At 40.3% G+C, this 72,089-nt stretch overlaps 2 protein-coding genes across 2 annotated transcripts; both read left to right on the top strand.

The window, feature by feature from the left end:
* The first annotated feature begins 19,307 nt into the window (after positions 1-19,307).
* On the top strand, positions 19,308-26,487 carry LOC122038773 (transcriptional regulator ATRX homolog). The gene is made up of 3 exons (XM_042598704.1): positions 19,308-21,282; positions 21,868-22,653; positions 25,945-26,487. Exons 1-2 carry the CDS (start codon positions 19,633-19,635, stop codon positions 22,525-22,527), a joined length of 2,310 nt encoding a protein of 769 aa, XP_042454638.1. The 5' UTR covers positions 19,308-19,632; the 3' UTR covers positions 22,528-22,653; positions 25,945-26,487.
* Positions 26,488-43,620: 17,133 nt separating this feature from the next.
* Positions 43,621-44,579, top strand: LOC122008503 (myb-related protein P-like). The gene is made up of 2 exons (XM_042564252.1): positions 43,621-43,883; positions 43,976-44,579. The coding sequence occupies exons 1-2, from the start codon at positions 43,621-43,623 to the stop codon at positions 44,577-44,579; spliced, it is 867 nt and encodes a 288-aa protein (XP_042420186.1).
* The last annotated feature ends 27,510 nt before the right edge of the window (positions 44,580-72,089 follow it).

The raw sequence follows: 72,089 nt of genomic DNA, 5'->3' as shown, positions 1-72,089 counted from the left end.
GCTATCCTCCGTTCCTTCGCCTGCCAAGAGACGCCCGCAGTTGCTGTCCTTGAAGCCCTGCATCAGGAGCTGACACCAGGCCTACCTTCCGATCCAGCTGCTGCCCTCGGTCCTCAATTTCCAGCACCCCCGACCTCTGATGTTGTGATTGTCCCGCCTCTCTCAGTGCTACCTTCCCCCAGCGCTGCAGACCCAGCATTGTCCCATACCTCCGATCAACCGGCGACTGCTTCCTCGCCCTCTAGGCAGGCTCCTCCTCTCCGGCCTACTCTGCGGCTGCGTGTGACGCGCCATAGCAAACGGATGGCCCCGGCCCCCGCCACTTCTCCTCCACCTTCACAGCGTCAACGCGTGGTGGTTCTTTCTTCCCCCTCCAAGTCTTCGGGCACGAGCTCGCCTCAGGAGCCAAGTTCGGGCCAGGAACAAGCCTATGACTTAGAGGTGGTAAGCCCGCCATCAGACCGACTTACTGCGGCACCACTCCAGAGCGTGATACCTACCCCGCCTTCACCTTCTGGTGGCCAACCCCTGGATTCGCTGACTCCTCCAGCCTCCTCTCCTCTGATGCCAACTAGCTCGGCCGTGCCCATTTCTGAATCGCACTCCCCGGACTGGGCCTTTAGGGCCCTCTGGAAGCTTCCTTCGGCGACTGACCCGGCGAACGTGCCGACTGCCACCTCATCCCCTTTTTTTGGCAGGGTCGACTTCCACGGGGCCTTGGCCAACTCCTGGCAATCGGCTCATCGACAGTTCTGGGAAAGCGAATACCCTCTGGAAGAGCTTGATCAAGTTGCTTGCTCTCTGGTCGCGGTGAGTCCCTTTTCCCTCCTTTCCTTTTTCTGGGCGTGCGTGTGTGTTTCCATAACCTCCTTTCCCCTCCTATGGGCACTTGCAGACCTGTTCGGCGAGTCTGAGCGTAGTCCAACGAGCGGCCGAGCTAGAACGGGAGAATGCGGCATTCAAGGCCCGTCTTCGGGAACTGGAACCCCCTTTATCTTCCACAGCTCCTTCTGAGCTCCCCTGGAAGGCCTGGACTCTTATCTGCCCGCCGCCGGGGAATCAGCGGCCTCTGCCCGGGCCCTTTCTGACGCCGCCTTAAACAAACTGCGGGCATTGGAGGCGGCCTTAAAGGCGAGTGAGTCCTTTTTGTCTTCTGAAGTGGAACGCCGTCAGGCGGCGACCTCTGAACTGAAAGACCGAGAGGCAGAGCTGCTTGCCCAGTCCAGAGAATTGGCTCTGCTGAGGCAAGGTCGGGAGCTCCTACAGATGGGACTGGCTGAGGCCCAAACCGCGTCCAGTGCTGCTGTGGATCGGGAAACCACCCTGCGAGCTCAGTGGGAAGCCTGCCAAGCCCAGCTTCAATCTTTGCAGGCGGAGCTTTCGCGGGCCCAGGAGGCAGTGTCTCAGGGCCAGAGTGACCTGGCAACAGCTCGCGCGGAGGCTACCCAGGACAAGGACGCCCTGGCAGAGTACCTGGCGGGAGAGCTCGGGCGGCTGAAGGCCTACCGATTGGCCTATGTTCGTTCTTCCTTTTTCCTTCAGAAGTTGGGGCGCTGGATGGTCCTGCTGCTGAGTTACGGAGCTGCTGGCGGGGTGAGACAAGCTTTCGAACAAGGTTATTTGCGCGCAGCGCCCCCCGCCACTTTCTTGGATACTGCTCGCCTGGCCCGGGAGTTGCCGCAGGACACCTTCCCCTCCTTCGAGGCGGATGACGGGCTCTTCTTCCAAGCTGCTCCTCCTCCCGCTGCCGCTCCAATTCCCGTAGAGGTGTCTCCCCAGGATCTTCCTGCCGCCATCCCCGAAGCTTCTGAAGCCCTTGCCCTCCTCCTGATGAACCAGCCGACCCGGCTTCTTCTCAGTCGGTTCCTGACAACCTGTCTCCTCCTTCTCCGAATGTAATGTAACTAGAACCATGTTATGCCGCTTGCTTTTTTATGCGTTGCTACCGGCCCTTCCTTGGTGGTATTTGTGTAATCATACTAACCTCGGCTTGTTTATCTCCGATTTCCTCTGCAATTCAACAATTGTGCCGCGCCCCCTTCGCGTACTTGTAGCTTGTTTTCTGTGGCCAATTAATTGTTGGTTTCGACCGTGCTCCGCTGATCAGACTTCCCTTGTCTACTTCCCTTCGCTACGTGGCTTCTCCCCCCATCGCTGCCCTTCTACTGCGCCGGTCTGGGCTAAAGGCCACCTCCCGTGTCCGTGCCATTCGCTGATTTGACTTATCCGCCTTCTGGGGACCCTTCCGTACACTTTTGTCCTGTTTGAAACAATTTCCTAGGGAAGCGCTTCGTATATCGAGCCCTTGCCTTTCCCTTAATGCCCCTGGCTATCTTCTCGAAGCTCATCGCCGAGCGTTCCTCGTCTACTCCAAACCCTGCATCTACCGTCCGTTGTTGACTTACGAAAATGTCCCGCACCCATCATACCTATAAGTATCATCTGACTCTTTCTTTCACCATCACAGTAGAGCACTCAAACGCCGCCGCCGCCGACTAATTTCCTCCGAGACCTTGCTGTGATCCGTCCCTTCTCCCTTGGCTTTCCTTTGCGATTGGCTTCTCCATCCTCTAAGGTGTTATCTTCCTCCATGGCCTCTCCTTCCTGGGCCTCTCTGTTGGCTGAGCATTTCCCAGGCGTTTCAAACTTTGCCGAGTTATATTGGGATGACCTACGGTACACTTATGAAATCCCTGTAAGCTTCCTCCCTATCATCCCCACTGTTGCAAATATGTACTTCGATCCTCCGCCGGGTTCGTGTACTTTCTTCACTGAGCAATTTGTGTCTGGCCTTCATCTACCTCCACATCCTTTCCTATCTGGAGTGTGCCGCTACTTCCACATCCCCTTAGGTCAGTTAGCTCCCGACTCCATAAAGATTCTATGTGGCTTCGTGATAGTCTGTGAGGTTTGCGAAGTTTCCTGGTCTGCTCCCCTCTTTCACTACTTCTTCTCCCTTGCTCGGCGCGCCAATGGTCTTTTTGAATTTCAAGCTCGCAGTCAAACTGCCTTTTTCTCCCGTCTTCCCCCTCCTCGCGCCAACTGGAGGAAAAAATTCTTTTTTCTCCGGTTTCCTGAAGAGACAGGCTGGCCTATGTGTTGGCAACCTGGACTTCCTCCGCCCCCGGCGTTGGAAGAGTATCATATGGACCTTTCCTATGCTGCAGCGGCGACAAGAATGGAACTTTGGCGCCTGGATCTGACGAGACTGCTGTCTGGAGATATGCTTTCTTTTTTTCATCTGAATCCCTCCTTCTCTGGGGCACCGCGCTCATTGGTTAAATCCGCACTTGGCTCTTCTCTCCGTTTACACTTGTTTTATCTGCAAAGATAACCTTCCGTGTCGACGCCTACAGCGGAGGCCCTGTATCGTGCCTCCGAGGTTCTGCCCCTGCCCCTAGACGATCTGGAGATACTGCGGCGTGGCCGAGTAATCTTGGAGAGGAGGCTACTCCCCTACCTCGGCCCTGTTTTTCCCGGGGCAGCAGTCCGACCCATTTCCGCCCCCACTGCGCAAGAAACTCCTCCTCCACCTGTCGCTCCGAGCGGGAATCGGGATCACGCTCAGACTAGCCATCGAGCTAGGCGGGTCTTCCGAGGAGCCCCCCGGGCCTCTCGACGGGGTCGCGCAGATCTTCGTCGCGCGGGTCGAAACTTGTCTGGTCGAGGCGTTGCGGGTGACAATGCCACAACCTCCCCTCAGGGCTTACCGCGTTCTGACGACTCCGGCTCTGATGGTCAGCCCCAACTTCAAAGACGGCGCCGAAGACCAGGTCTGACTTCTCGCGGACTCGCTGCTGTTCCCTTATCACTGCGGCGTTCCCTGCCGTCATCATGGCTGGTTCTAACATCATTTCCTCTTGTTATTGCTGCGTTATTTCCGTGGCAGCCTCCCCCAACCCCTACAGGGGAAGACCCTCTGCATCTCGTTCCACCCCCATTCCTCAGGAGGAGGACAGCCCCGGTGAGCGACGTAGCCCGGCACCAGGCGAGCCCACTCCCGAGTCGCCTCCTGCTCCTCCCGGCTCGGACGCAGGCCCTTCTCAACCCACCGGCCCTTCTCCACCTGCCCGCCATTGTTATAGGACCACTATCCCCTCTGAAGCAGCTCAGGCTCGACGACATGATGTCCCTACTAGCGTCTTGGCGATGAAAGGCGGCCTTGGCAACTTGTGGGCAGAGAGCATGAATCAAATGGGTAGTTTGTCGCCCTTAGCTCAAATGGATAGGTTCTCAAAGTCTTGGGCTAAAGTAAGTACCTTGTTCCTTTTCCTGAACACGAGTTTGTTTTAATTGAGGGTCCTTATTCGTGGTCCAGACTCACGCAGAGTCCCTGGTGTTGAATCAATCCTTCCACACCCTCCATCATGAGAGCAAAGACCTCCGGGACAAAATCTCTGAACTAGAGCTACAACTGAATGATCCTGATCAAGCCAGTCACGCCCTACGTGCCGAGATTCGAGCTCTAACCAACCAGACTGAGCGGCAAAAAGGTTCTCTGATGCAGGTCAGAGCTGAACTCCGAGCTGCGTGTGAAGAAAAAGCTGCACAAGAGGCGGGATATCAGCAACAGCTCGCCCACCAGGTTGGGGAGATTCAGTCCAGAGATACCCTGCTTCGGGAGAAGGACAATAAGCTGGAGGCTCAGGCAGCTAAGTTAACAGCCCAGGAAGCAGAGCTGCAGGCCCTAAGGGAGGAACTGTCCCAGTCTCGGGCGACTCTAGCGGGAGTGTCTACCGCTTTGTCAACCTATCAGGAGGGAGAAGAAGTTCGTTGCCTGCGAAGTCGAACGTCGTATCTGACTTCCCCCGAATTTCTATCCCAGGCTGGGGCACGCTTTGCCATGACCGTGCCATACACGGCGGCGGGAGTTATCAGGCAACTGAACGCTCAGGGCTTCTTGAGCTCCATCCCCGCGACAGATTTCTTGAATCATAACCTAATTATTCAAGGCCTTCCGGATGAGATTTTTGCTCCTTTCAAATGATCTGTACTAGCCACTTAAACTGGGAACTCGTTACATGTACATATGTCTTTTCGAGTTTTCACTTGACTATCTTACTGCTTCTACGCCCCTCGTTTGATCCAGCCTACGTCCACAAAAACAGCCCCTTCAAACTTGATAGGGCCGCAGGTAATTAGCACTCCAAGGTCGATCCAACTTCCTTCCTTGAGCATCTTGTAAATAATAGGCTCCTGATGCCAATTTCTTGGTAATCTTGTATGGTCCATCCCATTGAGGAGCCAACTTCGTTACTTCCCCTAAGGGCTTTATCTGCTTTCAGACCAGATCACCTTCTCCGAAGAATCGAGGGATCACCTTCCTATTATAGTTCTGTCTCATCCTCTGTCTGTAGGCTTCCAACCTGGCAGCTGCTTGCTCACGAATTTCGTTGATGAAATCCAGTTCAGCCAGCCGCCGCTCGGTGTTTTCTCCATCGTACATCATCCTTCTTACAGAAGGTATTCCGACCTCCAGAGGAACCACCGCTTCATTACCGTAGACCAGATGGAAGGGGGTCAGACCTGTGCTCTCTCGGGGCGTCGTACGGTAGGCCCACAAAATGCCTGGGAGCTCATCTACCCAGCTGCCTCCCATGTGATCCAGCTTGACTTTAAGCCCGCGTACTATCTCCCGATTGACCACCTCGGTCTGACCATTACTTTGAGGATGAGCCACTGAGGTGAAGGCCTGAGTTATGCCGAACCCCTTGCACCAATTCTGTATCCTGTGTCCCTGGAATTGTCGGCCATTATCCGATACCAACTTGTGAGGTAAGCCAAATCTGCAAAAGATATTTTTCCATAGGAACTGGATCACCGCATCTTCAGTGATTCTGGCTAAAGCTTCTGCTTCTACCCACTTAGAGAAGTAGTCTACTGCTACCAACAAGAAGCGCCTCTGCCCGGTAGCCATCGGGAAAGGCCCCACGATATCCATACCCCATTGGTCGAAAGGGCAGGATACTGTAGAAGTTCTCAGCAGCTCTGTAGGTCTGTGCGTCAGGTTCTGGTACTTCTGGCATGATAGACAAGTATTCACCAACCTCTGTGCGTCCTTCTGCAAGGTAGGCCAGAAATAACCAGCCAGCAGTACCTTCCGAGCCAGCGTTCTTCCCCCAGCATGATTACCACAGCACCCCGAATGTATCTCTCGCAAGGCCTGGTCCGCTTCCTCCATATTCAGGCACTTGAGTAGAGGCCTGGAGAAAGACCTTTTGTACAGCTGATCCCCAATCATCGCATAAGAGTGGGCTTGCCTCCTGATCATACGCGCTTCTTCAGGGCTGGTGGGTAGGGCTCCTTGCTGAAGAAAGCTCATTATGGGCGCTCTCCAATCAATTACTTCTCCCGCGTTATTCTGTAAATCTATCTGGGCTACAAGGAATGTCTGCGCTATAGATCGGTCAATCGTCCATGTACTCAGGGAACTAGCCATTTTAGCCAACTCATCCGCTCTTTCATTTTTAGTTCTAGGAATCTTCGTGACTGTGATCTCCTTGAATTCTCCCTTCATCTTTTCATAAGCCTCCTTATAAACTTGCATCCTCTCGCTATTCACCCCAAATTGTCCGGTTGTCTGCTGAGTTACTAGCTGGGAATCGGAATGTATGATGACTCGACTCGCCCCCACATGCCGAGCTGCTTGCAGGCCTGTTAGTAGAGCTTCATATTCTGCCTGATTGTTGGTAGCTCTGAAACTTAACCGCACGACCAACTGCATGATATCTCCCTGTGGGGATATGAGCAGTGCTCCTACACCACTCCCACGATGGTTAGCCGACCCGTCCACGTAGATTTTCCAGACCTCTTCTGAGTCCGCTGGGTATACTTCTGTCAGGAAATCCGCCAGAGCCTGTGCTTTGATTGCGGTTCGAGGCTGATATTGTATGTCATACTCCCCTAGCTCAGTTGCCCACTTGATAAGCCGGCCCGCCACTTCTACCTTGGTGAGAGCTCGGCCCATTGTACTGTTCGTCAAGACGGTAATGGGGTGCGCCAAGAAATACGGTCGGAGACGCCGAGCCATGAGAACAAGTCCATAGACCAATTTCTCCAGGGCCGTATACCGAGACTCAGCCCCCTTCAATAGATGACTGAAAAAATACACTGGCCGTTGTACATTGTCCTGCTCTTTAACCAGCACAGCCCCCACGGCCTCGGGGGTAGCTGACAAGTAGACCCAAAGAGGTTCTCCCACAATAGGCTTAAACAGCGATGGCAAAGACTCCAGGTACTGCTTCAGCTCTTCAAACGCCTGTGTGCATTCTTCCGTCCACTGAAACTTGGCCGCTTTCCTGAGCACTTTGAAAAAGGGCGCCGCTCTATCTGCGGATTTGGAGATAAATCGGGACAGGACTATTATCCTGCCGACCAGCTTCTGCGTCTCCTTCAGATTTTGAGGGACCTGCATGTTCCGAAGGGCTTACACTTTCTCAGGGTTGACCTCTGTCCCTCGTTCGGTCACCAGATAACCCAGGAACTTCCCTCCTTTGGCCCCGAACAGACATTTCAAGGGATTCAGCTTCACCCCATATTGCCTCAGAGTCCCACAGGTTTCTTCTATATCCGTTATCAGACTGGACGCCAGAGGGGACTTGATCAGGATGTCATCCACATAAACCTCTACATTCCGCCCGATCTGAGCCCGAAAGACTTTGTCCATCATCCTTTGGTAGGTAGCCCCAGCGTTCCGGAGTCTGAATGGCATGCCGGTATAGCAGAAAGTACCGTCAGCCGTTATGAAGCTGACCTTCTCCTGGTCTTCCTGGGCTAAGGGTATTTGATGATATCCCTGATAAGCGTCCATCATGCATATCCTTTCACAACCAGCTGTTGAGTCCACTACCTGATCGATACGCGGGAGCGGATAACAGTCTTTTGGAGTGGCCTTGTTCAGGTCGCGGAAGTCTATGCACACCCTCCACTTGTTGTTTGGCTTCTTGACCAACACGACGTTAGAGAGCCAGGACGGGAACTGCACCTCTCGGACGTGCCCCGCCTTCAGGAGCTGCTCTACTTCAGCTCGGATAATTTTATTCTGCTCAGCAGGGAAGTTTCTCTTCTTCTGCTTGACTGGCTTAGCCTCGGGCATAATATGCAATTTGTGCTCGGCTACTTCTGGTCTGACCCCGGGCAACTCCTTTGGCGACCAAGCAAAGACGTCTCGGTTGCAACGCAGACACTGTATTAGCTCCGCCTTAAGCTCTGGAGGTAAGTCACTGGCGATGCGAGTGATGCTCTCCGATCTGTCGGGGTGTAGCTGAACCTCCTCCCAAGAAATCGGTTCTTCAGCGATAGGTAGCGGTTCCTCTTGGATAGCGTGTTCTCCCCCATCTTGCGTCCTCCGGCTTTTGCGCGCCTCTACTCGAACCATGTCTATGTAGCAGCTACGAGACGCTTTCTGCTCCCCCTTGACCTCCCCGACCTGCTCGCCGACCGGGAACTTGATCTTCTGGTGAAACGTGGAAACGGCAGCCCGGAACTCATGCAGGGCTGGCCTTCCCAGGATAACGTTGTAGGAGGAAGGCGAATCCACCACAATGAAAGTGCTCCTCCGCGTGCGCACCAATGGCTCAGTGCCCATGGAAATGGCCAGCTTGATCTGACCCATGGGTTTGACTTCATTACCTGTAAATCCGTACAAGGAAGTGGTTACAGGTTGGAGCTCAGCGGCGTCGATCTGCATCTCCTCAAACGCAGCCCTGAATAAAATGTTGACCGAGCTCCCGGTATCCACAAAGACCCGAGCCACTCGGCTATTAGCAATAACGGCCCTGATTATGAGGGCGTCATCGTGGGGCAGCTCTAAACCCTCCAAGTCTTGGGGCCCGAAGCTGAGGACAGGACTAGATGCCTGCTCGTAGCTGCATCCTACGACCCCCACATATAGTCGCCGGCTATGTGCTTTACGAGCCCGGCCTGAGTCCCCGTCAGTGGGCCCTCCTGAGATCATACCAATCTCTCGCACAGCCACGTTGCCTCGATTATCCAGTTCTCCGGCTTCTCTTCGGTCTTCGCCGGGGGTGGGCCAGCTAGGTCGGGCCGGGCCTGCCGAGCACGTCCAACTGCAGCCCGTTCTTCCTCCATTCTCTGTATCTGAGGCGCCAGCGCCGGGGGGAGGCAAGCCTTGCTCCGCAGCTCGCCTGGAATCCCGGGCGAATTGGAAGCAGTTGCTGAGATCGTGCGTCCTGGATCGATGATATGTGCAATATGGTGCTCCCCTTGGTCCAGGCCTGGGCGCTTGTATGGCGGCGACTCGCGGAGCTGGTCTGGCTCCCTGCACGGGCTGGGGGGCAGGCCTTGGCTGAATGCGTTGGAAGGGCTAGGGTGGCTGGGGTGCTCTTCTTTCAGGTCGGTTGCCTGATGCCATCGTCTTCTCGGCTTTCCGCCTGGCGGCCTGCGCTTCCTCCACTTTGATGTAGCACGAGGCTTTCTCTACCATGTCGTCAAAACTCCGAGCGGGGCTTTTGATGAGATCTCTGAAGAATTCCCCTTCTCTCAATCCGTGGGAGAAGGCGCTCATCAATATCTCAGAGGTGGCAGAGGGGACGTCGTTGGCTACCTGACTGAATCGATTGATGTAGCTTCGCAGGGGCTCAGTTGACTCCTGCTTGAGAGCAAAAAGACAATGGTCGGTTTTCTGGTACTTACGACTGCTGGCGAAACGGCGTAGGAAGGCCGTTTTGAAGTCCCTGAAGCAACTGATGGATTCTGGGGGCAATCCATCGAACCACTTTTGCGCCGATCCAGACAGAGTGTGCAGGAAGACTCGGCATTTGACGGCATCGCTATATTGATACAATATAGCCGCGTTCTTGAACTTTCTCAGATGCTCTTCTGGGTCCTTGCTCCCATCATATTCTCCAATGTTTGGGGCTCGGTAACCCCTCGGCAAGCTTTCTTTTAAGATCTGGTCAGAGAAAGGTACCTTATTGTCAGGATCTTCAGGCAGGTCTTCAGCTAGGATCACGGCCTTCCCCTTTCCTGAATCCCGAGGCGAGTGTAGAGAGCTTTCCGCTACTGAGGCTGGCGGCTCCTCCTTCTTTGGACTGCGCCCGCGAGGTCCAGCCCGATGATAATCGCGACGGGGCTCTCGGAATGAAGCACGTGGAAGTTTTTCCGGCTGCTTCCTCTTTGAGCTCCTGTCGGAAGCAGGAGCTAGTTCTTTGGATGCCTCAGGGGCTAGGCGGGGTCGTGAAACTGTGCCTTGTCTTTCGGAGGCGGCTTGCTTCCTAACCTCCTTGAAAAGCTCGTATTCCCCCGCAGTCATAGTCACGTTGATCCTCCGGCTAGAGCTTCGGCCGGAGTCCTCCATCTTCATGCTCCGGAACAGGCTCCTGTTTTCCCACAGACGGCGCCAAATTTGATCCCGTCCGGAGGCTGAGTCGGACAGAGGCCGGTCGCGGTGGACTGGGCGTTGACGGGAAGTCGCGGGCGATACAGGCTCCCCACGGGTGGCTGACGCCGCTACAGGACCCTGCGCACACTCAGACGATCTCCCCTCTCACGTTAGGGACCGAAACCCAGGGAAAAAAGTCCCCGGATCAGGCCCTCCGACGCTCAAGTCAGGTCCTTTTTCCCCAGAAAGAACAGAGAGAAGCAGAAGGAAAAACAGTTGTGGAAAGAAGTGACGAGAGAGTGTGTGCGCGTACCTGCGTACGAGGGCTTTCTCCCCTTTTATGCGTCCTCCTGCCAGAACCTGCCCTCTTGTCAGAAAACGTTAGACGCCCCGCTTTGTCCGCTAGTCCCGCACACCTGTCGCGCTGTTATTTGCTGTGAGAGCATCTTTCTGTTTAGGAACCTCCGTCTTCGCACTTGGGTTTTGTCCTGTAGTGAGAGACAGCTGGCAGACTACTACTGGCTATGAGGGCATCTTTTCGTTTCAGGAACCTCCGCCTTCGCCCGCATCGTTGATATGTAATGATTATCCCTGAAGGACCGTTGAGATTCTCCGCTCCCGTATTGCTTAGCTCCTCCGATTTATTGTGTTCCCACACCAGCCTGCGCCTGTGGTTCGCCTTTCCAGACCTCCAACTCGCAGACCTGCAGCCCTAACTGTCTAGACATAGCTACGCTGATCTTCAACCTGCATCCCGCGCTTTGTACTTCCTGACCCTCTACTGCAGGTTTGTAGCTCGGGCTGCTTCTGCTCAGCTCTGCCAACCCTGACCCATTGGCCTATACTTCCAGTTCTTGGCCTATGCTTAGCTCTGCCAATACCGACTTGCATCCTGCACTTTGTACTTCCTGGCCCTCTACTGCAGGTCTGTAGCTCAGGCTGCTCCTGCTCAGCTCTGCCGATCCTGACATGCCTCCGCCTGGTTCTGCCGATGCTGAGCCCTGACTGCCCTGTTAGCCTGCCTTTTTGACCGCCAATCAGCCCTGACTATTGACCACCACCTCCTCGTGACTTTTGACCGCCACACGGCCTTGACTTTTCTCTTGGGCCCCTCCGTTACCAACCGTATCATGCCCAAAAATATTTTAGAAGTTTATATTCGTTTAGTATTGTCCTGGAGGCTTCAAGTAGGGTTATACTCTTTTTTTCCACTATTCCATTTTATTGGGGTGTTTTAGGGCAGTAAAATTCATGATGATAATAAAGTAAAATTGATTAAAGTTGTGATTTTTAAACTCACCTTCGTTATCACTTCTAATTCGTTTAATTTTTTGTTCTTTTTCATTTTTAGTTTATTTGCAAAAGTTACTGAATATTTCAAAAGTTTCATCTTTATTTTTTAAAAATTTTACCCAGGTGAATCTTGAGTAATCATCTATTATTACTAGGTAATAGAGACTTCCATTTATGGATTTGATTCTATGGGAGTCAAATAGGTCAAGGTGCAATAATTCTAGTATTGAATTAGTTTGAGTTTGATTAGTTGATTTGTGTGTTTACTTGGTTTGCTTTCTTGTTGACAAACATTACAGATTATTGACTCTAAGTTGGGTAATTTTGATAAGCCTCTAACTAATCCATTTAATTTTGTTAGGTTTCTAAAGTTGGTGTGGGACATTCTTTTATGGTATAACTAGGTTTCTTCCTTTTGGGAAGTGACACGTAAGTGAAGAGATGGTTAGGTTAATTGCATAGATGTTGTCCCTTCTAAATCCTTTGGTGATGCCAAACCATTGGTCGAAGTCTATTTTTCAGGTACACCTCCATCAACTTCTTCCAGTATGAAAAATCATCCTCGTTGAAGAGTGGGGGATGAATGGTATTGTACCCTTCGTTTTGGGCCATTTAGAGCTGTAGATAGAAAACCAAAGAAAGGTACCAAGACTTGGTCTTGTATTAGCAGAGTTTTAGAAGAAAAGTAAGAAATTCCAAATAACTTGAGAGGTGTCGCACTAACTTTAAGTTAAAAGTGAACAAGAAATTGTTATTTGAAAGGGTAAGTTTTACCAATTCAAATTGAATACGAATAACTAAAATCTGAAAACAATTTCCCCTAGCTTGATTGGTGGTTACACCAACTCAGAGTAGAACCTGCTTTGATATCACTTGTTGGATTAAGTCACACATGAAAGGGAGGGTGAATCATGTGGTTTTGAAAATCTCATTCTTTTCGATTTTTAATTCAAAGTATGAACACAGTGGAATAAGAGAATAAACAAATGAAAAATAATACGAACACAAGCAGTTTACTTGGTGTGGAGCCTTCAACGACTCCTACTCTAAGACCCAGGTCCCGCGGACATATCGATAAGTAATCCACTAACAAACCTCTTTCGGTATATCTAGAAGAGGAGATCGAGTACAAAGAGATCGGAAAAGTGTAACAAACTACACTTATCATTTGCTAAAATTAAGTACAAAAAGAATGACTTTGTTACCGACACGTAGGGATTGAACTGAGAGCGTATAAATGTCGGTGTCAATCTGCTAGCCGCGATAGAGAGTCCTTGGAGCAGTTGTCGAGTGCAGCAACTTCGCAGTAGAGTCATAGCAGGAAGTCAGAGCAGTCAGAACCTTGAATTGATGCGTAGCTCGTATATGAGTTGTTAAATGAAGCTTGATCGAGACTGCCTTAAATAGGGCATGGAAGGCGCTTTCCATAGGCATTGAAGGTGCCTCCAATGGGTCAAATATGGTCCCGGAATTTGCTAAAACTTATCGTCGAATCGGTGAACTTTTATCCTCCAAAAGGCGCTTTCCATAGCCATTGAAGGCGCCTCCATAAACAGTTTGAAGGCGCCTTTGGGTATCGTCCATCCGAAGGTTTTTGTGCTTTTTTTTTTCTTGCAAAATGTGTTAGTCCAAAACTAGAACATCTACCGTACAAAATAAAGTCAACACATTTATAATAAATAGTAGTAATTAGTTCCTGCCCTCATAGGACCAGGAACTAGTCAATGTCTCAATTTAGGGATCTAAAATGGACATAAACTGGACCAACGCCTACTGTTCCTCAACTTGGGGTGCACCCTCACTTAGTTACTCTCCTCCAGTGACTTACCTTAACTTACCAGCTTGCTGTTGACTTATGTCTTGACCCACTAGGTCTTTATGCTAGTTGTCCGATCCGCAAACCCAACTGGACTTCTGCCAGTTGTCCGGTCCCGCAGACCCAACTATACTTTTTGCCAGATATCCGATCGGTCCGTTGACCTATCTGGACTTTGCACTAGCTATCCGGTCTCACAGATTTAGCTGGATTTCAGCCTGGTGTTCGGTCCTTCAGACTCGTCAATTCCTGCACAATTGGTAACGTAATTAGATCACAAAATACCTAAATAACTCATTTGTCATTCATCAAAACCTGAGTTAGACCATTAGTGCAAACTGCACCAACAATCAGTCCGGGTGCCTGGGGGTGGATAAAACTTTATCTACATCGCAACGGCTACGCAAAATGGGCGAAAATATATTTTATCTAGTTTGGGTGCCTGAAACAACTTTGAGTGCCTGGATCACCTTCAACGAGAGGTTCCTCGCCAAGGTGCCCTCGGCTGGACAAAGAGGTCCGAGCGCTTGGAGTAGCTCCGACCGCTCAGACTTTGGGTGCCTAGACTCTAGTCAACTCCATGTTGACTTTCTGTCTGGGTCTTCAGTTCCGACGTTGCTCACTTGGGTGATTTTGGACATCCGGATTAGGGCTCACCTGAATCCATTTTTCGGCATTCTCAAGCAACCTTCTACTCCAGCTTCTCATCCCTCGGAAACGTCGCGCGCTTCCTTTTCATCCGCTAGCTACTCTTCCGCAGCACCTCGTCCCTCGAACGCACAAAGTCCGTCGACTCTCTTTCGTATCGTCCTTCTCGTTAGCTGTATTTTTCACTCGATTTTCTGTACTACTAAGTTCCTACACACTTAGACACAAGGTATTAAAAGACAACAGGACCTAACTTAACTTTGTTGATAACATTAAGACTACCACAGGATACTTACAATCTCCCCATTTTTTATGTGAGCAACCCAAGTTAAGTTAGGATAAATCAAACACAAATAACAGTAAAAATAGGTAAAAAAAATAAGTATATAATTTACAATTAATAAGATTTAATGCAAAAAAATATACCCTCCCCATAGACTTAATTTCTAATTCTCCTCCTTTGATCATATTAAAATAGGAGTAATATTTGAAAAGAGATAAGAAATAACTTCTAAGGGAAAAATTAATAAGTAAGGGGAAAAAATTATTAACATCCAAGAAAATTAGGAACTTAAAAGTTTTAAAAATCTAAACTTTTCTGATTTATAAAGTAGTTTTTAAAAAAATAATTGTAAAATTATAATTGTTCAAAAATTTTCAAATAAATTGCACATTCGAGGATTTTTAATATTAAAAATTAGTATTTTAATAGAAAATTCATAGAAAATTTAATAATAAAAATAAAAATTTTAAAAATATTTTCTTGGATATAGAACTTGATGAATTTTCACAACAAAATAATTTTTTCAAAAATAATTCTATGGAAAAAATTTTAAATTAAAAGATAAGATTTTTGTTAGAGAATTCATAAGAAATAATGCAATGAACATAAAATTATGAAATTTTTTCTACGGATAAGAAATTAAATCATTTTTGTCGGAAAAATTAATATCTAATTAATTTTGAATAGAAATAAAATAATTTATTTAGAATGTTAATCAATTTTAAAAAACATGCATAAACATTTAATATAAGCATAGTTTTGGAACTCAATATATGTTCCTTTCTACATGATTAATCAAATTTTTGTTCGAAATATATTTTTATGATATTCTTCTAATTTGACCCTTATGATATCTAAAATGTCAGTTTAATCTTTTAAAATTTGAAATAACTATATTCGAACATGCAAAAATTTTTAAATTTTCTATTTCTACTTTTAATTTTTCATTTTAATTTTTAGTTTGTAGAAATCTTTTAATTGACAAGATGTTGCTAAATTTCCTTTTAACTTATTATTTTCTTTTAATAATTTTTTATTATCATTTTCTAATTGACATAATTTTTTTTGATAAAATTTTAATAAATTTAAATAACTGGTCAGGAGGTAAATATCGTACCTGACTTACTTTGTCAATCTCATTATCTGAAGCTCCCCCTGTATTGTTGCTTTCTTCTAACGTTGCTCTCCCTTCATCGATGCTCATCTTGGATGTACTTGCTTGATTGTCTTCTTGGTGACTTGCCATCAGTGCAAGTCCAAAATAGGCTACGATTTCTAAATCTGATGACGATGACGTTTCATCCCATGTCGTCTTTAGATTTTTGTGTTTCTTCTGGGTTGGTCTTTTGTCCTTGTCTTTATCCTTTTCTTCAGTTTTGTACAGTTATCTTTGACATGTCCTTCTTCATTGCAATGATATCACCTTACTCTTTTTTTTCTTCTTTTGGCCTACTCTTGATTAAATTTATTGGCTTTAAAGAATTTTTCAAACTTCCTTAACATAAATACCATTTTATCATCATCGAGAGAAGTTCTGGACTATGGTTCATCGATTTTTGCCTTTAAGGCAATATTTTATTAGTGCTTCTTCTTTAGATTTACACATCTAGTTTCATGTACTTCAAATATAGAAAATAATTCCTCTAAAGTACTTATCTCTAGGTCCTTAGAGATGTAATATGCATATACTAGGGTTGACCATTCAGATGTTTTAGGGAAAGTGTTAAGTGCATACCTTAGTGAATTTCGGCTGGTTACCTTTTCTCTGAGATTCGTAAGTCTGGTGATGCGTGTTTTGATCCTTCAGTGGAGGTATGCGACTGTTTCGCCTTCTTCAAACTGGAGGTTGCTGATCTGGTTCTGGAGTAGGTCCAGTCTCATGAGTTTTGCCTCCGAGGTCACTTCGTGTAGTTCCAAGAATTTTTTCCAAAACTCCTTGGCTGATTCGTAGGCTCTGATCTTGTTGACTTCTTGTGGTGGTAAAACGCTCAATAGATGAAATTCTACCTTGTTGTTTGCTATAAAGTCGGCTTGCTGCTTTTTCGTCCATTGATGTTCTTCTTTGTCATTTCCTTGCTGATCCTTCGGTGCTACAAAATCATACTTTATAATTATTAATAATTCAAAATTTATTTTGAAGAATACCTCCATTTTCTTTCTCTAAGTCATGAATTCCCCCTCGAACTTAGGCGGATAAATGCTCGGTCCGGTCATCGTCTTCTGTGCTTCAATCGACAGTTAGTCTTTCTGAAGTGGTTGGGCTCTGATACCACTTGTTGGTCCCTTGGTAGCCAACAACAAGGGGTGAATTGCCCTAAGAAAATAATAATACCTTTCTAAACTTTACAACTTTGAATAAGACAAATACTTTACTAAAATAATCTAAAATGAATAAAAGAAGTACGAGACAAAAGGATTTACTTGGTTTGCAATCAGGGAGATTGCTAATCTAAGGTAAATGAAACTCAACTAATCAACTCCTTTATAAACATAGGTCGGAGGTGGAGAAACCTTGTACAGAACGTTGAACGCACAGACAATTGAAGAACAGGGTGGAAAAAATCGAATACAGAAGTGTTGTTCTGAAGGAGAAAACCAAGGCTCTATTTATAGCTCACTAGTCGAGTGATCCGGGTGCTTGGAAGGGCTCTGGGCACCTGAGTGTGGATAAAACTTTATTCACATCGCAACAGTTACGCAAAATGGGCGAAAATATATTTTATCTGGTCCAGGCATCTGGAGTAGTTCTGGGCCCCGGACCACCTTCGACTAGGGGCGCCTTGCCAAGGTGCCCCCGGCTGGACAAAAGCAGTTTGGGCGCCTGCAGTAGCTCCGAGCACTGGACTCCAGGCGCCTGGACTCCAGTCAACTCCACATTGACTTTCTATCTGGGTCTTCTACTCTGGGTTCGTTCGCTTGGGTGATTTTGTCCATCTGGAATAGAGCTTATTCAAACCCATTTTTTGGCCTTCTCGAGCAATCTTTTGCTCCGACTTCTCATCCCTCGGAAACGCCGCGTGCTCTTCTCGTCCGCCAACATACTCTTTCGTAGCGCCTCATCCCTTGGACACATTTAGCCCGTCGACTCTCTTCCGTGCTGTCGTTCTCACTAGCTACGTCTTTCGCTCGATTTCCTGTTCTCCTAAGTTCTTATACACTTAGACATAATATATCAAAAGATAACATGATCTAACTTGACTTGGTTGATCACATTAAAACTATCACGGGGTACTTACATAATCCATAGATGGATTGAGGGTTTGCCCACCTCACGGACAGCCGTGGAGTAAAAGTATCATCTCTGAACCACGTAAACAAACATGTTAGGCTTGTTTTCTTTCTTCTTATCTCTAGGGTCAGTTTTCATATTTGGTTGTGTATTTTCGTTGCGCTAACAAGTATAGAAAAGCCAATGAAGTGAGTGATTGTCTATTCACCCCCCTCTAACCGGTGATCAAGGTCCCAACACTCTTCGTCCACATCCTCCCCTCTCAAAAATACCCTCTCATCTCTTTAAAAATGTCCTCTTCATCCATGTCCTCCTTGACTATTTCGACTCCAAGAAGCTTCATAAGATTACCAATGCCACGACCTTAATTGCCACCATGTACCAAGCCACTAAAAGTCCAGAACCATGCTTGGCTTCTCTAGCTTTATCAACGTCATCAACTTCAAAGGGGGTAAAGTGGGGTTCACCACTATTGACAATGACAACAACACCATTGATGTCATATTTGTTAGATCAGTGGAGGAGCATTTCCATTATTCAACTTAGTAAAATATTGTCATCGCGAGACGTGGGTGCCAACTGCACCAACACTTCCCAGGTGAATATCACGGATGTAATGTCGGCCCACGGATGTAAAGTCTTCGCTGATACTCTATAGTCTTCTCCAATGGAGAAGACCTTTGAGAACAATCTCTAAAGCAAGTGAATGATATTTTGCCTAGCCGATGACGTGATGAAAAGGTTCTTGCCTAAATTTAAAAACTTAACGGCGGACGATCAATTGTCCCTTCTTCTATTTCATGTCTTTCTTATTTACCCGTCTTTGTCCATGATGAAATCTAGTAATGGACCGACCAATACATTAGCCACCGATGGAGCTAAAAAATTCAGCCTGAACGATCAAATCTCGGTCAAATTGTGACTTTGAAGACCACTATCAACACGATGAATATATCAATGAATCTGATTGGTTGGAAGTTAAAATTGATTGGAAGTTGAAAGAACTCAACTTTTGGAATGAGATATCAAACTTGAGGGGAGGGATGAGTTTCATCCATTCCCAAAAATTTAGATTTTATTCCAATATTTCATTTCCATTTTCATTAACCAAATACAACAAAAAAGAATCATTCCAATTTCTCATTCTCATACCCCTAAACCAAACACCATATAAAAGTAGGGAAGTAAAAAAGTCAAATAAAATAAAATTTTGGAGTGTTTAACTTTATTCGGTAAGGTAACATAGTCAAATCAAGTTGTGTCTAAAATAAACTAAACAATTGAAATGATTTTTCAAATTTAACTTAGATTTATTTTTTTATGATTTTGAGTTTGATTCAAACTTTATTTAAGCTTGGTTAGTCATTAAACTTTTAATTCAAATTTATTGGATTGTTTAAAATTTTTACTTATTTAATTGATTATTATATATATATATATATTCATTTAATCTTTTTTATATATATATATTCAACGAACATATAAATTCTTATCAGCTTCAACGTCAAATTTATTCACAGAAGATTCATTTATCGCCCTGACTAAAAGAAATTTTTTAACAAGTCGGTTAACTTTAGGTATTTCAAAAAATGACCCACCTACCTTATCTTCTAATGCAAGAATTCAAAATTGCCGTGCCAACCTGTTCCACTATTATGTTTACCTGGACGACAACTCATTTATATCCGTAGGCGTTTCATTTTTCACGCCCTCTTGCTCGCCTTGTCGCGGATCGTGCACATCCCCGTCGCCACGCCACCGCCAACCAAACCCTCTCCTCTCCTCTCATTCTTGCTCGAGAAGCTACGGCGATCCAAAAGGGAAATTCGCACAAAGCGGTTTGATCGATTCTCTATTCGATCTCGTCACAGGAGCGAAGGGAAGGCCAGAGCGGATTGGTGCCGCTCGCTTTGCTTCCGATCTCAACTTACTTTCTGCGGGGGGAAAGAAATTGTTGGTTTGGGAATTCTCGGAGGTTTCGCACTTGTTGCCGCAGGAGACGCGTTGTTGTTGGAGGAGGTATGGCGAGCGGCGGGAGGGTCATCTACAAGCCAACCGCACCTCCCGGGCGGAGGCGCCAGCAGCGATCCAAGGCCTCCGACGATGAGGATGATGAGGAGTATGTGATGGAAGAAGAGGAGGAGGAGGAGGAGGAGGAGAGCTCTGATGAGCCCCTTCTTGACGCGTCCGATGCTTCTGAGGAGGAGTTCGTGTTTGGTGGGTCCACCAGCGATTCCGATGGTGGCGATCGGATGGAAGCTGAGGCCGATGAGATCTCGTTGGGCCCGGGACCGAAGCGTATAAAGTACTCTTCCGGAGCCAAGAAGAGGCCGGCGAAGAAACCTAGGGTTTCGTACTATGACAACGACGATGATTATAAGGCCGAGGAAGAGGAGGAGGAGGAGGAGGAGGAGGAGGAGGAGGAGGAAGAAGAAGAAGAAGAGGAAGAGGAAGAGGAAGAGGAAGAGGAAGAAGGAGGAGGAGGAGAAAACGAAGAAGAAGAAATTATATCGCTTAGGAAGAGGAGAAATAAGAGAAATTCACCTGCGGTTAGATCTCACTACCAAAAGGCCAAAGGTTTGGATTACGAGGAAGAAGAAGAAGCCGAAGAAAAGGAAATTTTATCGTTTAGGAAGAGGGGGAAGAATACTAACACATCTGCTGTTAGATCTAGCCACCAAAAGCCCAAAGGTTCATATTTTGAGGATGATCTGGAGGAAGAAGGTGAAGAAAAACAAATTTTACCCCTCAGGAAGAAGGGGAGGAATAGAAATTCACCTGCAATTAAGTCTCGCCACCAAAAGGCCAAAGGTTCAGATTATGAGGAAGAGGAGATGGAGGAAGAAGACGAAGAGGATGAGGATTTCTCACCTGACGAGCAGGATCTTGTTGATGAAGAAGCCTTCATGCCTCTTGGATTGAAAAAACGAGGACAAAAAAGGAAAGGTGGAAAGATGCAGAATCTGAGGAATTTGAGGCAGGAGAAAATGGGAAACAGATGCCAGAAGAGATCTGAGGATGATGATTTTATTGTGAAAGATCGTGTTGCTGCCAGTAGAAAGACTAAAAAGCCCAACAAAACAAGGAGGAAAAAGAGCTCAACATCAAAGATCATCAAGAAGAAGTCTGTGGAGGAGTCGGATACATCTGATTTTGATTTTGTAACTTCTGATGATGATTTTGTAGGGGATACCATTATGCTGGATGAACCAAGGAACAAGGGCAGGAATATCCAGAAGACTAATAATAGGTCTATGAAAAGAAGGCAAATAGTATCACTGGAGGAATCAGTTTCTTCTTCAGATGATGATTATAATATGTCTGAGGATGTGTTGAGGGATCTAAGAGTTGATGGGATTGTGGATCAGCCACAGACTGATAGGATAATTGCTCAAATAAAAGGTGATGAGAAGGGCAAGAAGAAAGAAAATGAGGATTCGGTGAAGCCATTATGTGGTATTTGCTTGACAGAGGAACATAAAACAACAGTTCGAGGAGTGTTGAATTCTTGCACTCACTTCTTTTGTTTTGCGTGTATAATGGAATGGTCAAAGGTTGAGTCACGATGTCCGATTTGCAAGAGGAGGTTTGGTACCATTACCAAGTCCTCAAGATCAGATCCAGGGTTTGGTCTGAGGAAAGCAGTTATAAAAGTTGAAAAGCGTGATCAGGTATTCAGTTCATTTTGTAATAGCTTCAAGGAGAGTCAATCTATTAACAATTGCTTTTTTAACTGTGTGGAAACACATATTACTAATGCTACATTGGTCAACTTCTTAATGCAATCATATGTTTTCATTGATTCAGAAAAAATATTTTCAAAAAGTATCAGTCTCAAATTTCTTGGCATAACTTTGTGTTTTTAAGGATTATTTATATTGATTAAGTTATTAGGAACTATTTGAGTTGTATATATATTTATCCATATATAATAAGGATCGACACAAAGAAGTTACAAATTGATTTGATTGACTACAGTTGATTGAAAGAAAATTTTGTGTGTTCTAACTTATTGGCAGCTAAATGATTCTTTTTTTATTTCTCTGATGCACTATGCATGAGTTACTACAATAGAGCAAGTACTCAAATTATTATATATATTGCTATTTGTATGTTGCTGCAGTGGTAGATTGAATCTCATTATTCTGTGTATATGTGACTGTTCTTTTGCATGTTCCATTTACATTAAAGATTTACAAATTTGTACATCAACATTTCATATGCTTTTTTTACTTAACTGTTGCCTGTTTCTAAAGGTTTATCAACCTTCTGAAGAAGAAATAAGGCGAATGCTGGATCCATATGAAAATGTGGTATGCATCGAATGCCATCAAGGTGGCGATGATAGTCTCATGTTGCTGTGTGATATCTGTGATTCACCTGCTCACACATATTGTGTTGGTCTTGGAAGGGAAGTTCCCGAAGGCAATTGGTACTGTGATTGTTGTCGATCTGCTGGTGATCGTTCATCATACTTGCAAAATCAAGATTTTGGAATTGATCAAGCAGATGGCAATACTGATGCATCAGGCAGACACAATGAAACAGAGGTTCTTACTCTTCGTAGTAATACAAATTTGTATAGGTCAAGTCAACCTACTTTGCACGAAATTGATCTGAATGTGTCACCAAGATCAATGGAAAATTGTAGTTCTATGTCTCAGCCTTATGGAGTTGGAGGGTCAACTGTTTTGCGTCGACGTGCAATACAACAGCGTATACGCATAATATTGTCTCACAGTAGATCACAAATCTTTCAGCAGACTCGAGTATCACAGGGCAACATAGGAGCTGATGTCATGACATCAGAAATTGGACAAAGGGTGGACAACTTGCGTAGCTCTCAAGGGCTGAATTCTTGGAACAGAGTGCCAGCTTCTGAACAGTGTTATCAGAACAGTAGGCCTTCTTTATAAGCTGATGCTAGTTTAGCTCAGTGCATGCTAGAAAGCTTAAGTTCTGTGAGTTGAATGATGCCATGCTGGAAGTCTACTCCATTATAATGCATCATTTAAAAGAATAATCCAGGGATTCTGCACTTGGTATGCCTCACTTTCCATTTTTATCTATTAAATCCTTTACAAGGAATCAGGACATTAGGACCTTGTGTCATTGAAAATTTATTTGTACAAAATTTTCTGCTTCTGTAGTGTTTGTAGGTGAGAAAAATTATGACTACTGAGTGTTAGATTTTGTCAAATTGAGAAGATGATTTGAACTTGGAGAAAATGACTGACTTTTCAAAAGAGAGGGTCATTTTTGTAAGCTAAGAGACTGTGTAGCAGTTAGAAAATTTTAAAACAAGAAGATATGATTTTTACTGTTTGAAATTAGATAATTTTTTTTTATCAATATAAGGGCCTACATGTTCGATTGTATTGGCCCATGGCATCATAGCTGATTCCAATTAGCTTGGTCCATTTACTTGCATCCATAAGTCCCAAACAACCTAAATGCAAAGCATGGCATGCTTTAAATGCCTTTTATGGTTGAGTCTAGCATGTGCAAAAGAACACTAAGATAGCTATGTCATTACTGACCCTGTTCAACTCTTTGGTTAGGAGAAGAAATGGTGTTATCTACCAATAGTTTGCATTAAGGAGCTGCCTTTAGCCTTGGTTAAGATCATTATATCCTTTTTCTCCTTTTTTTCTTCGTTGTCATAATCATCTGCTGAACCTTTAGGATAATAAACTTGTTTCTGTATTTGTTCTCCATCAGACAAATGGATTGCAAAAGAAAATTCAATTATCTGCATGCTTTGCTTCTACATGTGTGAACTTTAGAATAAATAACGGAGGCCCTGCTATTTCAAGTGACAAATTCTGTTTGTGTTCTTTAGTTCCCATCACCCTTTGTTTCTTTCTTACTTACAAACCACTTCATATTTGGTTAGGAAAATGTTATCTTTTTAACTTGGAAATAAATAATCACCCTTAACCTTACCTTTGCTGCCCAAGGCTGTCATCTACCCAAATTGAGCTAAGAATAACATTCAATTTTTTTTTAAAATAAAAAAATACATTTAGAACAGTAAAGTTGTTGCCGTGTGACTTAGAGGTCACGGTTCGAGTTTCGGAAACAATCTCTTGCAAAGCAGGGTAAGACTGCGTACAATAGACCCTTCCCAGGATTCCGCATTGGCGGAAGCTTTGTGTCCCGGACTATCCTTTCCTTTCTATTAAAAAATAAATTTGCCACAAAGAAAGTTAGTGCTTATGTGAGCTTAAATCCTCATATTCAAGCTGGTCAATTGAAAGCTTGTTAAGCATGAGTCTAAACTTAAGTTTTGAACCCACTTTATAATATTTAAGTTCAAAAGTAGTCCTTAAATGAAACTTAGCTTCTCATGAATTTTTTTAAACATGTAGAAATAAACAAATAAATTTTGTATTTAAGCAACACAATTATAGAATTGGATTTGATATATGTATTAATGCTAAACATTCAGAACAAACTTGTTAAAATGATATATTTAAGTAGTTCCTTAAACTTAATTATACATTCTTTTATTTATATTATCTATACAACTCTGGATACATGGGTCATGCAAACAATAAAGATACCTCCATGAAATAAAGACGTCATGGGCTTGAGAGTTGTATTTTGATATGCTTGGAACTGAAGGAATTACATATGTTCTTTGACTGTGTAGGATATTAAGTAGAAGGCTTATTGCCAATTTGTCATGTCGCCAAGTATGAATCATTCTTCATATCAAACCCAAAACACTTGGAAAAGATATAATCAGAAACAAATCTATGAAATTTTTGAGAACCAATATGCAATATATAAGAAAGTAACACAAATCTGCTAAGGAGAATAGCAGATTTGTGATTGTCAGAAAGTAGCCTTGAGGATCCTATCATATCCCAAGAATGTTCTAGGAATAGGTCTCCTTCACTGTGACCATGGCTGTCTGCATATTGGTTTGACTTTTCCATAGATTTAAGATCTACATCAGGAGAATGTGTTCTTAAGGCAACTAAAAATCTTGGAAGAATATGAAGCAAACATTCATGGCTAGATCAAGTGTAGAAGTATATCTTGCTCAGATAAGCCTTGGTAATGCTACTAATAGACCAATGAAACATATGATAATCAAGATGTCATGCACTTTGCTTCCTATCACCTTTTTCATGAGAGAATGCAACATGCTGGGATCGATAATATAGTATAATTGTAATAATTTAGGTTTTTATAATATTCATGAATCAGCTTGAATGGAATATTGAGGATCAACTTGTAAATAAACTAGAGTTTAGTTGTAAATATATCAACTTGAGGGGTGCATAGGTAAAGGAATAGTAATGATAAATTGTATCAAGATAGAGGGGACTATCTAAGCTAATAAAGCTAATAATTTTCCCATCTTACATAAAGAGGGGACTATAAGAAAATGTGATATAATAAATACTCCTGAATGTATCACTCTCAACCCTCTTCACTTTCATCATAAATGACCAATTGGTCGGAGAGGAATTGTTCTACCAATTTTATTTCGTTTGAATTCTTGTGGAATAAGTATTCCGATATTTGGTTGTCAAAATGAATTTGAAACACTAAGTTGCCACGGAACTGTGATTCCCTAATAAAAAAGAATAGTTTTTTACTTTGTTCCATGAATACTTATTTGTGTCGGATGATTGAGTTGTTTGGACTGGGTAAGTTAGATGGGGCAGAACAGGCTGGGCCTGGCCAAACACCAGACTGGTGGATTGGGTTGGACAGGTTAATAGGACCGGTTGTGCTTGTCAGGCAAGTAGGTTGGTCAGGACAAGACAGATACTTACAGTGATATTTTATATTGGGAAGGCTGTGAATGTGATTGCTTCTCGTCACATTCTTACATAACTAGAAATAGAAATTTACGTGAAGCATCTGTTGCATTCCATGAACAAAACTCAGGTATAGGTATTTCTGTTTTATTCCTAATTGTCAATTTCGTTAGATACTCCATTCTGCGAGCTAACTTACATTTGCATGATTTCTTTTGTTTTATTTCTTGAAAGACATAGTATATCTTCAGCTGCATATTTTTCTCAAAGCTAAAGCATGCAAGTAGCTACTGTTTTAAGGTGCTATATCTAATGCTATTATATTTTACAAAGGTGAGTGAAATAAATGTGGTGTGGAGAGAATGTTGCTATGTCGGACCTACTATGATTTTCCAGATAATTTATTTTCATATTTATCTCTCGAGGTTTTCCAGCAATGACTAGCTTAAGCAACTTTGCTAGAATTTTTTTAAGGATTCTGTTTTAATTTTCATGTCCATTAGACATTATTTTTTTCCTCAATTTTTGAACTGATTTTAACTATCTATTATGAAGATCAAGACTCGAGAGAACCATCTGTAGGCAATTCTACCCACTCTGTTCTAGTACTGTTCTGGATGGAAGCATCACGGAGGAGGGTTTTCTGATCCTGTTCCTTCTCCCAGTGGTTCAGATTATTTGTACCAAGAACAAACGTCTTCAACTCAAGGATGATGCTATGCTGCAGTGATGCTCCCATCATACGATTTGTAGTTGTGGCAACGACAAGATCAGCCTGGTTCATGAGACTCAGTTTTATTCTGATAGATTCAAATGAATAGATCTCACATGGAAGCTTTCCTACGAGATCGAGAGAGGTCTGCTACTGGTTTCTCCTGCTCAGTCCATTTGACGTGATATTTTCCTTTGGTTTGGTCGATTCTGCTCATTCGATATCGGCATCGAGAGAGATGAAAGGTTCAAAATTTTCCATTAACATGATGAATCATCAACCTTCATGATTTCCTTGGCCATAGAACGGATTCCTAAAATTGACGTGAGAAAACGTGTATTAATTCTTTTGTACTTCGATTCAAAATTGTATTTACTTTAACTTCACCCACAAATTGCGTAAGTCCGTAAAAATTGAAATTTCTTCACGCAGTATTTCATTTGTTTAAACTGAACTTATTTTTACGAGGGAAGGCGTATATGTTTCATTTGCGCTTCCTTTATATAGGTTGTGTACTCTGAAGAAAGAAAACTGCTATTATTTAGCAACTCGACTATATGCTGATATGTGATTTGCACATCCTTCACATAACTAGGAGATAAGGCTACTTGGAGTATGAGAAACGTCTAGGGCTGGGAGGAACGTGTAGATGAACATAATCATACATAATCAATTTTCCTACAAAAGTGTACTCTAAAGAACGGACTCATGTGAGCCCAGGAGAGGAGGAACGCCGCAGACAGGCAGTCAGGCAGATGCCCCCTTCTAGTGTTTACTTTGAAAAAAAATTAAACCAGCGGAGGGAGAGTAGGAAGGACAACAATTTTTCTAGTTTGATGTTTTTTTTTCAATATGCAGTGAAATCAAATAAACTTTGGGAATTTATCAATCAACATAGTGTAGGATCGAGATGCGCTAGAGGGGAGTAAATAACGTTCGTCACTTTTTCACATTTTTCGGAAAAAATCAGAATCACACAGCAGAAATAGAAAGTAAAATAAAATAAACGCTAACAAGTGTTGGTTTTACTTGGTTCAGAGCTTGTGATAACTCCTACTCCAACGCCCGCGATCATTGATCGCTTTCGTTGGACAATCATTGTAATTTTGAAAAATCTTTACAAGTAGCAATATTACAAGTGCAGTAATTTAATTACAATATACCGACAACGACGATGTTGAAATTGCAAACTTCTGGTTGTCGGCGTAGCGTTACGGATTTGTCAGATCTTTTTCGGAGCAGCGTGCAAGAAAGTAGTCATGAATTTAAGTTATTTTCAAGCTCTTGCCCGAAGCCTTCTTTTATGGGATGTTGAAGGCACTTTCAACCCCCTTGAAGGTGGCTCCAGCTTGGATCGTTATCCCCGAATCTGCAGAGACGATAATTTCTGCATTCTGCAAACTATCCCCTTAAAGGCGCCTTCAAGCTTATGGAAGACGCCTTCCATCTGGGATCCGAGGCGGCTTCAGGCGCTTCGAAGGGGCCTCCGCACCTCTTCTGAGTGGGCCTTCAACCAAAGCAACCGAGGCGCCTCCAACAGCCCTAGACGCGTCTCAGACATTGTTCCTTCATGCTTTTCTTTATGCATCTCACTTCCTATAAGACATATTAGTCCAAATACAAAGTATATACTGCAAGACAAAGTTAGTATAATAAAATATGAACAATAATTTATTTGACAGTTTTTGGACTGTCCGGTTCTGACTTTCGGATTTCCCGAAAACTCTAGGTCGAACCGACGCCTACTATTTCCTCAACGAGGAATGCATCCTCACCTACTGCTCTCATGAGAAATTACCTTTTGTTAGACCGGTCTTCCAGACTGACTGGACTTTTCCTCAGCGTCCGACATGTCAGGACTTCATGCTGAACGTCCGATCCCGACCCGTCCAGTCTTCCACCCAGTGTCCGTGACCCCCGGGATTTTCACCTAGAATCCTCGACTCTAAGATTTCACCCAACGCCCTCGATCTTCTAAGGCTTTGCTTAGCCCCCGGACCAGGACTTCAATGCCTAATCGCAGCTAGTATTTTCCACCTGTCTAGAATGCACTAAGACTTTTGCCTAAAATCACTTAGGACTTTCTTGCACATTTATTTCAACTTGGTAGATCACATGTCATCTTAACTTTTGTACCCTTTATCATAATCAAAACTCAGGTTCGATTATCTGGTGCTTCTTGCACTAACACGTAGCTAATTTTGTATATTATCTAAAAAACATACTTATTTTGGAACTGATTAAATCACGTATTCCTTCTAATTTTCTTTCCTATAATACCCCGTCTTCCTTTTTATTGTTCATCTAGGAACAAATCTTCGAACCACTTTGTTTTTTCTCCAAAAAAACCTAATCTCCTCTTTTATCTCCATCAAAGAGTTCGATTACGGAACAGGTTGATGGCTTGCTCTCCTACGTGTTGAGCTTTGTTTAGGAGTCTACAATTGCCATGTGAGGTAGGGCCACTGCTGCCGAGGCTGCCACTGTGACTAGGAAGCACCTTCATAGCACTGGAAAAGACGCGTGTATTGTTGGCACCATCTTTCTCATCCTTGTACTTTCCCTTATCATCGAGATAGACCGTGAGCAGTATCTGAACGAGTTGGAGATGCAATAGTCGACCCTTCTCATCATCCCCACCAACCCGATGGCCCTCTACACTACCGTTGCGCCATCCAAATGAGAAAATGAATGAGATGATTATGATATAATCTCATGCTTAGATAGGTGGTAATAGTAATTCATGTTTAAGGTAGTGCATTAAATTTGATGAGTTAAAACTACTTTGGTATTTTTGTCAAATTGAATCTTGGATTTCATTACAGATAACTTTCATTATTTATTTTATAATTCTCTTAAAGCTGACTGAAAATTATAAATGACCTTCTAATTGATTTGTTCTAAAACTATAGTTTTAAGTTGACCTAACCTTTTTCATATAACAATTGGTTTGTTGGACTTTTTGTTGTCATTTTGATCATATATTTTAGTGTCAAAACTTTGGCTTTCTAACTAATTATTTGGATTAGACTGATTTTCTTAATATATGGAAAAACTTCATTAACAATATGTTGATTGTTCAACTCTAGTTTTATCCTTATATTTTATTGTTGCTATTTAAATATTCTACATTTTGAAAACAATACAGAGAAAGAATGACATGGTCGTGGAATAAATTATATTATAAAATGTCATAATTTTGTACTAGATTTGAACAATAATATTAAGAGATTATTTATTCATATAATTATAATAGCATTAATCGTACACTATTCTTTTTTTTTTTTCTGAATTAACATGATCCTCTTTAATTGTTATTTGTAGAATATTTATCTCTTCTTGGAAAAAACTAAGGATAATAAAAGGATTTAAACTAAGCATCATACTAAGGAGACCACTTGAGCTATTTTATTATAGAAATCATCAAGGCTACTTGAAAATACTAGAGAACTTGATTTTTTGTTAGATGATATGGAGAACTTTGCTCTTTCTAGCCAATAAAATCGCAAACATGACTGATTTGCTGGAGATCTTAAGGAGAAATATTTATAATATTTTATTGTTATTGTTGTCTACACATTTGTTATTGATGTATATAGTTTTTTTTCTAAATTATTGTGTTCTTCTTGTGTGTTGTTGTAATGTGTGTTGTTGTAAAATTCAATAAAACTGTTGTTGCTATTTTATGATATAACAATTATAAATTGATGTTAGTATGATAATTATTTTTTATTAAATTATTATTATTACTATTGAAATATTGTAGTTACTATAGTTTGTTTGTTGTAAATTATTATTTGATATATTATAAAATGATCTTATAATTGTATTCAAAAATATTATTATTTTAATATATATTGGTAATGAGATTTTATTGACGACTTTTTCTGTAAAATGATATTGAGTATAACATATTAAGAAATGAATTTGTGTTGTTGGTTTTGAAAAAATAAAGTTGCTCTCAATATGGTATATTGCATCTATGGTTAAGGATATGATTATAGTTGGGAGAACTAGATGAGTACATAAATTTTAATTTTATATCATGAGTGCTCTAGGTCTATTAGTCACTTTTGGGATGAAACCGGCTAATGAACCTATGACATTCTAAAAATAAAAAAGTTATCAAATTGAAGCTCATTTAAAGATCTTCAATTTTATATATTATGCATCTTGTAGTTCAATAAGAATAAAAAGTTATGACCTCTCAAAATTATAACTTATAGTTATAGAAGCTACTATTTTTTAACTGCTACAACGTATTGCTAATCTTCAGAAGACTAGAAACAATGTGTTGTTGATCGTCAGAGGACTAGCAACAATGTATTGTTTTTCTTCAGAAGTCAGCAACAACGTATTGTTGGTGTTCAGAAGATCAACAACAAATACTGGTAATAACGTGTTGAACCATAAACTTTGAGATGCCATAATTTTTTATTCAGGTTGAATAATAAAACACACAATATATTAAATTAAAATTCATTAAGAGGTCTTGGATTTGATATTTATGTGTTCCATAGTTCAACCCGAATTAAAAGTTATGATTTCTAAAAGTTTATAACGTGTTGTTGATACTCTAAGATCAGCAACACAACAACACCTTGTTGTTGATCTTGTAAGATCAGCAACACACACATTGTAAACTTTTAAAAGTTGTAACTTTTGATTCAAGTTGAATCATGAAATGCAAAATATATCAGATCGAAACTCATTCAGATATCTTCGATTTGATATATTGTGCATCTCATGAATCAACCCGAGTTAAAATTTATAGTCTCTCAAATTTACCCAACATACACATTGTAGCAAGTATGAAATCGTAGTTACTATAACTATAAGTTCAACTTTAAGAGGTCATAACTTTTGACTCAGGTTGATCCATAAGATGCACAATATATTAAATTGAAGATCTTTGAACGAGCATTGATTTGATATATTGTGAGTTTCATGATTCAAAATGAATCAAAATTTATGACCTTTTAAAGTTTACAATGTGCAACGTGTTGTTGATCCTACCTGATATGAATTATATTAAGCCCACGTTGGAATATTTTAGCCGATTGTTCCAATAACATTTTAACACCTCTAAAGAAACTGAAATAAGTAATGGAGGTCACCGTTGGACTCATTGTAGCCTCAAAAATCTACAGGACCTGAAATGAGTCCAATCAAACCTATATAAGTCCATTAGTGGATTTTAATCGAAACTCACTAATGGACTTAAACAGGTTCAATTGGACACATTTTAGGTCCTGTGGATTTCTGAGACAACAAGGAGTCCAACGATATCCTCCATTACTTATTTTGATTTCTCCAGAGGTGTTAAAATGTTATTGGAATGATCAACTAAAAAATTCCAATGTAGCCTTGATATGATTCTATATCAAGCCCAACGTGGGTTTGATATGATTCATATAAGGTAGGATCAACAATATGTTGCACATTGTAAACTTTGAATGATCATAACTTTTGATTCAATTTATATAATGAAATGCATAATATATCAAATTAAAACTTATTCAGATTTCTTCGATTTGATATACTGTACGTCTCGTGGATTAACCTGAGTCTAAAATTATAGTCTCTTAAAATTTACCTAGCATATATGTTGTAGCAGCTACAAAATAGTAGCTGCTATAACTATAAGTTTAAATTTAAGATGTCATAACTTTTTACTCGGATTGATCCAAAAGTCACACAATATATCAAATCAAAGATATTTGAACGATCTTCAATTTAATATATTGTGCATTTCATAATTCAAACTGAATTAAAAGTTATAACCTTTCAAAGTTTATAACCTGATATGATTCATATTAGGCTCACATTGGGATTTAATGTCGATTGTGTTGGGGATCGGTGGTCGGCTAGAAGGTGGTTGGATAGACGGCGCCCCCAAATTGATGGCTCTTCCTAAGATGTTAGCTTGCGTAGCGGAATACAAACAAAAACAAACAAGCTAAATATTAAAAGAAATACAAAGACTAAGAAAGACAAGCAAACCAATTAACACGTCGATGTAACATGGTTCGGAGATAAAACTCCTACTCCACGGCTGTCTGTAAGGTGGGCGATCCCGATCCGTCGGTGGATGACTCCCCGATAAACTCCGGCTAGCTCAAGTCTCCTTGTGGGGGGAGAAACCTCGCCACAACTCTCACAAGAACTCTTTTGATGCTAGGGCACAGGTAGACTACTAATAGGGGTTAACCACCTCTATTTCGTCAACCTTAACCAAACTCCCAAGGCTTGGTTATATAGGCCACGGGTTGAAAAACCCTGCCTACCAGTCGACTACTAAAACCATTAGTCGACTGCCCTTTGTGAAAATTCGACCGATACATCCCAACAACTACTTACCAATCGACTGATAAAATTACTAGTCGACTGCTCCACACTGGCCGAGCGAACAGAAGCATTCTGTTCGCTCCTAGTCGACTGCCCAGTCGACTGATGAAACCACCAGTCGACTGGTACCCGAGTACATTCACTCAGCACTCGGACCCTCACCCTTATGACTCACTTGACACTTCTTTGCAGCCTTGACCTCTTGCATTCAAGCCTACTTCCTTTGGCTCTTGTCCCTCGGATGCACTCAAGCCCGCGGCTCGTCCCCAATGTCATCCTTCGCGTATGCCTCGAAGTTGCTTCCCTCAGCCCTTGTCCTTGCTGTCTTGTTCACGGTCCCTCGGATGCTCCATCCTTCATCGGACCCGAAGCCATCAACCTGAGTCACATGTGTATCCTGCAAACCTGCACAACTGAAATACACATATCAAATACAAGGGTGAACCTAACTTAAACCCTTTGCCCAAACACCAAAACACATGGTCGCACAGACTATTGGGATTACTCCAATAATTTTCCCCTTTTTGATGTTTGGTAATATGTTTAAGTTAGGGAAAATAAATAGCAAATAAACATGCTAAAAACAAATGGACTTACAACTCTACATGTATTGAATCCTGTGTTCTCGAAGCATCCCTGGATTTATTATGACCATGTGTCATTCGAGCTTATCATTCTACTTGACATCCTTCTCCTTATCAATCAAGAAGGAAAATAAGTAAAAAAAGAAAGTAAGAAAAGAGCGGTGAAATTGGGGAAAAAAGGATCTGACTGAAAGGTAGCTCATATTTGAAGGGATAAGCCGACCCATTGGAGTAATCGGAATCACCCAAGTTGCCATCCTTCTCCTTACCAATCAAGCTCAAACTCCTCCTAAATCTAGACACTACCACATCAAACCAAAGCTTGAATCCCACCACCTCAGCTCCCCTTTCATCGACATCCTCAGGAGACACCACCTTAGAGGCCCTCTGCACCAGATCATCGAAGACCTAGAACCTCCTATCCAAGTCCACCATGACCATTGCGTCCCTCCATTGCTCCCGATCTTGCAACAGTGCCTAGTTCATCCTCGCCTCTTACAAGATGAAGAAGAGCTTGTCAGGGAAGTCAGGGGGGGGGGGCTTCTGGTGCCAGCAAGGTGGCGACAGAGCTTGAGGAGGGGTGGGAGGCCGCTGGCGATGGCGAGGCTATGGGAGAGGACTTCGGTGGCGGCATGCAGGGTGAGGAAAAGAATGCAGAGGGGAAGCTCGCCCCCTCCCAGTTCATCAAAATGCAGAGAGCTAGGTGAAGAGATCGTAGGTTGGACGAAGATGTGTTTTGCCTCTTAGAGTTCGGGAAGACGTTTGGACGTTTAGGTTCAGGATGGAAAATGTGAAGGGGGGAAACATAAAGGCATTTAGGCTTCGTGGAGGGGTTAGGTGGAGAGGGGTTCGCTGGCATAGATGGGGTTCGCCGGTGTGAAGAGATCAAGAAAGAAAAACATGAAGTAGGTGAAGAGATCCTAGGTTGGATTGAAATGCTTAGGGATCGAGAAGGTAAAGGAGGGAATGCGACGAAAAATAATGTTGGAACCCCAAGGTTATTTTGGTGTGATCAACAAGTTAAGTTAGGTCCTGTGTATTTTTAACTTTGTGTCTAAGTGTGCAGAAGCTTAGGAGCACAGGTAGTCGAGCGGAAGATGCAGCAGTGAGAAGGACGGCACGCGGTGCGTCCGAGGGATGAGGCACTACGGAAGAGTACACCGACGGACGAGAAGGAAGTGTGCGGTGGTTCCGACGCAGCTAGCGAGAAAGTCGGCATGGGGTGCGGCCGAGGGACGAAGACTGCGGATGAGTACGCTGGCGGATGAGAAGGAAGCACGTGGCGATTCCGAGGGACGAAAAGCCGGAGCGGAAGCCTGCTCGAAAAGACCGGAAGTTAGGTTCAGGTAAGCCCTATTCTGGATGGCAGAGATCACCCAAGCGAGCGGAAGACTCGGTCTGAGGCGAACGGAGCTGAAGACCCGGGCTAGAAAAAGTCAACGGGGGTGACTTTTCCAGCCGGGGCGCCCGGAGCTGTCCGGGGCGCTCGGACCCCTCCGGGACGCTTGGAGTTGACTTTTTGACCAGATCGCGTCAAACGCGATCTGAACGTTGGCCCCAGGGTGCTCGAAATCCCTTCGGGGCACCCCGACCAAGGCTATAAATACAGCCTTGGTCCAGAAGCTTTTTCAACAACTCAGAAATTGTAATTCTAACACTTGTGCGCTTCCAGTTATAGTTTAGCTTCTTTCTTTTGCGCTTTCATTGCTGTAAGAGACTTCTCTGCCTGAAGGAGATATTCTAGTGCGACATATTCCTTGGATTAACAACCTCCTCGGTTGTAACCAAGTAAACATCTAGTGCCTTTTCTTTTTCAGTTTTTTAATTTATTGCTTTATTAATTTATGCAAGTGTTCTGTTGAAAGTTCGAGAAAGGTTTTTGCTTTTTATTTTCAAGCTATTCAACCCCCCTTTTAGCCGGTCGTCGCGATCCAACAAGTGGTATCAGAGCCGAGGTGCTTCAGGAGGACTAACCGCCAATCGAAGCAAAGATAATGGTCGGACCAAGCATCTATCCGCCGAAATTCGAAGGGAATTTCACTACCTGGAAAAAGTGAATGTAGGTATTATTACAACTGATTTTGAATTAATTTTAATAATGGAATTTGACTTTGTAGCTCTAGAGGGCAAAGAAAAATATCAATGGACGAAAAAGGAACAGACCGACTACGTAGCGAACGGTAAAGCAGAATATCATCTGCTAAGCGTTCTTCCGCCACAAGAAGTCAACTGGATCGGGAACTACGACTCGGCAAAGAAACTTTGGGAGAAGTTCCTTGAGCTGCACGAAGGAACGTCCGAAGCCAAGCTCGCTAGACGGGATCTACTTCACAAACAGCTCACCAGCCTGCGACTTGGGGAAGACGAGACAGTTGCACATCTGCACTCGAGAATCAAAGAGATCATCACCGGATTGTCGAATCTCGGAGAAAAGGTAAGTAATCGAGATTCGATAAGGTACGCTTTAAATTCTTTTCCGAGAAATTCAAAATGGGCATCACTAGTAGATGCCTTTTATATTTCGAAAGATTTAGAAAAAAATACACTAGAAGAATTTTTCTCGACATTTGAAGTGCACGAATCAAGATGTGCAGGTATGAAGGAGCCCAAGAACAACGTCACCCTCAAAGCATCGAAAGACAAACCTGAGTCGGAATCTTCTCTAGACGACGAGGAAATGGTAATGATAGTAAGACGATTTAAAAAGTTTTATAAATCTAGAACTACTAACCATCCGTAGGGCAGAAAGAAAAGGACCATCCGCTTCTACCATTGCGATGAAGAAGGGCACGTCAAGGACAACTGCCCCAAGCCGAGGAACAAGGACAAGGATAAAGATAAAAAGTCTGTCCAAAGCGCAAGGTCCTAAAGGCGACGTGGGACGATACATCGTCCGAATTGGAAGTCGAGGCGTTCTCCGGACTCGCATTAATGGCAAGTCATCAAGAGGACGACTGCGATTCAAGCTCTTCCAAGATGAGCATTGATGAAGGGGGAGCTACGTTGGAAGAAAGCAGCAGTTTAGGGGGAGACACGGACAACGAGATCGACAAGGTAAGTGAAGTACGATCTCTTCCTCCCGATAAACTTTTTAAGTTTGTTAAGTTGTTAACTAAAGACTGCTGCAAGTTAGAAAAAGAATTTAAGAATTTAAAAATAATATTAGCTAAATTCTGCCCTTTAGAAGAATTAGATAAAGTTAAATTAGAAAATGAGAAATTGAAATCAGAAAATGAAAATCTGAAAATTCAAGTAGATAACTTGAAAATCATGCATGCCTATCTAATACAAATTTTAGAAAGTTTAATAATTTAAATTGGTATTATAGATATCACAAGGGACAGATTAGAAATATTTCAAAGAAAAATGTCCCTAAGAAATTCCTAGTTAATCCAGTAGGTCGGAACCTATATTGGGTTCCTAAGTGTTGTTTAACTTGAATTTTTAATCAGGATTTAGAGCTTTCAGCGAGAAAATTAGACATTAAAATTTCTCTATGAGGCTTTGTCTAAGAAAGTGGTTATTACTCCAATAACCAAGAAGGTCTAGTACCTCGCCACGACCTGGAAGCCAAAATATTGAAATAAAAATGTTTAATTAACTTTCTGATAAAAGCATTAAGGTGGAAACTTAGTAATGCTTTAAAACATTTTTTAATTTTTTTTAAAAAAATTACTTAAGATTTTTTTTGTGTAAAACTTTTACATAAAAGTCAAAAATTATTTTGAAATTTATGCTTAAAAGCTTTACTTAGATTTTTTTTAAAATTTTTTCCTTAGAAAATTTTCTTACTAAAATTTTTTTTTCTTAGAAATTGTTTAACTTAAAATTTTCTAAAGAAAGTTAGAAATTTTTTTTAACCCTTAGATTTTTTGGAACCCCATTTTTTATGTGATCAAAGGGGGAGAAGGAAAAGTATAAGTCTAGGGAGAGGTAGACAAAAATTTAAATTTTCAATTTTTTGCACTTAATTACAAATTTAATTAGTTTATTTTCATGTCTATTTTTACCCTAGCTTAACTTGGATTGCTCACATCAAAAAGGGGGAGATTGTTAGAACCCTAAGGTTGTTTTGGGGTGATCAATAAGTTAAGTTAGGTCTTGTGTATTTTTAACCTTGTATCTAAATGTGCAGGAGCTTAGGAGCACAGGTAGTCGAGCGAAAGACGCAGCTAGCGAGAAGGACGGCACGCGGTGCGTCCGAGGGACGAGGCGCTGCGGAAGAGTACACCGGTGGGCGAGAAGGAAGCGTGCGGTGGTTCCGATGGATGAGAAGCCAGAGCGGAAGACTGATCGAAGAGCAAGAGATGCAGCTAGCGAGAAGGTCTGCATGGGTGCGGCTGAGGGACGAAGACTACGGATGAGTACGCTGGCGGACGAAAAGGAAGCACGCGGTGATTCCGAGGGACGAGAAGCTGGAGCGGAAGCCTGCTCAAAAAGACCGGAAGTTGGGTTCAGGTGAGCCCTATTCCGGATGGCAGAGATCACCCAAGCGAGCGAACGGAGCCGGAGTTGAAGACTCGGGCTAGAAAAAGTCAATGGGATTGACTTTTCCAGCCGGGGTGCCCGGAGCTGTCCGGGGCGCCCGGAACCCTTCCAGGCGCTCAGAGTTGACTTTTTGACCAGATCGCATCAAACGCGATCTGAACGTTGGGGGATAAAGTTTTATCCCCCCAGGGCGACCGGAATCCCTTCGGGGCACCCCGACCAAGGCTATAAATACAACCTTGGTCCAGAAGCTTTTCAACAACTCAGAAATTGTAATTCCAACACTTGTGCGCTTCTAGTTGTAGTTTAGCTTCTTTCTTTTGAACTTTCATTACTGTAAGAGGCTTCTCCGCCTGAAGGAGATATTCTAGTGCAACATCTTCCTTGGATTAATAACCTCCCCGGTTGTAACCAAGTAAACATCTGGTGCCTCTTCTTTTTTAGTTTTTTAATTTATTACTTTATTAATTTATGCAAGTGTTCTGTTGAAAGTTCGAGAAAGGTTTTTGCTTTTTATTTTCAGGCTATTTAACCCCCCTTCTAGTCGGCTGCCGCGATCCAACAAATAAGTTCGGGGAGAGGTATAGAAAAAACGCGACGGCAAAAAATAGAGAAGGGGAAAAATGGTGAAGGAAAAAAAATAATGGTATTCACTAACACTTAATAGACAACAGTTTTAAAAAATTATTGTCATAAACCCAAAAAAAGTGCACATAGACAACAGTTTTCAAAAACTGTTGTCGTAGCCTTTAAATTGTAGCTCTGAAAAAGCATAAATAGATAACGGTGTTTAAAAACTATTGTCGTAGGCCAAAAAAACTGCTAAAAGACAATGATTTTTGTTAAAAACCATTGTTAAAAGGTAAAAAAAATAATGATTTGGCATAAAACCGTTATCGTTTGAGTGTTGTTGAATGAGGATTTTCTTGTAGCGGGTACTTGAGGTACACTCATGAATATAGATTGCACTATACAAGCTATCTTGCTGTAATCGACGGATATAGTGATGCGAGTTGGATATCTGACATAAAAGACTCTAAGTCTATGAGTGAGTATGTATTCACTCTAGGAAGTGCAATCATTTTCTGAAAATCTTCTAAGCGAACAGTAATAACCAGATCCATGATGGAATCTGAGTTTGTAGCTCTTGATAAATGTGGTAAAGAAACTGAATGACTACGACAATTCTTAGAAGATATTCCGAGATGGCCGAAACCGGTGTTGGTAATTTGCATACATTGCGATAGTCTATCTGTAATTGGTCAGACACAAAGTCATCTATATCACGGTAAGTCTAGGCATATATGTTGTAAATATAATACCATTAGACAACCACTCTCCATGAGAGTTATCATCGTTGACTATGTGAAGTCAAAGGATAACCTAGTGGATTCGCTAACCAAAGGGATAAATCGAGAGTTAGTTACAAACTCATCACGAGGAATGTATTTGATGCCATTTTCAACAATCAGTGTAGAGGACACCCAACCTATGTTGACTGGAGATCACAAGAACTGGGTTCAAAGGGACAATCAATTTGCATTGACTAGACACGCTGTGGGGGATAACCTAATAAAATAGTGACTAGACCAGAGTAAGCCGATGAACTTTTAATGATCAAGAAGTGTTGATGGCTATTCTCGAGGGATCACCTATGTGAGAAAGAAATGGGGTCGTTTCGAAGAGAATTAGAGACACAATTTTTAGAGCTTCTCATAGAACTATGCATGTTCATGGCCAAGAACGAACACACTCATGAGAACTGAGTTATATCAGGGAGAGTCATGAGTGAGATATGTTAATGCTTACACAAGTAGTAGAATATTTAATGATATTATATCTAGTATCAGCCAGTATGCAAACAGATCTTCACAAGGGAAGATTCAAAACCTATTTATCCTATACTTGACTCAACTATTGAATGTTATCACATACCCTGTATTCCATTCATGTGGGGAATTGTTGAAAATGTGAATGGAATAAAGAGGTGGAGACGAAGATATTTTATTGTGTATGAGTTTTTAGTCCCACATTAGAAGTCTCTTGGCTTTACTGTTGGTTTAAATTATACATTGATGTTGTAAACATATGCATGGGGAGAGACTCTCTCACATGTAGGTGCATAGGGTTGGGCGCAAATTTAGGGCTCAGATATGCGCTGAACTAAGTTGACTTATGTGCGAGCATAACCTGCGCGCGTCGAATGCCGGACCGATTGAGGTAAAATTTGCCCAAAAGAATGAACCAATGTTTTACCACCTGAATCCCTTTTTGCTACCTGCTCAAAAGTGTAATAGAAGTATTAATATAAAATTAATGGTGATTTCGTAATATCTCAACATTAATAGTGACATTAAACTCATTAATGGTGACTTTGTAATGTCTCAACATTAATGGGAACATTAAACTCATTAATAATGATTTTATAAAATCTTGACATTAATGAAGACATTAAACTCATTAATGGTGACATTAAACCCAATATTAAATGATTATAATTTGGTCATTCATTACAGACAAGGTGAGAACTCCTATATAAGGAGGCTGAATCTTGAGCAAAGGATAAAGTAGCCGAAGATAAGCGAAAGAGAGAGCGAGAGGAAGAGAAGGAAGTGAACCTCTATTCACCCATGTTCTCCCATCAAAACTCTCTCAGTCATGCATCCATTCGACTGAACTACTAGTGATAGTACTAGGGTGCATTTTTAGTTAGCCATGAACAACCAGTGCTTGGTTGTGTGCATGGTTTTGCAGTTGTATTCTGGAAAATAGACTACCTGAAAGAACTTCGAAGCACAGCCGGAGGTGGAGCAAATCTGTTTCAATGAAACTGCATTAAGCGTAAGCCTTGGTATCTTACTCAGTGAATTCTCTTCCAGACTAGGTGATCGAGTCCCTATTCTACTATGCACCACATCAACTCCGCAACTCGGACCACTGGAAGCTTAGCAGAACTAGCCTTGCCGGTAGCCTGAGATTATCCACTCAGGCCATCTCAACATATAAGTTAGAATTGATTTTGAGTAATTTTAATTTAGTAATTTTCTTTAATATCTCTGGAAACATATTGTCCAATACTTTTGACTTGATCCTATAGTTTCAATGACTCCTCATGAAGCTTGATCAAAAGGGTCCAAAACTTATGGGTATCTTTAACCTTTCCTATCGTGCATGTAACTTTGTTAGGTAATAAATCTGAAATTAACTTTATTATATTTTGGTTTGCTTCCGAATTCTGAGAAGATCACTTCAGTGTCATGCCACCATCGAAGTCATTCATCAGAATGAAGCTTTAATTTTGCATCCTTTATAGATTGAATTCATCCTTCTTATATATCTCGTATGGAGGTGGTTGGTTGACGTTCTGTCCGAGTGTTTAAAACTATAATCTTTGAACAAATTAGTTAGGAGGTTATCTATAATTTTCAGTTAATTTCAAGAGAATCATAGCATAAATAATGAAAGTTATCTATAATAAAATCTGAGATTTAATTAGATAAGAACACTGAAATATTTTTAACTCATCAAATTTAATACACTACCTTAAACATGAAATACTATTAGTATCTATCTGATCATGGGATTATACCATAACCATTTCATTCCTTTTTTCATTTGGATGGCGCGGTGGCAGTATAGAGGGGCATTGGGGTGGTGGGGACGAGGAGGGCCGACTGTTGCATTTCCAACTCCTTCAGTTACTGCTCACAGTCTATCTCGATAATCGATAAGGGGAACTACGAGGATGAGAAAGATGGTGTCAGTAATCCACACGTCTTTTCCGGTGCTTCTTAGTCACAGTGGCAACCTCGGTGGTGACGACCCTATCTCGCATGACAATCGTAAACTCCTAGACGAAACTCAACATGCGGTAGAGCAAGCATCAACCCATTCCGTAAATGAACTTTTCAACATAGATCAAAAGAGGAGATTATGTTTTTTTTTTGAGGAAAAAAATAAATGATCATTAAAAAAGAAAGAGTAGTATTATAGGAAAGAAAATAAGAAGAAATTGATTTTTTTTTTTTTGAGTAATATACAAAACTAACTATATTGTTTGGTAAATTGACGAATAAACTGTCTTCATAAAAAAAAAATATTTTTATTAATAAATAAAAATGATACCCGGTTGAAAACTCAATAAAAAAAATATCATTGTATATGCATTAACACGAGTAGCGTTCAGAGATCTGTAAGAATGTTAATCGCCCCAACAAATTTGGATCATTTGGTACCTTGAATCGAATCATCCAAGTAATCTAATTTGTTATGATAATCCTGAAAAATGCAAATGAAAAATACAATACAATTAAAAGGTGTAAAATGGTCTCCGCTGCATAATCCAAAGTTTGGCCCGATAAAATACGTACCATCATTTAATTCTTCAGCAAATTAACTAGCTTTGTTTGAAGTTTGGGCAATATAATTTTCCGCACTCTCATGTAATTAACCATATAATTAACTTCGTTTGATTTATATATTTCTCTATAAATATTTTTTTCTTATTTCCAGCGCATTCGATTGAATAAAGTTTCTTAATTATATATTGGGTCACAAGAACACGTACATCCAATTCTCCGTTTTCCAACCACAGCATCATCATTTATTATTTACAAACTTTTGGCCTAGCTCGTGGTAATATATTTAGAGAAAATAAATAAGAATTAAAATTTTAATATTAATAAAAATAAATATAGTTTAAAATGTATTTATAAAAACTTCTTCGTTTATAGTCTTATCAATCCTAATATATAATATTAAAGAGAACTATAATAATACAGATAAAATTACTAATAAGTTTTACAAATATTTTCAATATGAAAAAAATATTAATATAATTTTATTTTAAGTTACATCAAAATTAGTTATTCTTAATAAAATAGTAAATAGAAGATCTAAATTACGTATAAATAATCCGTCATAATTTTAAATATTTAATATTTAAATTTATATATTTCTAAACTAATATTTATATTTAATTTAATATATATATTTGATGAGCCCCATATGCGTAAGCTTAAATGGCCCTTGTGCTTGTTTGATTTATATATTTCTCATATTTCTAGTACATTCACTTAAATAAAGTTTCATTATTATTTCTTTATAATGAAATTATATTAATTAAAATATTTTATTATTAAAATACTAAAGTAGAGTCATTAGGTAAAGTACCCATAATGAATTCTGTATGAAAAAAATAATTTAATTTAATATTATACTTATCTTAATAAAAAAAACTAAGAAAAATAATATTTAATAAAACACAACATCATCATTTATTGCTTTCCAAATTTTGGCCTAACTCGTCATAAAATAACAACATCATCATTTATTGCTTTCCAAATTTTGGCCTAACTCGTCATAAAATACTTAGAGAAAATAAATAAGAATCAGAATTTTAATCTTAATAAAAATGAATATCGCTTAAAATGCATTCTAAATTTACTGCAAATAAGGAAAAAGAAAAATCTACAATTAATTGAGTTAAATTTAAATACATGAATTTAAAAAAATCATAAATTTATGTAATCAAATTTGGCCATGGCCGTGTAGAATTACCGACCAGAATAATTAAATTTAATTTAATTTTGATCTGAATAATGAAAGATATCAGGTTTCACTAGGTGATTTCCTTTTTTACTCTATTTATTTATTGGATAAATTTAAAATAAAACTTATGCAAACTAAAAAAATTGATGAATAATATATTTATCCTATTTAAAATCAAAATTATTATTATTATTATTATTTAACCTTCCGGGGAGAATTATTATTATTATTATTATTATTATTATTATTTGAATTGGATATGTTTGTTTACTTTGGGAGAAAGGGGGTGGGCGGGTAGAATTGAACGAGCTAGCGCAGTCTGCGCAGAGCAAGAGCAGGAAATTAACGGCGACGCACGCGCACTGCAGCATGCAGCGAGTGGCAGCGGCGACGTGGTCGATTGGAAGCCCGCGAAGGGCTTACGCGCGAGGCCTCACGCCACGACAACTCGTAGGTGTCCTCTTCCGCACCTCGGATCTCTTCTCCCCTCCCTTCCCCGCTATTAAACCACGCACGCAATCACACTGAAGTACTCGACGACCAGCTGAGATGGGAAGAGCTCCATGCTGCGTCAAGGTGGGGTTGAAGAAGGGGAGGTGGACGGCGGAGGAGGACGAAGTCCTCCTCAACTATATCGCCTCTAACGGCGAAGGCTCATGGAGGTCTCTCCCCAAGAATGCAGGGCTGTTGCGATGCGGGAAGAGCTGCAGGTTGAGGTGGATAAACTACCTGAGGTCCGGTTTGAAGCGAGGGAACATTACTCCAGAGGAGGAGGAGATCATCGTCAACCTCCATGCATCACTTGGCAATAGGTATAATAATCATTCTTTGTCGTGTTGTAATCAAATCATTAATTAAACTTGACTTTCGGTAGCCGTGAACTTTTTCTCCTGTGAATGTGCAGGTGGTCCCTCATAGCCGGGCACCTTCCTGGAAGAACCGACAACGAGATCAAGAACTACTGGAACTCCCACCTCAGTCGGAGGACCTACAGCTACCGGCGATCAAGCAGCATCGCTGCTTCGGCGATCGACCTGAGCAAGCTCCCGGGCGGAGGCAAGCGGCGCGGCGGCCGGACGAGCCGGGCGGCCATGGAGAAGAACAATTATAACGGTCGAAATTCTCAGGTGGCTGCGGTGAGCCCGGCTTCCTCGCTGGGGCAGAGCGAGGAGGCTCAGAGCGCGGTCGTGGATCCCGACACGAACCGAGCGAGCAGCGCCGGCGGAGGTGGAGATGAGGAGATGTATATAGATGATCTCGAGCTGGAGAAGATGATCGAGGACTTGAGATGTTCGATCGAGGCGAGGAAGAGCGACGAGGGGCCAGCGGCGGAACAGATGGATGAGTTCCTGATGCACGAGTGGGACTGGGAGACGAAGCTGTGGGACGAGGCAGAGGAGACGTGGCCATGGACGTCACAGTGGGACAGTAGAGAAGCATGGGAGGAGAACCAAGAAAGCTCACTGCCGGAGAGCAATTGGCTAGAACAGGATCTTTACTTTAATTAGAACAGGATCTTTACTTTAATTTGGGACAAATTTAAATATGGAAGGAATTGATGATCTCAACGTCGTGTGGCAATTTTAGCTAGTAAACCAATTGGAATCGAATGTGAGATAAAAAACTTTCTCAGCTCAAGTTTCCTCGCAGCTCGGGCATTCATTTCTGAATCAATCAGTAAAACAGCCACATAGCTAGCCCTTTTGACAAGGCTCCATTAATTGATGTTCTTTTAGGAGAAAGAGACTCGAAGTAATACCAAAAACAGTGTCTCTGTAATTCGGTCAGAATAAATAAATATATATATATATATATATATATATATATATATTGATTTCATATTTAATTAAATGAAGAAAAAGAATTACAATCAGAAAGAGACTCGAAGTACTACCAAAAACAGTGTCTCTGTAATTCGGTCAGAATAAATAAATAAATATATATATTGATTTTATATTTAATTAAATGAAGAAAAAGAATTACAATCAAGGTGATATTAATTTATGGGCGATTTACAAAACCAGAGAATATGCGTTTTTGCTAATCACGTATGTGATTTTGTAAATGTCCAAAATTCTTTTATTTTCATTTAACAAAAACTGCATAACTCTTTTCTTTTCTTTTTTTTTTCACTCTTTTACATGCATACAATAAAAATAATTTTCCATCGAAAAAAACTACCCACCTCTCTTTTCCTTTTTCTGTTCATTAAAAAATTCTGACAATATAGATAGCTTTGCATTTTATCCGATATGATTTTAGAAATATCCAAATAACATAATCTCTCTTCATTTTTATCGGTCTATGTTCATTTTTATTCTTCATCCAAAAAAAACTTTCTAATAACTTTTTTTTTACTATATTACTAATTTCAAAAAATTAGTAATACGAAAAATCAACAACAACATTGTGTAGCTTATTTTGAAAATTCAACTATGTTGAAAAATCAACAACAATATTATGTAGTTGATTGTGGTTGAATTTTTCAGCAATAACATTGTGTTGTTGCTGATGTCAACATGTTATTTTCAAAAAGAAAGAGAGAAAAAATTAAAAAGAAAGAGAGACTATCATATTTGAAAATCTTCAAAATCACATACATGATCAGGAAAAATGCATAATAACTTACATTATTTGGTAAATTATTATTTTTTAATTATTCATCTAAAAAAATTCTGAACCACTTTTATTGTGGTGTTGATTTCTAAAAATCAAGAATATCATAAAAAGTGATTTGAAATTTATACTTCATAATATTAATGATTTCCTAAATTCAGCAACACGGTGTTGCTAAAAATCAGCAACACAGGATTGATTTTCTATGTTATTATGTTGTTGATTTTATATGCTGTTGATTTCAAAAATCAGCAACACAGAAAATCAACTATGTGTTGTTGATTTTCAAAATCAACACCATTGTGTTGCTGATTTTTGAAAATCGCAACAAAGAAAATTCAGCAACACAGAAAATTTAACAACACATGGTTGATTTTTTGTGTTGTTGTGTGTTGCTAATTATTGAAATTTAGCAACACGTGGTTCATTTTGTGTTACTATGTGGTGTTGATTTGTAAAAATTAGCAACACAGAAAATCAACAACATAGCAATATAGAAAATCAATCCAGTGTTGCTGATTTTCAAAAATCAACAACATTATGGAGTATAATCTTCAAATCACTTTTTATGAGTGTTGCTGATTTTTGAAAATCAAGAACATGGTAAAAAGTTGTTCAAAATTTTTTTCAGATGAACAATAAAAAGATAGTAATTTACGAAATAATGTAGGTGATTTTCCCTGACCACGTATGTGGTTTTGGAAATTCCAAACAACGTAGTCTCCCTCTTCCTTTTTTACTTGTCTCTCTCTTTCTTATTACTTCTCTCTCTTCCTTTTTACTGTTTGTTCCTGTCTAGAAGCTGAGTCAGATAGGAGGTGCTGACGATGATGGTGGTGAGGATGTTGACTATGAGAGGAATCTAGGTCCGGAGGAGAGGATCACTGATATTTCCTATGATCCTACCAATAACACAGACTAAGCACCTGAGAGCTTTAGAGCCGAGAAACCAAGGAAGAGGTTTATGGTGCCGGCCCTCCAAAACTCAAGTCAGGAAAAGCCCAACGAAAAAGGGAAAATAAGAATGTAATGGATGTGAGTGTGTGAGCATGTGTAAGCGTACCTAGCCAATGGATAGGGCATCCCTTTATATACTGCCGTTTGTAACCTCTGTAATTATCAAAGAATGTCGCATATCAGGGAGTGTCGGGTGGAAGGGAATGTACGAACTCCTATTGGACATAGGAAGGTTTCGTGCCTTGTATACAACAAAATAGTGGAATATTCCCTAACGAATAGTTGCTATTTTCTGATAAGTAGTTACGATCCCTTGATAGGGTTGTCTCCTGAGAATCCGATCGATTTAGAACCGGCCGGAAGTTTGACTGGGACGATGCCCAGGAGAAGTGAGGAGACTAAGCCCTGATAGTCTGGTTGGCTTAGGTCCGATCGGGAGTTGAACTGGGATGATGCTCAGGAAATGTAAGGGGACTGAGCTCTGATAGTTTGACCGACTTAGGTCCGACTGGGAGTTGGAGAGTAGCTCGCTTGAATAAGTAAGCTTTGACTGCAATTGCCACCTACTCCAGACTTTTGACTGTCACCTCATCTTGACTATATATCATCTTACTCTATCCCTAGGGTCACCCACTATTTCCTAGATTATTGTTCATCCAAAAAAAATTCTTAACTACTTTTTTTTATTATGTTGTTGATTTCAAAAAATCAATAATATAATGTTATTACTAAAAGTTCAACAACAACAGTATGCCCAATGTTGTTGCTGAACAAAATTCAGCAACAATTTTGTATAGCTAATTTTTTGAAATTAGCAACACGATGTCGTTGCTAATTTTTTAGCAACACAATGTTATTGATTTCTGAAGGTGTTGTTATGTTTTCAAAAATCAGCAACACCGTATTATTGATTTACAAAAATTAGCAACACAAAAAATCTTCGAACCACTTTTTTTTATTGTGTTGTTGATTTTCGACTGATTTTCCAAAATCAGCAATATTGTATTATTGGTTTATTAATTTTAAAAAATCAGTAACATAGTATTGTTGATTTTTCAGCAACATAATGTTGCTGATTTTCAGAAATCAACAATACAATGTTACTGATTTTTGAAAACGTTCCTGATTTTTTGAAACCAACAACATAATTGTTGTTGACTTAAATTTTAAGTGCCCATAACTTTTGATTCGGGTTGAACTACAGGACGCATAATATATCAAATTGAAGTTCATTGAAAGATCTTCGATCTAATATATTGTGTGCCCCATAGTTTAATCTGAAACAAAAGTTATCACCTCTTAAACTTGAACTTGTAGTTATAGCAACTACGATTTCATAGCCACTATAACATGCATGTTGAGTAAATTTTGAGAGGTCATAACTTTTGACTTAAATTTAACTTTGGGAGACATAATATATCAAATCAAAGATCTCTAAATAAACTTTGATTTTATATATGTTCATCCCGTGGTTCAATTCCAGGCAAAAGTTATGGTCTCTCAAAGTTTAAGTCAGCAACAACGTTGTTGTTGGTTTCTTAAATCAACAACACGTTATAGCAGCTACAAAATCGTAACTACTATAACTATAAGTTATAGCTTTAAGAGGTTATAACTGTTGGGACACTCCAAAGCTAGAGGAGGAGGAGGGTGAATAGCTTGCTTGCTTTGCTTCGATGATGATGATGCAACGGAAAATCTCGAAACAACCCTCCCAATGCTAACACAAGGAGTTACTTGGTATCCATCTCAAGAAGACGTGTCTAATCCAAAGATTCACACTCTCACACACATCCACTATCAAAATACTCCATCTCAAAACAACCAAAGGTGGAGAAACCTCGTATAATCTCACACGGAGAAATATAATAAGAATACAAGCACAAATGAAAGTAAAAACACTTTACAATGAAATTTTTGCTTAGCTTGCTATATTCTTGTTGCTTAGAGTCGCTCCTTGTTGATTTGGCTTGCCCAAGAAGTGGTGGAGAGAATTGTGTAAGCACTGTTGCATTTGAACTTCGATGTCGCCTTTTTACTCTGCGATCTAGGGTTCCCAATCGACTGTGCTCACTCCTAATTGATTACCAAGTAAGATTTGAGCAATCCTAGCAGTCCAAAAGTCTCAATCTGTGTAATGATCATATCCCAATCGATCGACTGATCTATTGAGAGCATCTGGATCGATTGGCTGATCAATCAGTGTACTTCTTTGTTCTCACAGAAGACCTCAAAATCGATTGAGCAATCGATTCTGGCTTCCTCGCAAGAAACCCAACCCCAATCAGTCGCTTGATCAATTAGAGTAGCCCAATCGATTAGCTGATCGATTAGGAAGCACATTGTGCTCTTTGCGCGAACGACTACCAATTGATCAACTGATCGATTAGCATAGCTCCAATCGATCATACGCTAATCGATCAGCTGATCGATTAGGCTATTATTGCTCGCACAAACCTTCTAATCAATCAACTGATCGATTGGGCTCTAGTTCAATCAATCGGCTAATTGATTGACTAACCCTAAACTCAAGTTAGGATTTCAAATCCCAACATCCGATCAAGCGTGACCTATTGGGACCCCCTCATGCCTACTATTTGGTCAACCTTGACCTGTTTAGACTTCGTCACCAAGTGTCCGGTCAATCCTTTGACCCACTTAGACTTTTCTCCTTGTGCCAAGTGTCCGGTCAACCTTAATCCACTTGGACTTACTGTCTCATGCCAAGTGTTCGGTCCTCCATGACCCACTTAGACTTCCAAACACCAGATGTCCGGTCAACCTTGACCTACCTAGATTTCCACTACTTGTGTAACGCCCTGGCCCGGGTGGGCCCCACCCGAACCGAATCGGGAATGCCACCAGAATTGCCCATTGGGTTGACGACTAGCTCCACAGACCACCGGAGGTCCTTTCAGCGTGCTTTGTCCTCACTCGCGCGCACCTTGGAAAACTTCCCAGGAGGTCACCCATCCTCAAATTTCTCCAAGCCAAGCACGCTTAACTTTGGAGTTCTTAACCATCTAACCTTTTAAGCCATACTTAACCAGAATCTCAGAACCGAGGTATTATAGCCTGGCTTCACTTACTAGGATTTTTTAAGCTGCCTAGCTTCATTCACTAGAACTTCCAAATTACCTGACTTCACTCACCAGGACTTCTATCTGCCTAGCTTTACTTACTAGGACTTTTCACCTGACTTCACTCACCAGGATTTCTAATATCTCACTTCACTCAATAGGATTTTCATACTGCTCGGATTCACTCACCGGGACTTCCACACCAAGTGTCTCATCAATAGTGACCCCACTTAGACTTACATCTTCTATTAACCTTTTCGTTAGACTTTTCCCTTGTCTAACCTCTAGTTAGGATTTCTCAGTCAAATATCTAGTCAATTTTGACCTATTTGACTCTTTTTCACATCAAACTGGTCAAACCTTGACTAGAGGAAAATTACACCGACAATCTCTCCAAATAGACAATTGTGATAGATCGTTTGGAGCGATAGAGGGGGGATGAATATCACGCGTTTTAAAACTATTCTTTTCTTTTATATCAAAGTCGTGCACAGCGGAAAGTAAAAAGAGACAGATTGTTTACTTCGTTCGGAGCCTAGCTCGACTCCTACTCGAAGGCTCGCGGTCCTTGACCGCACCGGTGAGCAAACCACTATAACTCTTCTTTCCGAAATTCTTCGGAAAGAAGCAGATCGTACAATCGAGCAAGATAGTAACACCCTACTATCTTGCTTAAATGAATTATAAATGCAAGCTTAAAATAAATTTTACCGACAAATAAAATGGAGATGTAGCTTAGGTCGGCACTTCCGGATGATGTAGCTTGCTGCACAGATGAAGACGAGACGATTGTAGAGCAGGAATTTTGATCAGAAAAGTTGTTCGTGGCCTCTGACTTCGAGCCTCAATTTATAGGTATGATGGTTGTTCGGTTGACCGATCCCTCTATTCGGTCGACCGAACCATCTCCGATTCCTTCCAGCTGGAGTCTGACGCTGGCTCGATATACTGCATTAACTGGACTTCAAAGGTTCAGTCGACCGATCCCTCTGTTCGGTCGACCGAACAGGCTCCTTCCCTGTTCGTCGAGATTTGTCGTGATCTGCATTTACTGTGCCTTTAATATTGATGGTTAGGTCGACCGATCCTCGAGTTCAGTCGACCGATCAGTGTAGTTTCCTTTTGCATCTGATCGTTGCTGATTAAACTGATCTGTGCTGAGTCATCTTGGTTTGGTCGACCGATCCTCTAGTTCGGTCGACCGATCCGGCCAAACCTGCAACAAAGTATTAAGCAAAGTATCCCTGCAACACAAAGGTTAGCACAGTAATATATAATCCATGAGTATGACAGTTAGGACTGTCATGATCTCAACTTGGAAACCTTCCCAGTTTCTTTAGTTGGATGAGCGACCTTAGGTTATTCCCTTTAGGAACCCGACCTCACTGTCGCTCTTCCAGTTGCATTCCTCAACTTACCTGCCAAACATGATCCTCCAGACATGTTTGGTCTTTTGTCTGCTCAATGTCTGATCGCCTGATCTACTAAGACTTTTCCTGCAATACCATATTAGCCAACAACAATAATAGTAATACAGAAAACAATGGTAAACCTAAACTTAGATTTACCGAGATCCGCTGGTCCGGCGATCAACCTTGCTTGGAGTTCACTCCTCCAAGACTTCTCGTTACCTAAGGTTACCACCCCCTAGGATTTTCTCCACTTGGCTTCACTCACCAAGACTCAGTATTCGGCTACCTAGGGATCAAGTCCTCCAGACCTATCCACCTGGCTTCCACGACATACCGAGATTTCCCTTACCTAGCCTACAACGAGGACTCAGTATTCGGCTACCCAGGGATCAAGTCCTCCAGACCTATCCACCTGGCTTCCACGATATACCGAGATTTCTCTCCTTGCCTAGCCTCCAACTAGGACTTCCCTTGCCTAGCCTACAACTAGGACTTCTCTAGATCAAACTCCATACTTAAACATACTTAAGCATACTTAAACATATTTGTCTGACATTAAAACCTTGGAGGTCGATTATACTGACATTGAGATTTGTAATGCCCCATCTTTTTGCACTTGAAACATTCAATGTGGTCCTTCTTTTTCTGGACTCCAGGCATCGGTTCCTCCTTTGCCTCCGGTTGTGCGGTTTTGTTCATTGGACATTTATTTTTGTAGTGCCCCTTTTCACTGCAACTAAAACATGTTATATGTTCTTTAAATTTTGTATTTACAAGATTATCTTTTGAATCCGCATTAGGATTCTCCCCCTTGACCATTGTCATTTCAGATTCAGGCTCGAGTGTTTGGTCGGACTCGAGTTCGGTTCCATCAGCTTCCTCCTCAGCCACCAGTGCGATGAAGCTGATTTGATCTTGTTCTTCTAGATCAGGTTCTGAGGATAGCTCTTCGTATTGGGATTCAGACTCACTTTCACCTTAATCTTCTAGCTTTGATGGAGTCTTGTGAAGCTCGATCAATTTGGTCCACATCTCGAATGCGTTCTTGTAATCTTCTAATTGACACAAAACTTCATTAGGCAAAATATTTATTAACATATTCATTACCTTTGTGTTCGATTCTGAGTTTCGAGAAGGTTGTCTTAGTGCAATCCAGTTATCGAAATTGTTGCTTCCAACGAAGCATTCCATCATTTGCATCCAAGAATTGAAGTAGATTTTATCATACGGCGGAGGTTCATAGATGCTTCTCCCTTCTTGATAGGATGTCGACATTCTTGTAAGAAAAGAAATAGAAAACAAATTTCCAAGACTTTCGTCTTGGGATTAGTAGTGCGAGATTAAGAATAAAAAGTATTACCAAAAAAAATTTAAAGAAAAGAAAAAAGTTTTAAAAGTTGCTCGAAAAACGGTTAAGTAATTTCAGAGCTACCAGACTATGATACCAAATGATAGATCATTTGGAGAGATAGAGGGGGGGGTGAATATCGCGCGTTTTAAAACTATTCTTTTCTTTTATATCAAAGTCGTGCACAGCGGAAAGTAAAAAGAGACAGATTGTTTACTTCGTTCGGAGCTTAGCTCGATTCCTACTCGAAGGCTCGCGGTCCTTGACCGCACCGGTAAGCAAACCACTATAACTCTTCTTTCCAAAATTCTTCGGAAAGAAGCAGATCGTACAATGGAGCAAGATAGTAACACCCTACTATCTTGCTTAAATGAATTACAAATGCAAGCTTAAAATAAATTTTACCGACAAATAAAATGGAGATGTAGCTTAGGTCGGCACTTCCGGATGATGTAGTTTGTTGCACAGATGAAGACGAGACGATTGCAGAGCAGGAATTTTGATCAGAAAAGTTGTTCTTGGCCTATGACTTCGAGCCTCAATTTATAGGTATGATGGTTGTTCGGTCGACCGATCCCTCTATTCGGTCGACGGAACCAGCTCCGATTCCTTCCAGCTGGAGTCTGACGCTGGCTCGATATTCTGCATTAACTGGACTTCAAAGGTTCGGTCAACCGATCCCTCTGTTTGGTCGATCGAACAGGCTCCTTCCCTGTTCGTCGAGATTTGTCGTGATCTGCATTTACTGCGCCTTTAATATTGATGGTTCGGTCGACTGATCCTCGGGTTCGGTCGACCGATTAGTGTAGTTTCCTTCTGCATCTGATCGTTGCTGATTAAACTGATCTGTGCGGAGTCATCTTGGTTTGGTCGACCGATCCTCTAGTTCGGTCGACCGATCCGGCCAAACCTGCAACACAGTATTAAGTAAAATATCCGTGCAACACAAAGGTTAGCACAGGAATATATAATGCATGAGTATGACAGCTAGGACTGTCATGATCTCAACTTGGAAACCTTCCCGGTTTCTTTAGTTGGATCAGCGACCTTAGGTTGTTCCCTTTAGGAACCCGATCTCACTGTCGCTCTTCCAGTTGCATACCTCAACTTACCTGCCAAACATGATCCTCAAGACATGTTTAGTCTTTTGTCTGCTCAGTGTTTGATCGCCTGATCCACTAAGACTTTTCCTGCAATACCATATTAACCAACAACAATAATAGTAATACAGAAAACAATGGTAAACCTAAACCTAGATTTACCGAGATCCGCTGGTCCGATCGACCGTGCGTGGTCGACCGGAAACCATCCGATCAACCTTGCTTGGAGTTCACTCCTCTAAGACTTCTCGTTACCTAAGGTTACCACCCCCTAGGATTTTCTCCACTTGGCTTCACTCACCAAGACTCAGTATTCGGCTACCCAGGGATCAAGTCCTCTAGACCTATCTACCTGGCTTCCACGACATACCGAGATTTCCCTTACCTAGCCTACAACTAGGACTCAGTATTCGGCTACCCAGGGATCAAGTCCTCCAGACCTATCCACCTGGCTTCCACGATATACCGAGATTTCTCTCCTTGCCTAGCCTCCAACTAGGACTTCCCTTGCCTAGCCTACAACTAGGACTTCTCTAGATCAAACTCCATACTTAAACATACTTAAGCATACTTAAACATATTTGTCTGACATTAAAACCTTGGAGGTCGATTGCACCAACAAATTGCACCTGTAATCTTTATATATTGTCAAATATCAGAACTCAAACATTACATTTCAAGCTTGAGCCAACTCAAGCTTAGTCAACTTGGTCAACCATAACCTAGGGAAAAATTACACTAACAATAACTTTTGATTCACGGTAAACTATAGAACACATTGTTGGAGCAATCCCAATGGTCCGTGGGACCATGTGTTTTGGTGTTTGGGCAAAGGGTTTAAGTTAGGTTCACCCTTGTTATTTTATATGTGTACTTGAGTTGTGCAGGACTGCAGGATACACATGTGACTCAGGTTGACGGTTTCGGGTCCGATGAAGGATGGAGCATCCGAGGGACCGTGGACAAGGCAGCGAGGACAAGGGTCGAGGGAAGCGACTTCGAGACATACGCGAAGGATGACAATGGGGACGAGCCGCGAGCTTAAATGCATCCGAGGGACGAGAGTCAAAGGAAGTAGGCTTGAAGGCAAGAGGTCAAGGCTGCAAAGAAGTGTCAAGTGAGTCATAAGGGTGAGGGTACGAGTGCACGAGAGATTGTACTCAGAGTAAAATCCTAGTTTAAGGGGTTTATTGTGGTGCTACTGTAGCAGTACTGCAGTGTTACTGTAGCAGCACTGTAGCACTACTGTAGCAGTTGACTGCATGTTTTAGCAGTCGACCGGGCAGTCAACTGGGAGCGAACAGAATGCTTCTGTTTGTTCGGTCAGTGTGGATCAGTCGACTGCTAGTTTTAGCAGTCGACTGGTATCGAGCCGTTGGGATGTAATAGTCGAATTTCCACAGAGGGCAGTTGACTGCATGTTTTGCCAGTCGACTGGTAGGCGGGGTTTTCAACCCGCAGCCTATATAACCAAAGCTTGGGAGCTTGGTTATAGTTGACGAAATTGGACTTGGTTAAAGTCTAATTAGTAGTCTTTTGAGCTCAAGAGATCTTTGTGTGCCAAGAGGTCTTGGTTGGAGTTGTGGTGAGGTTTCTCCACCCACAAGGTGCTACGTGAGCTAGCCGGAGGTCTTCCGGGAAGTAATCCACCGACGGATAGGGATCGTCCACCTCAAGGACACGCCGTGGAGTAGGAGCTTTATCTCCGAACCACGTAAATGATCGTGTAGCTTGGTTTGCATTCTTTCTTGTCTTTATTTTAATTTCCTTTAGCTTGTTTGTTTTGTATATTCCGCTGCGCATACTAACAAGTGTAGGAAGATCAATCGATTTGGGGGCGCCATCTATCCAACCCCCCTTCAAGCCGGTCGTCCGATCCCCAACACACATAATATATCAAATTAAAGTTTATTTAGAGATCTTCGATATGATATATTGTGCGTGTTGGAGTGTATACTGAGAGCCTAAGCTTTGTAAACATTCATTATGAATAAAGAATCACATTTGGTCTAATTATCTACATTTGTTTGTAGTTGTTCATTTAATTTATATTGTAGATAACATAGTATGTGGTGTCACATACAGAAGATGATGTTATCAGTACCTTATAAAATTATAAACAGTAGCTCACGACCAGAATGGAAAGGAACAAACCATTAGAAGGTCGTAGTGTAATTAGGTATTAGTTTATCTTGACTATATAATTACACTAGTACACTCAGAGTGTATTGAGTAGGACCATTTGAGGTCGTTTCTTTTATACTGACTTTGTAAAGGAACAAAGACCTCAGTTATTATGGAAGTGTGTGCTCTTAATCCTAATATAATAACAAGCACATATGTTTGATATTTATTTCTTTAATTTATCAATGGGTGAGATTTAGTTCGATGAATCAATAAACCCGATAAGTTGGGAAATGGTATCACTCATAGTGTGTGTTGTTGATTATAGAAGGAAACTGTGTCCTAGTGATGCTAGGTTGATAATGTCCTCAAGAGGAGCTCATAAAGATTGTCATGTTAAACCCCGCAGGTGGACTTAGTCCGACATGATAATAAGGTTGAGTGGTACTACTCTTGGACTTAGATATTAATTAAATGAGTTGTCGGTAACTCACTTAATTAGTGGACATTCGATATCTTAAACACGGAGACTAACACACTCATAATAAGAAGGAGCCCAAAATGTAATTTGGGATTGGTGCGGTAGTTCAATGATAGTTCTCTAGTGGAATGAATTATCATTGATAAAATTAAGTTGTGTGTTGGCGAACACGGGATGCTTAATTTTATCGGAGACCAAAACCAATTCCTCCTCTCGGTCCCTATCGTAGCCTCTTATTTATAGAGTACTATACCCACATATACCCACCTTCTATACCCACCTAAAGGGGGCCGGCCTAAGCTTGGGAACCAAGCTAGGGCCGGCCTAAGCTTGGGTTTAAGGTGGCCGGCCCTAGCTTGAACCCAAGCTAGTAGGGCCGGCCATAATTAAATAAAAAAAAAGAAATTTAATTTTAGATTTTATTATTATGTGGAAGATATATTTTAAAGAGAATTAAAATTAAAATATCTCTCTTGTAAAAGTTTTACAAAAGATTAAAGAAAGAGATTAGATCTCTTTCCTTATTTGTAGATTGGAGAGTTTTTTATTTTCTCTTTAAAATTATTCACATGTTAATAAAATTAAAATTATAGATATTTCCTTTTATTAACCATGAAGAGATTTTTAAAGAGAAATTTTATTTTTTAAAATTTCTAGAAACAAATAAGGAAAGTTTTAATTGTTGATTAAAACTTGTCCAATTTGTTTCCTTTTGATTGTGGCCGGCCATTACAAGTTGATTGGGAAATTTTATTTTATTTTTCTCAATTAATTCATGTCAAGGAAAATTAAGGAAATTTTATTGTAATTAAATTTCCTAATTTGTCTAGGCTAAGGAATATAAAAGAAGGGGTGAGGGTGCCTTCATGAGACACAACATCTATTATTCCTCTCCCTCTTTTGTTCCTTGGTGTGGCCGGTCATCATCATCTCCTTCTCTTCCTCTTGTGGTGGCCGAACCTCTCCCTCTCCCTTGGAGTTCTTGTGGTGGCCGGATACTACTCGGAGAAGAAGAAGAAGAAGGAGAGAAAGCTAGCATCTCTTGGAGCTTGGTTAGTATTTTGTTTTTCCTCCTTGGTGAAGTTTCCCTTTGTGGCCGAATCTTGCTTGGAGGAGAAGAAGGTGGTTTGTGGTTTCTCATCTTGGAAGATCGTTGCCCACACAACGTCCGAGGTTAGAAGAGGAATACGGTAGAAGATCAAGAGGTTTTTCTACAAGGTATAACTAGTAATTTCTATTTCCGCATCATGCTAGTTATTTATGGAAATAATACCAAATACAAGAGGCTTACGTTCTAGAATTTCGAATATGGTTTTTCGAAGTTGTGTTCTTTTGTTTCTTTCTTTTCTTGTGATTTGATTGTTCTCTTTGGTTAACCTAAAGTTATTTTAGGAAATTAAATATTAGCTTTCTATTAAAGGTTTTGTCTAGTCGGTGGTGGTTGCTCCCATATCCAAGAAGGCCATGTGCCTCGCCACGTCGATCTGGGAACCTTTTATGGAAATTGATATTTAATGGAATTAATAACTTAAGGAGACTTAGGTCGAACGTGTTAAGTTCGCAGGAGATCCAAGTCAAAACCTAAAAGAACAAATAGATTAAGTTTTGGATCAAGCGTGTTAAGTTCCGCAGATCCAAAATTTAATTTAAAAGAACACATGGTAGCTAGGAAAAGGTTCGACCTTTGTACAAAATTTTTGTACAGTGGAACCTATAGACTTTCCGAGTAGCAACCAACAATTGGTATCGTAGCTAGGTTTCAGTGTATTTGGTATTTAATTATGCATTAGTACATACATAATTATTTAGGCAGGTTAATAGTAGGATGTGCTAACTCTATGGATGCAGGATCCAACTATTATGGCTTTTAGTTAATTATGTGTGATTGGACCCTTGGACATGTCAAGGGCAATTTATATGTGTGTGCATGATTGTATTAAAATACGAGTCGTATTTAGTTTTATTAGGATTTTATTTTGATCTAGATACATGTACATTCCTTTTATGGAATATAGGATCAAAATGTAAAATTCTATTTATGTCATGGATCGAATCTTGCAAAGCGTGGAACCTTCTAAGGACCGAGGCGCAGTGGAACTCGGAGCAAGATGGATGCGTAGACCCGGTGGCGGTGGCCAAATATGGCAGCAGCTTGATGACAACACACGGAGGACAATTAAAGATAAAAGCCATAATAGTTGAAAATTAGATTTTCTATTTATTGCTTTTATATTGTCTTTGTGCATGTTAGTTTACAAGTTTAGTAGGCTAGCATAGTTAAAATTCCTCATTTATAAATAACTAAGTGGGAGAGGATTTTAAGTAAATCCCATGGTCTCCATTACTGATTTGTAAGTGATGCAAACAAGCTTTCGCGTTGGCTCGGAGTTCCTTCCTCCATAACTGATTAGCTTGTTTGCTGACCACTAGAACAGACTTCCATTTATGGATGACTATAGGAAGTTAATTAAGGCGTGTGATCTTCCACAACGGAAGGGGCATAATATTATTAATGGACTTAGTGTCAAGTAATGGTGTACACTTAGACACATCTAATAGTATAATCCCATACGGAGTCACTGCTATTATTTGTGTGACCAAATAATACCAACTATTAATTTTATTTGTCAAAAGTTAGGTTGACAAGATAATAAAATTAATGGGTTAAAACCCTCCTTTACAAATGTTGAATTTGTATCGTCCACACTAACGTGGCATACAAAATTCACGGTGGTTTAAGGTGTTGGTTAATTTAAAATAGTATTGTTCGAGGAATCAATATTATTCTAAATTTAGAGTTCGACCAAAAGTTATTTGTGATTCTTAGGATGACTTTCAACCCATTGTCCATCATACTTCAACAAAATAGACTTCTGGACCAAATTACATAGATTGGAAAAGAAACTGGATATTGTTCTTAACTGCTATAAATTTGTCTTGTTGAGCATTGCCCTGATGCACCCATCGGTGAATCTACCCAAGAGGAGATTGAATATCATAGGAAATGGGTAAAAGCAGATGAGATGGCGCGGTGTTACATTTTGGCTTCATGTCAAATGTATTGCAACATCGGCATAAAGATTTACCAACAACTTATGATATTATGAACAATCTCAAGGAACTCTTTAGTCATCAGGATAGGGCTTCTAGACAAGAAGCTATGAGAAAGATAATGATGACCACCATGCAAGAGGGTACTCAAGGGATCATATCCTAAACATGATGGCTTATCCGAACTACTGATCCTTGGAGGAGAAATTGATGGGAAACCCAGATCGATATGATCCTCCAAACCCTACCTAGAAGTTTTGAGCAGTTCACTGAACTATAATATGAATAAAAGGATTTATTCATTAGGGGAACTACTGACAGCAGAAGGGTTATTTCGTCACAATGCTCAAATTCACTATCTTTGAAAATGGTTCTACTTCTAAACCGAAAGGTAAGAAGAAGAAGAAACAAACTGGTTCAGCAAAGAAAGGGAATAAGTCGCAGAGTACGGGATTGAAGGCTGGAATGAAGAAGCCGAAGGGCAAGTGCTTCATCTACAAGCAGGCAGGACATTGGAAGGCGGATGTCCTCGTAAGAACCAAAACAAAGGTATATCTCATACTCTAGTTGTTGAAACATGTTTAGCGGTGTTATCTACCAACACCTGGTGTGTAGATACGGGAGCCATGATCATGTCTGCAATTCCTTGCGGGGGTTCGAAACCCGACGACTATCTGAAGGGGAGATTATCTACATGGGCAATGCTACTAAGGTGGCGGTAGTTGCAGTGGGAGACGTCTACTTATCTTTTAGTAGAAATAGAAATTTGGTTTTAAGAAATTGTCTTTATGTACCCAGTTTTAGAAAGAATTTAATTTCAGTTTCTAAACTGTTTTTAGATGGATATTCAGTTTATTTCAGTAACGATGTAGTTATTAAAAGAAATAAAGTGATTATCTGTTCTGGTGCATTAGTTGGCAATTTGTATATTTTAAATCCAAATTATTCCACAAAGCAAAACATGGAAATTTATAATTCATCTTCTAATTCTAATAAGAGAAAAGAACCTTCAGAAATGAACCAAGCATATCTTTGGCATCTAAGGCTTGGTCATATTAACTTAAGTAGGATTCAGAGGCTTATAGCCGATGGACTTTTAAGTTCATTAGAGTTGGAAAATTTTCCAACTTGTGAATCTTGCTTAGAAGGTAAAATGACCAAGAGGCCGTTCAAGGCCAAGGGGTATAGAGCCAAAGAAGTGTTAGAGTTGGTTCACTCTGATTTGTGTGGTCCTATGTCTGTCCAGGCAAGAGGAGGTTTTGAATATTTTGTCTCTTTCATAGACGATTATTCAAGATATGGATACATTTACCTAATGCGCCGCAAGTCCGAGTGCTTTGATAAGTTCAAAGAATACAAGGCAGATGTGGAGAAACGATTAGGTAAAAGTATCAAGACACTACGGTCAGATCGTGGTGGCGAATACCTCTTAGGAGAGTTTAGGAATTACTTATCAGAGGCCGGGATTCAATCCCAATTGTCTGCACCTGGAACACCCCAACAGAATGGTGTAGCAGAACGAAGAAATAGGACTCTTATGGAGATGGTTAGATCAATGATGAGTTATTCAGAATTACCAAATTGGGATATGCTCTGGAAACAGCAGTATACGTTCTGAACTTAGTACCTTCTAAATCAGTTTCTTCTACTCCCATAGAATTGTGGAATGGGCGAAAACCCAGTCTAAGACATATTCGGATATGGGGTAGTCCAGCACATGTGCTGAAACCAGATGCTGATAAGTTAGAATCTCGTACAGAAGTTCGCGTGTTTGTAGGATATCCCAAAGGAACGAAAGGTGGTTTATTTTATAGTCCTAAAGACCAGAAGGTCATTGTTAGCACCAATGCCCAGTTTTTAGAAGAAGACTATATAATGGATCACAAGCCCAGTAGTAAAGTTGTTTTAGAAGAACTCAGAGCGGACATGTCTACTTCAGTACCAACAGTACAAGATGAAGTACCACAAGAGACGCAACACGTGTCACACATGATACACAACCACGGAAATGCCTCGTCGTAGTGGGAGGGTTGTATCTACTGAAAGATTCATGTTTTGGGAGAGTCTTGGACTTGATCCGTGGTAAACATGAACCTGATCCCAGTCATATAATGAAGCACTCCAAGATATAGATGCAGATCTTGGCAAAAGGCAATGAATTAAAATAGAGTCCATGTACTCTAATAAGGTCAGGGAGCTTGTAGAACCACCGATGGTGTAAAAGCCGTTGGATGCAAGTGGATCTACAAAGGAAAAGAGGGATGACGGAAGGTAGAAACCTTCAAAGCTAGGCTTGTGGCGAAAGGGTACACTCGGAAAGAGGAATCGATTATGAGGAAACCTTTTCACCGGTAGCCATGCTTAAGTCTATCCGGATACTCTTATCCATTCTTTGCTCATATGGATTATGAGATTTGGCAAATGGATGTCAAGATGCTTTCCTTAATGGAAGTCTTGAAGAGAACATCCATATGAAGCAACCAGAAGGATTTATTGAAAAAGGCAAAGAGCATCTAGTATGCAAGCTCAATCGGTCAATTTATGGACTAAAGCAAGCTTCAAGGTCTTGGAACATCCGGTTTAATGAAGTAATCCAGTCATATGGATTTATTCAAAGTCCGGATGAGTCTTGTGTATATAAGAAGTGTAACGGAAACGTGGTGGTATTTCTTGTACTATACGTAGATGATATTTTGTTAATTGGCAACAATGTCAAGGTATTATCAGACGTAAGGGTATGGTTGTCCAAACAATTTGATATGAAGGACTTAGGAGAATGTGCACACATTCTTGGGATCAAAGTTATAAGGGATCGCAAGAAAAGAATGTTGTGTCTATCCCAAGCTTCATATATAGATACAATCCTTGCTCGTTTTAGCATGCAAGACTCCAAGAAAGGTTTCTTACCTTTTAGACATGGAGTATCTCTATCTAAAGAGATGTCTCCAAAGACATCAAAAGAGATAGAGGACATGAAAGCAGTTCCTTATGCTTCGGCTGTAGGAAGCTTAATGTATGCAATGCTATGTACGAGACCTGATATCTGTTTTGCCGTAGGCATGGTTAGCAGATATCAGAGTAACCCTGGACAAGGACATTGGACTGCGGTAAAGCATATATTAAAGTACCTGAGAAGGACTAGGGATTATATGCTAGTTTACCAAGCAGATGATTTGCTCCTCGTGGGTTACACGGATTCAGATTTCCAATAGGATAAGTCTACATCAGGCTATGTGTTTACTTTAGGAGGTGGAGCCATTGCATGGAGGAGTGTTAAGCAGAAATACGTTTCGGACTCAACCATGGAAGCAGAGTATGTAGCAGCCTCTGAGGCGGCTAAAGAAGCAGTATGGCTCAGGAACTTTCTAATGGACTTAGATGTGATTCCTGATTTGCCCAAAATCATCACAATTTATTGTGATAATAGCGGTGCAATTGCAAACTCGAAGGAACCACGAGCCCATAAGACAAGTAAACATATAGAGCGCAAGTACCACTTGATAAGAGATATCGTGAAGCGAGGAGAAGTTGTCATCGCCAAGATTGCATCAGCGGATAACCTGGCAGATCCTTTCACTAAGGCCCTTCCAATCCTTGCAATTTGACTAGCTGGAGGGTTGAAGAATCATATGGTGAGAGCTAGTCATTAGAATGGGAGATTGTTGGAGTGTATCTGAGAGCCTAAGCTTTGTAAACATTCATTATGAATAAAGAATCACATTTGGTCTAATTATCTACATTTGTTTGTAGTTGTTCATTTAATTTATATTGTAGATAACATAGTATGTGGTGTCATATACAGAAGATGATGTTATCAGTACCTTATAAATTATAAACGGTAGCTCACGACCGAAATGGAAAAGGGACAAACCATTAGAAGGTCGTTGTGAAGATAGGTAGTAGTTTATCTTGACTATATAATTACACTAGTACACTCAGAGTGTATTGAGTAGGACCATTTGAGGTCGTTTCTTTTATATTGACTTTGTAAAGGAACAAAGACCTCAGTTGTTATGGAAGTGTGTGCTCTTAATCCTAATATAATAGCAAGCACATATGTTTGATATTTATTTCTTTAATTTATCAATGGGTGAGATTTAGTTCGATGAATCAATAAACCCGATAAGTTGGGAAATGGTATCACTCATAGTGTGTGTTGTTGATTATAGAAGGAAACTGTGTCCTAGTGATACTAGGTTGATAATGTCCTCAAGAGGAGCTCATAAAGATTGTCATGTTAAACCCTGCAGGTGGACTTAGTCCGACATGATAATAAGGTTGAGTGGTACTACTCTTGGACTTAGATATTAATTAAATGAGTTGTCAGTAACTCACTTAATTAGTGGACATTCGATGTCTTAAACACAGGGAGACTAACACACTCATAATAAGAAGGAGCCCAAAAATGTAATTTGGGATTGGTGCGGTAGTTCAATGATAGTTCTCTAGTGGAATGAATTATCATTGATAAAATTAAGTTGTGTGTTCGGCGAACACGGATGCTTAATTTTATCGGGAGACCAAACCAATTCCTCCTCTCGGTCCCTATCGTAGCCTCTTATTTATAGAGTACTATACCCACATATACCCACCTTCTATACCCACCTAAAGGGGCCAAGCTAGCTTGGGAACCAAGCTAGGGCCGGCCTAAGCTTGGGTTTAAGGTGGCCGGCCCTAGCTTGAACCCAAGCTAGTAGGGCCGGCCATAATTAAATTAAAAAGAAATTTAATTTTAGATTTTATTATTATGTGGAAGATATATTTTAAAGAGAATTAAAATTAAAATATCTCTCTTGTAAAAGTTTTACAAAAGATTAAAGAAAGAGATTAGATCTCTTTCCTTATTTGTAGATTGGAGAGTTTTTATTTTCTCTTTAAAATTATTCACATGTTAATAAAATTAAAATTATAGATATTTCCTTTTATTAACCATGAAGAGATTTTTAAAGAGAAATTTTATTTTTTAAAATTTCTGGAAACAAATAAGGAAAGTTTTAATTGTTGATTAAAACTTGTCCAATTTGTTTCCTTTTGATTGTGGCCGGCCATTACAAGTTGATTGGGAAATTTTATTTTATTTTTCTCAATTAATTCATGTCAAGGAAAATTAAGAAAATTTTATTATAATTAAATTTCCTAATTTGCCTAGGCCAAGGAATATAAAAGAAGGGGTGAGGGTGCCTTCAAGAGACACAACATCTATTATTTCTCTCCCTTTTTTTTGTTCCTTGGTGTGGCCGGCCATCCTCTCCCTCTCTTCCTCTTGTGGTGGGCGAACCCTTCTCTTCCATTGGAGTTCTTGTGGTGGCCGGATACTACTCGGAGAAGAAGAAGAAGAAGGAGAGAAAGCTAGCATCTCTTGGAGCTTGGTTAGTATTTTGTTTTTCCTCCTTGGTGAAGTTTCCCTTTGTGGCCGAATCTTGCTTGGAGGAGAAGAAGGTGGTTTGTGGTTTCTCATCTTGGAAGATCGTTGCCCACACAACGTCCGAGGTTAGAAGAGGAATACGGTAGAAGATCAAGAGGTTTTTTTACAAGGTATAACTAGTAATTTCTATTTCCGCATCATGCTAGTTATTTATGGAAATAATACCAAATACAAGAGGCTTACGTTCTAGAATTTCGAATATGGTTTTTCGAAGTTGTGTTCTTTTGTTTCTTTCTTTTCTTGTGATTTGATTGTTCTCTTTGGTTAACCTAAAGTTATTTTAGGAAATTAAATATTAGCTTTCTATTAAAGGTTTTGTCTAGTCGGTGGTGGTTGCTCCCATATCCAAGAAGGCCATGTGCCTCGCCACGTCAGTACTGGGAACCTTTTATGGAAATTGATATTTAATGGAATTAATAACTTAAGGAGACTTGGGTCGAACGTGTTAAGTTCCGCAGGAGATCCAAGTCAAAACCTAAAAGAACAAATAGATTAAGTTTTGGATCAAACGTGTTAAGTTCCGCAGGAGATCCAAAATTTAATTTAAAAGAACACATGGTAGCTAGGAAAAGGTTCAGACCTTTGTACAAAATTTTTGTACAGTGGAACCTATAGACTTTCCGAGTAGCAACCAACAGTGCGTCCTATTGTAAATCTATGTCAAAAGTTATGGCATGTCAAAATTTACTTATCATATAAGTTGTAACAGATATGAAATCGTAGCAGCTACAATTACAAGTTCAAATTTAAGAGGTGATAACTGTTGGACCCCGTGGGTATTTTGATGTGATCAACCAAGTTAGTTAGGTCCTGCTTTGTTATTTTATCCCTGTGTCTAAGTGTGCAGGAACTTAGGAGCATAGGAAGTCGAGCGGAAGACGCAGCTAGCGAGAAGGACGGCACGGGAAGGGAGTCGACGGGTTCGGTGTGTCCGAAGGACGAGAGAGCTGCGGAAGAGTACACCGATGAGCGAGAAGAATATGCGCGACGTTCGAGGGGCGTAAAGCCGGGACGGAAACCTGCTCGAGGAGAAGGCTAGAAATTGAGTTCGAGTGAGTCCTATTTCGGTTGGCCGGAATCACCCAAACGCATGGAGCTTCGGAAGTCAAAGAAAAGGAGAAAGTGAGATAGAAGTAAAGCCCGAGGCGCCTTCATTGATCAATGGAGGCGCCTTCACCTTGGAGGCACCCTCATTGCTCAATGGAGGTGCCTCAGACAGGTCAAAGACGGTCGTTTGCGCAATGGATAAAGTTTTATCCATCAACTCGTTGGAGGCGTCTTGGACCTCTATTGGAGACGCCTTGGACCTTCTAGATAAGATTTCCAGGAGCTATAAAATGGCCCCTGGAGCTAGGAAATAGGTATCTATCAAGTAATCAACTCAGTATCAAATTCCTAGCAACTTGTAAGAGCTTTAGTGTGTAAAAGGTTTTTCCGCCTTCAGAGAAAGGAGACTTTTCTTAGTGTGCTTTCGACCGCCTTGGATTAACAACCCCTGGGTTGTAACCAAGTTAAATTTCCTGTCTCTATTTTTTTCTGTTATTTTAATCTTTTTAATTGTTGCTATTATTTTTTGAGTTGAAAGTCTTGAGTAGGGTATCTTTTACTTGCCGGCAATTCATCCCTCCCCTCTTGCCGACCCCGCTGCACCAACAATAACTTTTGATTCAGATTGAACTATAAAACATACAATATATATCAAATCGAAGATTTTTAAATGAGCTTCAATTTGATATAGTATATGTCCTGTAGTTCAACCCGAATCAAAAGTTATGATTGTTCAAAGTTATAACTTATAGTTGTAGCAGTTACGATTTCGTAGCTACTACAACGTGTTGCTGATCTTAAGAAACTAGCAACAATATTGTTACTGATTTAAACTTTGAGAGATCATAACTTTTGATAAGAATTGAACCACGGGATGCACACTACATTAAATCTAAGTTTGTTCAGAGATCTTCGATTTAATATATTGTGTTCCCCATGGTTAAATCTGAGTCAAAAGTTATGACGTCTCAAAATTTATTTAGTATGTGTGTTGTAGCAGCTACGAAATCATAGTTGTTACAACTATAAGTTAAATTTTAAGAGATGATAACTTTTGACTCATATTTAATCATGGGATACAAAATATATCAAATCAAAGATATCTGAATGAACTTTGATTTAATATATTATACGTCTTTTAGTTCAACCCAAATCAAAAGTTATGACATTGCAAATTTATAATATATAGTTATAACATCTATGATTTCGTAGCTACTATAATGTGTTACTGATTTTAAGAATCAGCAAGTTTGACTTTAAGAAGTGTAACTTTTGATTCAAATTTGATTATGTGACACACAATATATCAAATTAAAGATCTTTAAATAAACTTCGATTTGATATATTATATGTCCTGTAGTTCAACATGAATCAAAAGTTATTATTTCTCAAAGTTTAAGTTAGCAACAATGTTGTTACTAGTTTCTGAAAATCAGTAACAATTTCAAAAATCAACAACAATGTATTGCTAATATCAAAATCAACAACATTGTATTGCTAAAAAATTAGCAATGTTGTGTTGCTGTTTTTATAAATCAGTCGAAAATCAGTAATATCGTGTTGTTGATTTTAGAAATTAGCAACACAATAAAATAAAATTGTTTTGGAAGTTTTTCTATTGTTGCTAATTTTTGGAAATCCACTATCAATTCATTAATTTCAAGAAATCCGATTAAAATATGGAAATAACACAAATTAAATATACCGACAACTTTAAGCAAAGTGTACACTTGGATGTTGTTGTCATAGTAGTGTTACAGTGTCATAGTCGAATTCCCAAGCAGCATGAATGGTGTTTGAGCATAGAAGATTGTGTACTAAGCTCCTGTTTGAAAGCCCTGTTTATAGCCTATTCTAGGCGCTTGGACCAGTTATAGGTGCCTCTACCGAGGCTTATCTGATCCACCTTCGTTGCTAAGTTATCCAACTCCAAGAGCCTGGACAACTTCCATGCACCTGGATCGTTGACGTGGGCGTACCAGGACAAAGCTCTTTTCGAGTCACTTTTATCCCTTCTTGGGCGCTTGGATCCTGACGTGCTCCAGCCAACTAGAGTCTGCCACTTTGCCTGTCAACAACAACTATTTCAGGCATGCATCTGGATCAGTTGGTTTCCAAGTGCCTGGAACCATTATAGGCGCTTGGATTAGCTTGTCCAGAATTGTCTCCTGCATCACAAAGTTAACACAATAGGTATAATAATAAAGATAAGTATAAAACATTTTGACAATCTCAAAATTGTCTGGTCATGACTTTTGGATTTCAAAAGAAACCCTAGGTCAGATCGACGCCTACTTTTCCCTTCAAGGGAACGCGTCCTCACTTATTCCTCTCAGGAGAAGATACCTGACTTGCTAAACATCCGGTCTTATAGACCTGTTTAAACTTTTCGCTCAGCATCCGATCCTCTGACCCCCATGGCTTCCTCTTGATGTCCGGTCCTCCAGATCTATTGAATTGTTAGACGCCCGATCCTCCAGATCCATTGAACTTTTAGACATCCGGTCCTCCAGATCGATCTAGACTTCTGCATGGTGTACTCAATCTGCCAAGTCTTTTTACCCAGTCCCATTGACCAGGACTTCCTTGTCCAATCCCATATACCATAACTTCCTTGCCTAACCGTAAGTAGAGCTTTCCCTTTGCTTAGTGTTCACAAGGACTTTTGTCTTGCCTAGTATCCAGTCAACTTGACCTATTAGGATTTTCTGGTTGAACTATCTATACACTTAGTCAATCTTGTTAGATCATTATATAATTTAACTTTGAACCATTTGTTAATATCAAATTAAATCAGATTTGATTATGTAATGCTTCCCGTATTAACAAATATTGTATTGTTGATTTTTAAAATATTAATAATATTGTGTTACTTATTTCGAAAATCAGATATAAAATGTTGTTGAAAAAAATGAGCAACAATAATGTGTAGTTGATTTTTAGAAATCAGCTACATAACGTTCTTGTTGATTTCGAAATTAGTTACACAATGTTATTACTTATTTTGAAAAATCAGTAACATAATTTAAAAAAAAATCAGGTGGTTAGTAATTTTTTTCGGATGATAAAACAGAAGAGAGAAGTAAAAGGAAAAAAGAGACAACTAAGCTTATTTTCAAAAATCAGTAACATAATAAAAAAACAAAAGTGGTTATGAATTTTTTTTCGGATGATAAAACAGGAGAGAGAAGTAAAAGGAAAAAAGAGTCAAGGACATTTTTAAAACTACATACGTAATCAAGAAAAATACATAATCACCTATGTTATCAGAATGTTTGAGATGAACAGTAAAAAAAAGCCAAAAGGTTCGTAAGTTTTTCAGATGAATTTTTTTTTTATTGCATGTATGTAAATGCATGTAAAAGAGAGAGAATAGAGAATAGAAAACAGAGGAGAGGTTATATACAATTTTGGTCCTATGAATAACTAAACGGTAAATTAGGGTAAACGTACATTCACCTGCGTTATTTGATAAATCGCCTTCATGCGTGCGACACTAAATCTCCCTTCGCTAAACACACGGTAAATAGAGGACAGATCTTCTGGTCCGGTAAATAAGCAGTGAGGAAGTCTTAATTTTTTTTACTTAAATTCCCTTAATTTATCATTAATCGAGTGGTTGAGAGACAGCACAAACAAACAAAAGAAAGAACAATTAATTCCCATTTGGTGAAGCTGTCGATCGGAATACTGAAATGGGAGCAGCAATTAATTCCTGCTCTTTCGGGACAAAGAGACTCCAAGAACTGAAAACGGTGTTTCTGTAATTGAGTCAGAATAAATATATTCATTTTCATATTTAATTAAATGAAGAAAAATAATTACAATCAAGGTGATATTAATGTCTTGATGCATACGACACTAAGCCCCCCTTCACTAAACACACGGTAAATAAGTAGTGAGGAATTCTTAACTTTATTACTTAAATTCTATCAATTTATCATTAATCGAATGGTTGAGAGATAGCACAAACAAACAAATGAACGAACAATTAATTCCCATTTGGTGAACCTGCACTACTGTGGAATGGGGGCAAGTGACTGCTATTTACTGGAAAGCAACTTTGGTCGATTTCGATTTTATCCTGCTCGACTCTCAATTATTCCATAGATATTCATATAATAATCTGCAATTGTAATGGGCCGGCTAATTTAAAGCCGTACGGAAGAAGATTGGGATTGGCGTCTAGTAAGTGCTTGAGAAAGAGTCAAAAGTACGTACTCGGGAATCAGGTTTGGAATTACGAATTGGAGCATTTTCAATGAAAGTTTTTTAAAGAGGTATGTGAAATAAAAAAATCGAATAAAATTTTTTAATCATTTGTGAATACAACATGAAGTTTATAGTTGAAGACCCGTAGTAAAATTTTAAAATTAGTTTTTTTTTTCTTAAAATTAATATAGTATATATATAGTCATGTAATTACATATTATGGATTGGACTACATAAAAATTATTAGAATTTTAACTGAAGATGTTTTAATAGGTTTTTGAATATTAAAACGGCATGATGTGGACATATTGGCATCCCAAAATTTTTTTTATGCAGAACTCTAATCATTAGAACTCTACATGAGTTTTCTTTAATATTTCAATATGTATGTCACATCAATATTATAAAAATTTATTGAAAAATCTCTAATAATAGTTAAAATTTTGAATGATATTTTTTCCCAATTCATAATATGTTGCATGAGTTCATGTATATAAAAGAACAATTTTGAATTTTTAAACCATAAATCTTAAAAGCTTATTTATACAATGGTTCAAATTTTTGTATTCAACTTGTATTTAATTTTACAAATTTCTTACAAATCTTGATTGGAAATAGTCTTAAATTTAGAGTTACTCGGTGCTCAAGATGCGGAATCAGGGTCAAAGCATTCAAAAACCAGGTTAAGAGTTTTACGGTACTCGATGATTCTATCTGAAAACTTACCAGTATCACTCGTGATTTGTAATATCATGGAAGAAGATTTGGGAGAGCATTAGACTTAATAATAGCCGTTATTAATAACGAAGATTAATTGCGGATGAGGTATTACTAGGAATAATAAATTTTGTTGGTCAGAATCTGGCCAGCTAGAAATCTCTATCTTTCAATTATAAAACATGCATGTAATTAGTATATAAATATGATATTACTAAAATGCTTTTGTATATACATGCATACATATATTTTGGTTGGTCAGATTCTGATCATTTAACATTATCTTTAAGGAAAAGGGATCATATCGCTGTTGTTGAATGAAAACGGAGCAGAACAATAACAAGGAATAAAAGTAACCATTCTGACCGGAGTATTTAAATGACATCAAAACTGTCATTACATAGTGGAGTTATAAAAGAAGAACAATATTCCGAAGCTAGGGTATGCTCATTTTTCATATATTTTCTACCATCCATAATTTTATGCTCTTATGTGACTTAAGCATTAGAGGATCCCTCTGGAACTAGATTGGCACTCTCATCCTGACTTTTAGCAGGAATTCTTCTACTCGATACATAGATAGCGAGAAGTACTTGGCTGTCAACGTTTCAAAAGTACTCGACTTAGCTAGGAGCTTCCAAATTTTACCATATCAGATATTACACAATAAAAAAAATCAATATTAATGACGGACTTTGCGGTGGAAATGAGTTTACTAAGTAACGACATGCAACCATTTATGTCGTTAATTAACGATAGACATGTGATTTCGTAGGTGGCAATTCGATTCAGATTCGGATTCAGATTGACAGATTGGCGTATTGGCAAATGATAATCTGAATCTGACCTAATTATTAATTCGAGTCAAATTATTCAATCTAAACCTGATCTGTTTATTTGCACTTGACCCGAATCCAACCCGTTTGACTCGTTTAACCTGTTTGACCCGTTTAACCCATTTGACCCGAACATGACCTGCATTCATTAAAAAAATTTTGTATATTAAATTAAAAATAACATTTACCTACATAAATTAAAAATCCATATCATAAATGATAAGTCATAGCAACATTGCAATCAATAGCATATCTCTATGTTTAGGGTTTTAAACTTTTTTAAATTTATAATTTTAGTTTAAATTTATAATTATTTATAAACGGGTTCGCGGGTTGTAATTGGGTCATTTCATGTTGACCCGAACCTGACCTGTTTATTAATTGGGTCAATTGGGTCGACCCGATTTCAACCCAAACCCGAAACTACTCAACCCTAACCTGATTTTTTCGTGTTTGGTTCAGGTCGTGTTTTCGTGTCGGGTCAAAAATTGTCACCCTTATGATTTCGTTGTTAACTGGGGAAGGATTAATGCTTGAAATATTGGTACTGGAAACACTAGTTAATCAAATCTGTGTTTTGATATTAGCAAAGTCAGGACCAGACCTTAGGTT

This window comes from Zingiber officinale, chromosome 1A, assembly GCF_018446385.1.
Source record: "Zingiber officinale cultivar Zhangliang chromosome 1A, Zo_v1.1, whole genome shotgun sequence".
NCBI lineage: Eukaryota > Viridiplantae > Streptophyta > Magnoliopsida > Zingiberales > Zingiberaceae > Zingiber > Zingiber officinale.
The sequence above is the reverse complement of the archived record's forward strand: the minus strand, read 5'-3'. Positions and strand labels throughout refer to the sequence as shown.

Coding starts and splice junctions, on each gene's coding strand:
- LOC122008503 (XM_042564252.1), top strand. CDS start 43,621: ATGGGAAGAGCTCCATGCTGCGTCAAGGTGGGGTTGAAGAAGGGGAGG. Junction 43,884..43,975: donor CATGCATCACTTGGCAATAG/GTATAATAATCA, acceptor GTGAATGTGCAG/GTGGTCCCTCATAGCCGGGC.
- LOC122038773 (XM_042598704.1), top strand. CDS start 19,633: ATGGCGAGCGGCGGGAGGGTCATCTACAAGCCAACCGCACCTCCCGGG. Junction 21,283..21,867: donor AAGTTGAAAAGCGTGATCAG/GTATTCAGTTCA, acceptor CTGTTTCTAAAG/GTTTATCAACCTTCTGAAGA.